Below are 72,089 nucleotides of genomic sequence, written 5' to 3' on the forward strand. Positions count from 1 at the left end.
ATATGGAACTCACTGGTCAATGATGTGAGGGCTCCTTTGCTGAACTGGATGTCCTATGCCATTCAACATGTCACAGCTATAGACACAACACACTTTTTAAAGTTGAATCTGCTTTAACCGTTTCTCTGTCACTTTCTTAAGTCTAGACAATCAACGAAGCCTAAGTCAAGCCCTGATCTGTGGCCCTTGCTGATTTCTATGGTGTAAATACTCCTTTCATAGCCAACTTCAAGCCACCAAAGTGAAGTCACTGAAGATAGCATTGGGAAGATAGTATAGAGAATTTTCACCAGACAGGCACAATATATGTAAGTAACCTCAAGAGCACAGATAATAATAAGATACATTAAAATAATTTGGAAGTGATGAGTTTTTAAATAGACATTAGCTTTGTTTAAATTTTATCTAATTGGAAGTTTTATATAATTTAATTTTTCATAACTGTTCTGTTTAACAAACAGCTGGCAAAATTCCTGAAAATTTAACAGTCGGCTCTTATGAGCTAGCGGAAGGCAGTTCCACACACCACTGTCGGCTCAAAGTCCGTGTGTTTTCCATGGAGTCTCTTTGCTGCTTTTATTAGTGACGTGTAAATGCTAACGACGATCAGTAGCAGACAGGAGAGAAACCTGGGTACTGATGATTACTTCTGGTGCCCCTGTGTTGTTGCTACCTGACACTCCATTTTCTCTTCTGTAAAGGGTGAGAACAGTCCTTACCCTGCCTACCCATAAGGGATGTTGTGAGGATTAAATGGCCTGCCCTAAGAGACAGTGCTTTGAAAAGTACACAGCCAGATAGAGAAAAAAGCCTTTATCATGGTGGTCATTTCATCACTGGTTCTCAACCAGGCCACCATCATTAAGGATGTAAAATGTGCTGCAGCTTTCAAAGATATGGTTTGAGATCTTCTCTAACGCCTATAGTAGAGAGTAAACACCCAGAAAAATTGTCCTTGAGAAGTCCAAATTTTTGTTAGTCTTCCCCTGCTCAGAGTAACTATTTTGGAAGAAAAATGATTCTTTTTACCCATTTCTAGCTGCTGTTGGGTTGTCTGAGGGGATTACTCCCTCGGGTTATAAAATGCTTCTTATTTTCAATAGCTGATAAAGGTCCTTTGATTTTTAATTTTGATTTTTCAAGCTGCTTTGCTTTTGGGGCCAGACCAATTCACTAAGTTATTTGTCATGGACCATACTTCTCTGCTCAAGGTGGTTTCCTAACAGCGAATTGGATTAAATATCCCAAGTTGAAATTCTAAATGTGACTGTCTTTATAAAATATATACCTTGCATTTTCTGAACTTCTCTTTGGTCTGTAGACAACTTTTCTGCCAAAGCCTATCCTACATCAGACCCTTTGCTCATGCTGATCCCTCTGCCAAGAAATCTTTTCCCTGATTCTTTGCAAAGTTGACTCCTTTGTACAAAGACTTGTCTGAACACCTGTTTCAAGTCATGTCCCCAATCTATTTCCTTCATAGCACTGATCATAATCTTTTTTTAAAAAGTTTATTTTATTTTAAAGATTTTACTTATTTGACAGAGAGAGAAACAGCAAGAGAGGAAACACAAGCAGGGGGAGTTGGGGAGGGAAAAGCAGGCTTCCAACTGAGCTGGGAGCTCAATGGGGCTCCCTCCCAGGACTCTGGGATCATGACCTGAGCTGCAGGCAGACGCTTAACCAACTGAGACACCCAGGCGGCCCGCACTGATCATAATCTTAATTTCCTTATTTGTTTGCTTCTTTGTCTATATCCCTGATTATAATATCGGCTCCTTGAGGGTGGGACTTTTTGCCTAGTCATGTCATAATCTACTACCAGCCTAGCATCCAATAACTATCCACTGAACAAGTGAATTTGCCTGAAAGGACCTGCACCAATGTCGTGGGGCTGTCCATATATGGTTCTCTTGAGGTGAGACCTACTCTGAAGACTCCCTTGGACTTGGCTTGTGGTGTTCATTTCTCTTAAAAGGTCCAGGAGGAGTCACAGGGACAATACAAGACTGCTAGTTCCCATCCGCTCCACCTGACAGAGCTGCCTCAGTGATGTCACACAGGACAGGATTTTCTAATCCTTTTCATTCTGTGACAGAACTATAAAGACCTAAGTTTCTCGTGACCCTACATGGTTGGGGGGGAGGGGAAGGATGGAGGAAAGAGGGCCAGGGTGGGGGGCATACCCCCCACCAACAAAATTAATTGGGGGCACTATCCACTGAAATGTACTACTTCAGGAGAAAGTGGGTAGCAGAGGCTGTAATTTGGACTAAGCTAGGAAAAAGTGAGAAGAGAAGAATGGGGAAAAGAAGGACAAAGGGGACTAAGAAAGAACAGAAGAAAGGGAGAAGAGTGATAAGGAGGAAAGAGAGAAGAGGAGGACATATGAAGAGGATATTTGGGAAAAAGACACGTGGAACAGGTAGTGAAGGTGGAGTAGGAAGGCAGAGTTGAAACTCTGTTCTGCTTGGCTTTGTGACTCTTGAGTAGTGACTGACTTGCGTGTGAAAGGGTGGATGGCTCAGGTGAGGGGAATCCTCCAGTACTCCCTGGAGGGGTCACTTAAATTGTTGACGTTTATTTTGAGAGGCCTAAGCCAGGCTGTCTCAAGGGTGACCCTCCTGGATTGATTCACAATAGCAATTTGGTAACAAGTAATGTAACCTTCACTTTTAACTGTGATTATTGAGAAAATGAGGAGAGAGTATGGCTAACCAGATTAAGCTTCAGACTCCTCACCTCAGCCCCCTCCTCACGCCAGGCCTCCCAATTACTAAGCTGATAGCACACAGTTAAATTCAGAACTTGAAAGCCAGTCTCTCAGAAAATCCTCCTCCTCTTTGGTAATTGAAATGTAAGCAGATTTCCAAAGCAGAGCATGATAGTTTTACAATATACCTGTAAGAATTACTAAAATACAATTATGAGAATATGTTCTCACTGAGGTTTCACAGAAACTCACGATGAACAACCCAAATACATGTCGGAGGCCCCCTGTAGTTCAAACAAAAAAAATTTTAACGCTCTTTTTTCAATGTCCTTTCCTCTTTTCTAAATAGTTGGGTTTTGTCTACAGCATAACGTTTCGGGAACATAATACTTAATATAATAATAAGGAAGGGAGGGGCGCCTGGGTGGCTTAGTGGGTTAGGCCTCTGCTTTCTGCTCAGGTCATGATCTCGGGGTCCTGGGATCGAGCCCCGCATCGGGCTCTCTGCTTGGTGGGAAGCCTGCTTCCCCCCCTCTCTCTCTGCCTGCCTTTCTGCCTACTTGTGATCTCTGTCAAATAAATAAAATAAAAAATCTTTAAAAAAAATAAGGAAGGGAATGTTATAATATCAAGCATATTTATTCAGACAATATTAAGATACCTTCGTCCCAAACTTGAAAATGTTACCTTATAACCCATGAATTTCCTAGTTCATACCAAAATGTCTCCACAAACTGTATCTAGAAATGAGAAATAGTAGGAAGGTTCAGCTTTATCAGTAGTCTGTGGCACACTGTGTAGCCTCCTTAAAAATCTCTTTATGCTCTTATTTTCTATCCTTCTGCCTTTTCTGCTATAATTGACCCAGATTCTCTTACAAGTATAGAACAGAGAGACAACGATATGGAAGCCTAAAGGAAGGAAGCAGAAACATAAGCTAGTCCTTCAAGTTCTCTATCGTCCTCTACTGTCATTGGCTACCCAGGCTCTGCCTTAGGAATAAGAAAGTTTGCTTTCCAGGGGCACTTCAAATAGTGGTTGCCACATGGGCTTTTTAATTTCACAATTGTGATGAGTCCACCAGCATGCTAATCATGCTGTTACTTGTCTTAAGTATTAAGGATTTCAATACGGCACAGTTTCAAAGATCTTTGATCTAATTTCCCACATTTTGGCAAGCGTAGGGAGAAGTAATTAGGAAATGTGTCCTCAGATGATACTGGGACCAAGTGCATAAGTGAATTTTATTTTCACATTTTATACCTGGAAAAGATCCATCTTCCTCTTACTCTAAGAAATTCTAACACCATAGATATTGGGTAGAGTGATTTTGGGTTTCTTGAAGAATTGGCCAGCCAGTGACTGTTTGGTGAAACTATTTTATCCTGTTGTCAGATTCCAGGCCTAAATGTGAAAGGAACAGAATCTTCCAAAAAAAGTCATGCAGAAAAAATTGGAGATGGCTTTCACAGCTTCAAAAACAGCTAAGTGTTCGCTGAATGACAGAAAGAATAAACAGATTGCTTTTGATCTAAGAGTTGGGGCAACAAAGTGCTTTTAGGATATACAAAGTAACAGGGTATAAATTGCTACAGTGAGTTCCTGAGATAAAATAGAGAGGCCTCATCCCAAGTTTACCTCTTTATTGGCCAGAACCCAACTTGACTAATATTTTCAGGTGTTCTTTTTAAATTACTTGCCTCCTACACTGAACTATTTGGGTTTTTCTTTATATACACGCGACCATTTTTTAAAACACGGATTTTTCTTTTAAACTTCTTTTCCAGCCAGTGTAGTATAGGTCAAATCCGTGAACAGGTTAAGTCTCTGACGAGAGAGGGAAAGACACCCCAGCCAATGGGAAATCGTGCTGGTGATGTACTGCTCCCAGTTCTGATTCATTGGACGCCTAGGGTTGTCATTCTATCCCGGCGTCTGCAAACAGCGTGGGTCGGTTTTCTGTAGTCCAGCTAGCTAAACTGGATTTTGGCCGCCTGCATGTGCAGTTTCAGTTAGGTTCACTTGATCTCTAACTCTTAAGAGAAGCAGCTGTTACGTTTCTGATTATTCTCAAGAAAAATCTTGCGTTCCTTAAACCTTGCAGGAGGTCGTTGGAGGGTCCCTGTGACAGAATCACGTGACTAACATGTGCAAATAAATACAATGTGGAATCCCATGAGCTACGAATGGAAAACGTGCCAGAAACTCAAAACATGTGCCCCGTGCGTGTATCAGTTGCACTCGCGTGTGGGTGGGTGGCGGTAGGGTGTTGCTGCCCTTTGGGATGAGAGGTGTGTGGTAGGGGCACCTGCGTGAAGCTCCCGGGGTCGCTGGGTAGGGTGGTTCCAGAGGCCTGGGGCCCCGGAAGAGAGGGGGTCTGGCGGCTGCCTGGTGCAACAGTGCGTTCTAGCCGCGGCAGCCGGGCGGCAACTAGGCCGCAAGTGCGTCCGAGAGAGGTCGAAAGCACGGGGTCGGTCTCCAGGTTCTGAGACCGGCGTCTTTGCGGGGAGTGGGGTGTGTATTTAAGACAAGTGGAAGCGCCGGGGCGGGCGGAGCCGACGCCCTAGGGGGAGCTCCCGAGTCCCGGCTCGAGAGACTGCCGGGTTTGGAGAAGCTCTCGATGTCCGGGACTCCTTACACTCACGCACTCTGTCCAGCCCCCGGGCCGGAGGCATAAAAGCTCCAGTCCCGGTTCCGATCCGGGATTCGGAAGCTCCCTTCGGCCTCGGCCTTGGGCCGAGGGGGCTGCGGCGAGAGAAGCTGGGTAGGGCAGTGATGTCATCTGCGGCTGCCCCTCCCCCGCCTGGTGGCCCTCGCCGCAGTTCCTGCCCAACGACATCCGGGTCTCTGCAGCTGCTCTGCCGCGCCGCAGCTGTAGCGGCCGCCGAGCCCGCTGGGCGGGGCGGACAGAGGAGTCGGGGAGGGGCCGCACGGCGCCTTCGTGAGCGCGCCTGCGCGGGGACGCGCTCGAGGCGGCGGCGGCGGCGGCGGCGGCGGCGCTAGGGGCGGGAGCGCGCGCGGGAGCGAGGGAGCAGTGGTCTCAGCGCCGGCCGGGCCCGCAGCTTCGGGTGCTCGGGCGGCTGCAGCGCCGGAACGGGTGGTTGGGGAGGGGGGGTGGGGGGGCGCCAGGCAGGTGGGGCGCGAAAGCGATGAGTCTTCGGCTCTTCCTCCTCCTTCTCCGGGACCCGCTCTCCGCCTCCCGCTCCAACGCCCGGATGATCTGAGCCGCGAGGGCGCCGAGAGCCGGGGGCCCGGACGCAGCCCGGCTCCTCCCCTCCTCCGCCCCCTCCCCCGGCCTGACCTGGCCGGCAGCCGCCGCGGTGACCCCCTTCCAGCCCCCTCCCCGGCCGCCGTCGCCGCCGCTGCCTTGGCCGACCAGGGACCTGCCCGCCCGCGGCTGCTCCGGGTAAGCGCGACGCTCGGGCCGAGGGCGGGCGGGCGGGCGGGCCTGCGCGGCGGCGGTGGCGGCCAGGCCTGGGCCTGGGGCCTGTAAACAAGCCGGGCGTCTGCCCGGGCGCTCCCGGGAGGAGACACGACAACTCCACCCCCTGGCCCGGCCTCCTCCCCGAAGCCGGGCGGCGGGCCGCAAGGGGTTAACGTTCAGCGAGGGCGGTGGCAGCGGAGAGGCGGGGGCGGGGTGTTGGTGGCGGCGGCGGCGCGGGGAGGGGGCGCGACCCTCCCGCCGCCGACGCCCGGCGAGTGTTTGTGGCTGCGGCGCGGGCGAGGGCCCTAGGGCAGCCTGGCCCGAGAACGGCGGGCGGAACTTTTCCCGAGCGAGGAGTGGGGCGTCGCGGCGCCCCCTCCCGCAGGGCCGCCCAGGGCTCCAACCCCTGGGAGGGAGGCCTGGAGGAAGAAGGGGGTAGGCTCCCTTGGGCCGGACTTGGCCTCGAGGCTCCAAATTCTGGAGGATTTGCTTCAGGGGTCTGAACTGAGAGTGAGGCTCCTTAAGAACTCAAGTCGGTGATACCTCCAGTTCATTCATTATTAAGGCATCGAACAAATCCATTGAAGTAAATCACACTGATTTCTTGTATTTTTAACTGTGTGAATTGTGTGATGAAGTTCTTAGAGTTTGGTGGTTGAGGTATGGTTTTGTTCTGCTTGTAGATTTAAATATTCTGTTGAAAGACAGCTGGCTGTGGAGAGCCTTCTACCAACCGCAGTTTAGATACGTTTTGAAAATTTCATCACCTGAGGTATTTTTCCTTCTCCCTTCTCAAGCACCGCATGGTACTTACAAATCCACAGAGGTCATCCTTAGGTTGCCCAAGCCAAGAAATACGTGCGCCGCCCCCATCCCCACCCCTGAATTTTCTGCAAGTTGCACTAATGAGCGTAATGAATTTTAAGAAGTGATTGGAAGAGTGATGGGAGGTGTAAAAATCAATGGGATATAGGTATTATTTTCCCGGAGTAGGTGATTTTGACATTATTGAAAGAAATTAAAAATTTCAAAAATTGTTCTGGAGGAAGAAGGCTAGACTTGCATGGTGGGATTTTAAACACAATCAGTTTTTAGATTCAAAGAGCTCTGAAGAGTAAGAGGGTATTTATTTATTTAAATGGTACTCTGCTGAGCCATAGGGGTTCCAGAGCTCATAGGAGTTCAGCAGGGCTTACTCTCCAATTCCTCTTCAACTGGAACAATTTCACTATTATAACTTTTATATTTTTACATATTGGGTCTTTTACAAATACTGTATTTCTGTAACACTTTACAGATTAGAAAATTGATTAGGAAGGTGGTGACCCACCCCACTGCCTATTTTTTAATCATAGATGTTACCCTGGATTTAATGTTTCTTTGTCAGTAAATAAGTTGAAGCACAAAGTAACATTCCTTGCCTGATGTTGTAGTTCTGTTCTTATGTGTGACTCTTGTATATCTGAGTAAACATTGACTCGTGTAGAGATGATTACTTTTAAGCTGCAAGTTGCTGCAGTGACACATTATTGAAACTGTAGTGAGAAGTGCACATGGAAGTTACTGAAGACATTTTTGATTTGATATCATCAAACATTTTTCACATTAGTGAAGTAATTTGTTATGGGAGAGGTATATAAGAGCAGGAAGTTTGGCTAGCTACCTCAGTATATATTTGCACAGTAACAGGATTGAATGCTAGTCATTAAAATGTCTTTTTTTAGGGGCACCTGAGTGGCTCAGTTGGTTAAGCTTCTGACTCTTGGTCTCAGCTCAGGTCTTTATCCCAGGGTTGTGAGTTCAAGCCCCTCCTTGGAGGCTATGCTGGGCATGGAGCCTGCTTTAAAATAGTGTTGTTTTTTTTTTCTTTTTTGGTGGGTATTTACATAAATTTCTTTAGACATTATTTTTTTTTTAAACACAGGTTGTATCTTTTTATATTTCAGTTTGAAGGGCTAGAGTGATGACCATAATCACAGTATAACCTGTTGAAGGGAACATTGTACTCTGAGATAAGAATTGTTTAGTCATGGCTGTGTTCCAAAATATCTGTGTCCATGGACAAGTCCTTTTTAACCATTTGAGTTTCAGTTTACAAATCAGTAAAGCATAGTGGTATATTGTATTATCAAATGCATGGCCAGTTATTAAATTTTCTTACTCAGTTAACACTGTCTATTCAGTATGCCTTGACCAAATGCCTAGTATATGTCAGGCACTTAGATATTTCAGTATTCTAAATCTGCATGTTATTTAAAAGTAAGTGTCTTCCTTAAAAGAATTTTAGGTTGATAATTGATCTTTAGGGATGATACTCCTGTAGGTAGGCTTTATTGATTTTTCTTTTGGGATTGGGAAGTCTAGAAAAACTCTTGGGAGGAAGAAGGATGGGGATTCCACAAGAAATGAAGGGTGGATGAAACTGCAGGTTTGAACATGCACAGGACCCTTCGTAGTTTGATGTGAAGGGCATTATAAGAACACATTATGAAGATGTTTCTGTAAGTTCAAGCTGGGTCTTGCTTATCTTGACTTGTTAATAAACCTTTGTCTGAAAATTTGTTTCCTAATGCCTAATTTTTTTCAAAGAACTCTATAGCAACATCATGTTGTCACATGGTAAACATTGCTAAGCAGTTACCAAAAACTTATTAACAGTCTTTGAATTTGTTCAGATTATACTTTACACTATTTATTATAGTAGCTAATAGAATGTGTAGCCAATTTTGGCTCAGCTGTGAATGCTGATTTATTTAATAATTTAAAAATGAAGACTGGCATATGTCCACAGGGAGCTTGTTGTCCCTGAAATGCTCACCCATGAGAGCTGAATTAATTTCTTAAAGTGCAAGTCTGTGATAATTAGAGGGTGATATTTTGATGACCTCCCCCCCATGATTATCTAACTCTTGCCTGGGCACCTGACTTTTGAGTGGTACTGTAAAGTAATCTAAGGATTACTTTCCATCCTTAGATCAAAGAAGGGAGGCAGCCAAGTAAGAAAGTCGGCTGAAGTGGAGTCCTATAAGGGTTAAAGAAGAAGTGCGGCTCCTGGGTGGCTTTGTCCATTAAGGGTCTGCCTTTAGCTCAGGTCATAATCCCAGGGTCCCAGGATAGAGTCCTACATGGGGCTCCCTGCTCAGTGGGGAGCCTGCTTCTCCCTCTCCCACTCCCCTGCTTGTGTTCCCTCTCTCAGTCAAATAAATAAATAAAATCTTAAAAAAAAAAAAAGTTAAGCAAGAAGATAAAACAAGGTGTGGCTTGTGAAATATGTGGACCTTGGGTGAGGGGAAGGTGTGAGGCAACTAGGTAAAATTTGCACCTCCTGTACCTTTGGTGGTAACTTTATGCCAGAATGTGTTCTTTCATTTCAAATAATGTTGGTGACAAATTTTTAAAATTCAGTTGCTTCATTTATTATTGCACTATTAGCCAAGAAATTCCCTGAATTTCTAGCTGAGATTATTAATTACCCTTATATAAAAGAAACTTGGGTTAAATTTATATAAAAATCAAAAGGTTGATTATATTTCTCTTTTGCTTTCTTTTTTTTAAGGTTTTATTTATTTATCTGACAGCGAGGGATCACAAGTGGGCAGAGAGGCAGGCAGAGAGAGAATGGGAAACGGGCTCCCTGCTGAGCAGAGAGCCCCCAGGGCTTGATCCCAGGACCCTGAGATCATGACCGGAGCCCAAAGGCAGAGGCCTAACCCACTGAGCTACCCAGGAGCCCCTCTTTTGCTCTCAAATGTACTTCATATTACACAAGTAACAATTTTATATTTTATTGAATCTACAGAATTTATTCCTTGATGATTTTGACCTTTGCATGTCCTAGCTATCTCTGTACTACTTAGATAATCTCTTTACCTAGCTTTTCTTTTGCTGAGGCAGGTAGGAGGAGCTAGAGAAAGGAAACGATTAAGAGAGGTGAGCTTCTGAATACCTTTATCTAAAACATAATAGACTTATGAATTTTTTAAAAAAACTGAGAGAAAAGTGCTAGATCTTAATGTGTATTAGCAAAGTAGACTACTGATACTGTGTTTATGAAATTAGAGGTGTCTTAAACATTCCTTGAATAATAACAGAGGGAGCTTGAGTTTTTATAATTTTGAATATGTTTATTTGGAATCCATTGACCAAGTTTATGTACTATTTGTATTTAGGATCTGGATTGAAAAAATTTTTGTGGGTGATATGATTTGAATTAAAATCCTATGAGAACAAACTACTTCTAGATACAGAATAAAGATATAGTGAAAGTCAGTGTATTTTTTTTTTTTTTAAGGTTTTATTTACTTTTTTGACAGAGCAAGAGAAGGAACCCAAGCAGGGGGAATGGGAGAGGGAAAAGCGGCTTTCTTTGGAGCAGGGAGCCGGTATGAGGCTCGATCTCAGGATGCTGGGATCATGACCAGAGCCGAAGGCAGACACTTAACGACGGAGCCACCTAGGCAACTGAGCCACCCAGGCGCCCCAAAGTCACAGTGTATTAACCATTTGTCAGGCTTTAATTTTCCCCACAACCCTCTAAAGTATATGGTGTTATTTCTGTTTTACAAGTGAAGAAATATAGACTCAGAGAATCTAAGTTAACATGCCAAGATCAGAACTGTGTAGATATGAAGTTATTTTCAAAATATTCCTGAGTGAATTTTTCCCAAATAGATGATCCTTCTTGTTCCTAGGAGTCAAAAATTGAGAATCTGAATGTTAACACTAAGATTCAGATTCCTAGAATTAACAGACACCTTATAAATTTATGTATAAATTAAGTCTTTATATATAATTTATGTATAAATTAAGTCTGCCAATGTTTCAGTCTCTTCTGAAACATTCCAAAAAGATTTAAGAAGTTTCGGGAGTTCATTTTCTCATTCCCTAAGTCTCCAAAGTCAGCAGAGCTAAACAGTTTTATGTATTCAACTATCACTGTTGAAATTGAGGAATGGAATCAATATTAAATTCTCAGATGGTTGATGTCCTTAATGAAGGACTAAAAGTAATATTTCTAAGAACATACATTAAAGGCTTTAGAGAGGAGGTGATAAAATTTCCTAGTGGGGTGATTTTGGACAAGCTCCTCGATTTCTCTAAGCCTCATATTTATCTGTCTTATGGGAAAGCCTTTCTCATAAGGTATTCTATTTTTTTTTTTTAAGATTTTATTTATTTATTGGAAACCACATGAGAGGGGGGAGGATGAGAGAGAGAAGCAGACTCCCTGCTGAGCAGGGAGACCTATGCAGGACTAGATCCTGAAACTCCAGGATCATGACCTGGGCCAAAGGCAGTTGCTTAATCAACTGAGCCACCCAGGCGCCCCTTATAAGGTATTTTTGAAGGTTAAGTGAAATGATGTGTAAAATACTTGACATTTTCTACCATGAAGAAAGTACTAAATAAATAGTAGCTGCTATTGAGTTTGTGAAATCTTGAGATACAGGAGTAGAAACAACAGTGTGTGAGTCTTTGAGTACAGTTTTAGCAGTGAGCCTGGAAATCATACTGTAAGAGATTGGTAGAGACTTTAGAAGTTACAAAGGTTGTAAGCATATAGAATTTATAAACAAAAGTTAAACATTAAGAGGTAGTGGAAGAGAAAGTTGAGTTTGAGCAGCTTTATTTGACTGTATGAAGCTAGAGAGATGATTGGTTTGTAGTTCATTGTTAGGTGGGAATAGATGGTTAAATAGAGGATAAAGAGTAATAAAAGCAAAGGTGAATGTTCAGACTAGAATGATGAGTAAGTGAAGAAAGACAAGGGTTGGTATTTTGAAGAGAAGTTACAGTTTGTGATTAGAAATGGGCAGGAAGATACTGTTATGGAAAAAAGGGAAGAGAAAGTAAGAAAACTAAATTGTAATTAATTCAGATCTTATAAAAAATAATTCTTTATATAGAAAGTATTAAGGCTTTACAGGTGGGTCCTGTGTTATTTAAGTTTGAAAAATTGTATTAGAATAGTACAGATCTTAATCACTTCATACCCAAGACATGGGTTTTAGCACTCCAGCTGGTCTTTCCACTTTTATTTTGTACTGCATCTCCCTTCCCCATTCAGTAAACCATCACAGACTCCTTCTAAAAAACTATTTGCATCATATTATTTCTCTGCTTGATATGCTTGTGATTCCCTTTTCATCTAGGATAAAGTTTAGAATTCTTTGCTGGGGTTTTGACACTTTCCATAATTGAACTTGAGGATTGATCTGTTTCTTACTCTCTCTCTCTCTTTTTTTAAAGAAGATTTTATTTATTTATTTATTTGTTTATTTATTTATTTATTTGACAGAGAGAGAGTTCACAAGTAGACAGAGAGGCAGGCAGAGAGAGAGAGGGAAGCAGGCTCCCTGCTGAGCAGAGAGCCCGACGCGGGACTCGATCCCAGGACCCTGAGATCATGACCTGAGCCGAAGGCAGCGGCTTAACCCACTGAGCCACCCAGGCGCCCCTTATTTATTTATTTATTTGACAGAGAGAGTTCACAAGCAGGCAGAGAGACAGGCAGAGGGAGGGGGAGAAGCAGGCTCCCCACCGAGCAGAGAGCCCAACTCGGGGCTCGATCCCAGGACCCTGAGATCATGACCTGAGCCAAAGGCAGAGGCTTAACCCACTGAGCCACCCAGGCGCCCCTCTCTCTTTTTTAACAGATTTGTTTATTTGCTTTGTAGAGAGTGAGGAGAGTGTATGGGGGGAGGGGCAGAGGGAGAGGATTTCAAGCAGACACCCGAGGGGGGAGCCAGAGGTGGGACTTAGTCTTGGGACCCATTAGATCATGACCTGAACCAAAATCACAAGTCAGATGCTTACCAGCCGAGCCACCCAGGCGTCCCAGGACAGATCAGTTTCAACCAAACCAGTACACTTTGCCATCTCTGTCTGGAACACACCTTGTCCTTTTATCTCAGTGGATTGTTGTTCATGCTAATTGGTAGGTTGGAAATCTTGCCCTTCTTTTTCTAGCTTTTGCTTTCCCCTCTATCAAAGCTCATTTATAATATTTTTTCTTTCACAATGCCTTCTCTAATCATAGTGTTTCATCTGTACTTCTGTGGCAGTATCTGTTGTATTACTTGTATGGCTTTAGTTGTATGCTTTATTGCTAGGTATTTGTGTTCTAATTATAACTGTGTGTTCAACTTATAAAATTCTGAAGTGGAAAATACAGTAACTTTTTATTATCCTCAAAACTTACCACAGTGCCTTGTGGATAGTAGATACTCAGGTATTTTGTAAATATTAGACAAAATCTACCTGCAAGTGGAAGTGATTGTTGTAGGAAGTGGTAGAAAAAGTTCAGAGCTTTCAGGTAGCAGACATTTCTGACTTTTCTTCCTGTATATTATTTTGGCTGAACCTGGATATTTAAGTGTGAAGATTAATACATATCAGAAATGTGGCAGAGTTCTTAATGCTGGTATAGAAAATTAGGTTGATTGATTCTAGACCTAAAGGTTTCATTTTAATTCCAGTGTTTCCACTTTGAGGGTTAATAGGACATTCCATAGACTTTCATCTCTTTCCAGAGTTATATTTGCAGATACTATGAACTAGACAACCTTTTAAATGGGAGTTGTGGAGTCACAGAAATGAGACGTTGTATTAGTTAAAGAAGGGAGATAATGCTCACCTGATTTCATTTGAACCAAAACAAATATCTAATATATGAGTAGTCCATGTTCATGTAAACCTTAAAGCTAAATTTTAAGCCATATCAAACTGTTAAAACTGATTCCAGTATTTGGAAAATGCATGGTAAAATTTCCTTTATTGAATTTTTAAATGGATAATTTTATATGAGCAGTCTGGTTGCTGAGATCCATTTATTGGAGCATGATACTAATGAGGCCAGAATCATAAATTTGATTCTTTGTGCACGTTTTAAGTTTTTCTAGCCTTAACATTAGCTACTAACAATGATAGCTAACATTGAGCAGTAAGCCAGGCATTATTGTAGAAAAATTTTAATTACTGTCTCCTTAAATCTTCCTATCTCTATATATGAGATAGATACTATTACTACTTGGATCTTAGCAGATGAGGAAATTGAGACAAAGGTTAAGTTACTTGTCTGAAGCTTCACAGCTGGTAATAGAAAGTGAACTCCAGTCCTTGGATTTTTCATTGTTATTATATATATGGATCACTACAGTTTTATTGCTCCTGCCGAGAGAAACTATTGGCAGTTATGATGGTTTAGAAAATCTTTGGTTATGAAGGTTATGACTGCATTTCCATTGTACCCTGTGAGTGAATCTTGTGATTGAGTTAAGGTCTGAGGTGGAAGGGTATACTAAATTTGAAAAGTATAGTGTCATGTGTTATGTCCGTTCACTTCAGAACTTTTTACCAAGAACTATTAAATTTTGTAATATCAGAAAAATAAAAGATATGGGCATAATGCAACTATTACCACAAGTCATATACAGTTTTGCCTTAAGGCTTATTCATTACTTTGCAACCCACTGACAACTGCTTTCATCGATCCTTTATTCAAATTATATTCTTAGTGAATTTAAGAAGATGGTCTTAAATACAGGCTACCTAATTGGGCTTTAAATAGAATTTATACTATAAATGGAATACTTCAATATTAAGATTTATTAAAAATAAAGTGCTTGAAAGCAGGGATAGGGTTTTATTTGTTTTTAGTAGCTTATTGTTTAATCTTATAATCTCCTTGCATATTTTCTGATGAACACATGACAAAGAAAATTGAATGTGAACCAGAAGCATAGCAAATTATGAGAGCATAGGTCATGGGTAATCTATTTTATATTTTACCTATTCTTTTTACTCATCTGTGATATGACCATTTGGACAGGAATATAGATAAATGGGGTTTTTTTGGTGTGTATTTTGTTTTGAGTCAGGCTGTATGTAGCTTAGTTATTTTGTTTAAAGAATATGTTATTCAAAAACTATTGTGCTATTTTTAAGACTATAATTCATTACTGATTTTGAATAAATACCTTGGCTTTTTTTTTTCCCCCTTTTATTAGCACTTCTCCTTTTCTTTAGCATGAGTGGTAGAAAATTGCATTTAATTTGGTAGTATGTCTACAGAAGTTACAGCTTCCTTTACCAAATTCCAGAAATGAAAATATTAATGATAAGGATAAGCAAGGAGTGGCTCTATGTTGTTTTTGTTGTTGTTGTTTTTGTTTTGCAAACAATTACAAAACTTACCAGGCTTTAGAAAACTATCTCTGCAGTATGTCATCATGCTTCAGAATATAAATAGATGGTAAATAAAATGTTCACTTTTTATAAAGCAGTAGATTATTATCCTTGCTGAGAGTCTGTAAGGCTGTTTTGGATGTTAGGGGCTGATCTTAGAAGTGGCAGGTTTTTTCTGCTGTCAGCCCACACCTTAACACCCTCTATTACTCCATATCTCATCTTCATTTTTCTCTGTGTAAATGCTTCCTGATGGTATAAGCAAGTACTATAACAACTAGTCAGCCATCTGGTGTGATCTTGTACTAGTTTGCTACAGTAAGTAGAATAAGGAGCTCCTTAAGTGCTTATGGGATCAATTCATTTTAAATATAGTAAAACTCCCAGACTAAGTTAAAGATATTTTTGTCTAAAATACATTTGAAAGTGGGTTTCCTAGCTCTCAGAAATTATTCCTAAATTACTTTATATCTTGCTTCCCATATAGAAAACACTTTAAGAAATTTACCCATTCGTGACTATTGATTGGATGATCAGATGAATAAATAAATAGCTCAGGGAAAGAAAATGTATAGGCTCTAACTTCTAGTCAAAACTACATCTTTCTCTTTTGTCATCTCTAATATATCTTATGTGGCATTTTCCAGTAATGAGAGTGTCAGCTAATGATGTCAAGAAACTTTTAAAAGTCATTAATGAACACAATCTGAAAGTCAGATTTTTAATTGGCAAGCTGCACATTTGCTTTAGAGTCCAATGTTTTCTTTTTTTTTTTTTTTAAAGATTTTATTTATTTGACAGATCACAAGCAGGCAGAGAGGCAGGCAGAGAGAGAGAGGGGGAGGCAGGCTCCCTGCTGAGCAGAGAGCCCGATGCGGGGCTCGATCCCAGAACCCTGAGATCATGACCTGAGCCGAAGGCAGAGGCTTTAACCCACTGAGCCACCCAGGTGCCCCAAGTCCAATGTTTTCTTATTAGAAATCAATTATATTTCTGTAGAGATCTTAAAAATTAGAACTATGCATTCTGTAGAATAACAAAATGGAAATGGTAGGATAGAGTTAGTGTGCAGATCCTCTTCTATGGGAATACTTTTTCCTGGGTAGAAAAGAATTCCTGAGTCTGTTGACAAGAGAGAAGTTATGATGATGGCTATCATTTCCTTTGTCTTACTGTCATTCCTTTGTCCTACTGTCTATACACAAAGTAGTATGAATAGAAAAGACATGATTCCTGCCCTCATGAATCTGAAAATCTAAAATTGGAAGAATTCACAGGGTCTTATATACTGTGATAAGGGTGAAATACAGGATTCTGCGAGCTTATGACTAATGGTCGATCTATTTCCTGAGACAGGGAGCTGGGTAGGAGAGGTCGCAGGGAATTGAGAAATTCATTTTAGGTCGTGTCATTTGAGGTGTGGCTAATCAAGTACAGGAGGTAGTTAGATATATATATGTGTGTGTATATAAATACATATATATGTATTAAGCTATCAGAAAGATGGAATTTTCACTTAAAAGAAAAAAACAACTTTTATCTCTTACTTTCCCAATACCCTTTTCCATATACACAAAGCATCTCATCAAAACTTGTGGACTCAGGGGCACCTGGATGGCTCAGTGGGTTAAGGCCTCTGCTTTCGGCTCAGGTCATGATCCCAGGGTCCTGGGATCAGGCCCCACATCGGGCTCTCTGCTCGGCCGGGAGCCTGTTTCCCCCTCTCTCTCTGCCTGCCTCTCTGCCTACTCGTGATCTCTGTCTGTCAAATAAATAAATAAGATCTTTAAAAAAAAAAAAAACAAAACAAACTTGTAGACTCAGTTAATGAATCTGTTTTGGAAAAATGTTAGATTGTATGGACAGAAGTCTTTCTCTTAGGGGCAAATACTTCTTGATTTTTTTTTCTAGCAGTGACATTTCATATGTGTAAAATACTTAAAACTGCTGCATTTTTTGTTTTTGAATAAACCTTTTGTCATCTTAAATATTTAATAAGTTTTATTTTCCCCCTCTTTCAGGTTACCAGCATACATTTTAAAATGTGCTGTCACACAGGGGATTTTGTTTGTTTTAAGCAAAAGAAAAAAGAATGGATTGGCTAAGGGAGTCAGTTATTATTTTCTAGGTCAGTCTGAGTTTGAATCCTCAAATATGCAAGGTTTAAAAAATAGCAAACTGGAAATTGAATCCACTTCTTTAGACAAGTTATTCAAAACAGAAATTTGAGGGGCCCCTGGATGGCTCAGTGGGTTAAAGCCTCTGCCCTCGGCTCAGGTCATGATCCCAGGGTTCTGGAATCAAGCCCCGAATCGGGCTTCTCTGCTTCCACCTTTTCTCTGCCTACTTGTGATCTCTGTCTTTCAAATAAATAAATAAAAACTTTAAAAACAAAACAAAACCAAGAAACCCCAGAAATTTGAAATAGTTAACAGATGAGGCAAATTGAGATTGTGAATACTATAGAACATTCTTAGAAAACTTTAAAAACTAAATAGCTCTGTGCTTTCCACATCTTTTCAATGTTTTGCTCACACTGTAGTGGTTAGTGATAATAGCTCAGTATCTAATTTTTATAGTCAGTAGAACCCACCAACTAAATTGAGCTTAGTAATTTTTTTTAAATGATTTTATTTATTTGACAGAGATCACAAGCAGGCAGAGAGGCAGGCAGAGAGAGAGGGGGAGACAGGCTCCCCGCCGAGCAGAGAGCCCGATGTGGGGCTCGAACCCAGGACCCTGGGATCATGACCTGAGCTGAAGGCAGAGGCCTTAACCCACTGAGCCGCCCAAACACCCCTGAGCTTAAATATTTTTCAGGCAATTACGTCCTTCTGACTTTTTTTTTTTAAGATTTTATTTATTTATTGACAGAGAGACGGTGAGAGAGAGCATGAGAGGGGAGAAGGTCAGAGGGAGAAACAGACTGGGGACTCGATCCCCAGACTCTGAAATCATGCATGACCTGAGCCGAAGGCAGTCACCCAACCAACGGAGCAACCCAGGCACCCTGAAGTTTACTTTTAAAAAATTGTGCAGTACATACCTTTGTAAAAACTTAAGAAGACTACCTTATAGAGCATGTAATTCATATCACAGTACATGTCTAGAAGATATTGTTACATTAAACATGAAGGAAACATCAAAAGTGGCAAGCTCTGTCTATGCTTAGTATGTGAAATTGAGGCTACTGTACAAGGTGACTATGGTTTGGGTAGTTATAAGTTTTTACCTAATTCAGCAAAGACTATTTTTGAATGATATTTTGTAGAAAAAAATGACTTTTGTCATGGACTTCATGGAAATAATATTTAGCATAGAAGAACTGTATCTGACTTATTTTGGTTGGTTTGCTTGGTTGCTTTTTGTTTGCTTTTTGAAATTTCATTTTTGAGGTTTGAATTTAGGGCATTTAAATTTAGGTATTTTTTAACTCAGTAACAGTCTTTTGCATTATAATTCATTTGATTATTTGGAAGAAATATTTAATTTGAAGAGTGAAGTCAGTATTTGGTTGAAGCTATAAGGTGAAGAAATATTGGGCAGCGGAGGAAGTTTTCCAGTAATCTTTGAAAAAATTTAATATAGTATTTTATGTGTTGGTCCATATATTCTGTAGTCATCTTTTAAAATCTTTTTATGGGGGTACTTTGGTGACTCGATCATTAAGTGTCTGCCTTTGGCTCAGGTCACGATCTCGGGGTCCTGGAATTGAGCCCCATTTTGGGCTCCCTGCTTGGTATTCCCTCTCTCAGTGTGTCTCTCTCTGTCAAATAAATAAATAAAATCCTTAAAAAATAAAATAAAATCTTTTTATGCAAAATAAAAATACAGAAAACCATAGCAGTCTTTTTAAATGACTTTATTGAGATATAACTCACATAGTGTAAAATTCATCCATTTTAAGTTTGCTGCTCAGTGATTTTTTTTTAAAGATTTATTTATTTATTTATTTGACAGAGACAGATCACAAGTAGTCGTCAGAGAGGCAGGAAGAGAGAGAGGAGGAAGCAGGCTCCCTGCTGAGCGGAGAGCCCGATGCGGGGCTCGATCCCAGGACCCTGGGATCATGTCCTGAGCCGAAGGCAGAGGCTCTAACCCACTGAGCCACCCAGGCGCCCCAACTGCTCAGTAATTTTTAGTGTGTTCATGGAATTGTGCAGCCATTAACCACAGTTTAATTTTAGAACATTTACATCACTTCCAGAGAAACCTTATACTCATTAGCAGAGTCATTCCCCATTCTCCTCTCCCTCAGCCCTTGTCAGCCACTCATCTATTTTCTGTCTCTATACATTTTTTGATATTTCATATAAATGCAATCTAAATAACTTTCTCGTCAGGTGATTTCTAGCCATTGTAAACTTCTTGTGTATCTTATGAGATAACCAATGATGAATAATGTGGCCTCCTATATAGCTTAAAAAATGGTTGTTTCCTCCTCCTCTGGCCAGGAAAAATCAATTCAGTAATTGGAAGACTGTATCCAAATTTAAACCAAGAATCAGTCTCTTCACTGGTATTATAGGTTCAAAGAATATGTACCATTAGTCCTGATCCAGAAGTGCTTTTTACTGTGGGTTGCTCATTAGTCCCTCAACTTCCCCTAAAGTGTTGCTCTAGTAGCTAACCTTTCAAACTCAGGCTTGCATGAATTAACTGAAATGTTTCCCCTAGCAGCTGACTTGCCTGAACTCTACCTTCTTACTCTCTTACACCCAAGAACGAGAAAGGCAAGAACAGGAAAATAGAAGAGATTGATCAGGTTGGGGAGGGACAAAGTTCTCTAGTTAAGAACAGGAATAGAAGTGGTATAAAATTTGCAAGGAGACCAAATTTGTGAACAGAAGATGAAACTTGGAGGTTGCTTGGGAGAGAGTAAGACCTAGAGGGAAGAAAGAAAAGGCAGAGATATGACCATGTAGTAGAAGATAAGAATTTTTTTTAAGATAAGAATTTTTTTTTTTTTTAATTCTCCATTCTGAACTTCAAATTTTAGTCATAATGTCAACGAAGGAGGTTTGGTACCCTTGACATAGATTCTTTCCAGAACTTTGTATAGGAATTTTGAAGCTGAACTATAGTCATGTAGTGTTTTTGTGGGGTGAGGGGGGGGTGTTTATTTGAAGATCTTCAGGTTTGAACCAGGGTAGCATGGGAAACCCTTATCACCTTGGCATACTTTGGACAAATCCCACAGAGATTTAAATAGCAATGAGATTTTCAAATTAGAGGGGTAGAATCCTACCTATTCTGGTGCCTCCATACTCAGTGGACTACTTCAGGGATATAGAATTAGCCAGGGTAATGGCGCTAATTGAGAGATGCCACTGCCAAAGAAAATCTAATTTAATTTGATAGATCGGGGCCTTCTGGTTGGACTAGAATTGTTAGTGGGATTTTAGGTATAATCAGTAAAAGTGCCAACTCAAAATTTGTGAGAAGGGGAATGTAAACTAATGGGAACTGTTCGTACTTGTATTTTATATCTTGGATGATAGGTTTAAAACGCCATGATCAGTCCCTTATCAGAAATATTGCCTATAATATTTTGTATATAACTTTCTAAAGGAGCAGGTGATGAAGATAATTTCTTTAGAACAATGAAATTCGTTATTTAACATTTAAAATATCATGTGACTTAAGTGAATGTTTTTAGTATTGGAACCCAAGTTTACAAAATGTGTTTTTTGTTTGGTTGGTTTTTTAATAAGTATTTCTATTCAAAAGAACTTTATGGGGCATTGGGGTGGCTCAGTCAGTTAAGTGTCTGCCTTCAGGTCAGGTCATGATCCCAGGGTTCTGGGATCCAGCCCCTTATTGGGCTCCTTGCTCAGTGGGGAGCCTGCTTCTCCCTCTGCCTGCCACTCCCCCTGCTGTGTGCGCTCTCCCTTTCTCTGTCTCTGTCAAATCAATAAAATCTTAAAAAAAAAAACCTCTGTATAAATCTTCATAACTTATAGGTTACTTATATTTGGAGGAGAAATTTAAGAGTAGTTATTGATTTAACTGACTCATCTATAAAATTGAGCTTTATTACAAGAATATTTAACTAGAGAAACCTGTGAAAATATTTTAGGCTGAGGGAGATTGGAACAATATTCCAGACGCCTTAGCCCTATGAGCTGCAAACTAATAGACCCCATAGGAAAGAAACATCTACCTCTACCAAAGATATACGAATTTAAAGATTGCTATGATTTAGGCATATTTAGAAAATGAGATACCAGGGGCGCCTGGGTGGCTCAGTGGGTTAAAGCCTCTGCCTTCGGCTCAGGTCATGATCCCAGGGTCCTGGGATCGAGCCCCGCATCGGGCTTTCTGCTCCGTGGAGAGCCTGCTTTCTCCTCTCTCTCTGCCTGCCTGTCTGCCTACTTGTGATCTCTGTCTGTCAAATAAATAAATAAAATCTTTAAAAAAAAAAAAAAAAGAAAGAAAATGAGATACCAGAGGAGCATTTGTTAAATGAGATGAAGCTGTACCTTATAGAGTAAGGTGCCATTGTTTCACCGGTGTTTTCTGATTCTCTCAGTGAAATAAATATGTAAAGAACTCTTGTATTACCAGAGCCATGTTCTAGGGAGTTGTCATCAGCAGAGAGATTAGTTAATAGTTCTTGGACTTTCAGAAGCACTACCAAGTCCAACTCTTAACATTTCTTAGAGCTACTTTTGTGTACTATTGATGCTACTTAACTTTTGTTGGTGAATTTGATTTTCTTTTTCTCCTAACCCCCCTCATCCTTTGGTTGTAAGTTTTTTGAAGTGAACATAATTTTATTTTTTTATTTCTTCAACTCAGTGAACTACATTTATTGCATTTGTTTCTAATCTCTTGTCATCCATTGAAATTTTAATATCAATGTTTTTGATTCTTAATTTCCAAAGGTGGCATTTAATTCTTTACCAGTTTTCTCCGAAATAAATTTTTAAATAATTTCTTCTCATTTTCCTGTGGTGTGTGTATGTGTGTGTGTGTTCGTGTGAAAAATCTTGTTAAACATGTCATAGTTATTTTATATCTTGTATTTGTTATGTTACTCCTATTCACTGCAGCCTGTATCCTTGTATATATGGTGATTTTTTTCCTATGTGCTGATATTTGATTAAACACAACATTCCTTCATCATCTGTATAACTCTGTACAGTTACTCATTTTGTAGCCTAAAGATTTCATTTTCTTTTTTATATTTAATACCTACTTTAATCAACCAAATATTTCACTGTCCTTACTGTTCCTTGTATCTCACTCCTGGAATTACCTTTCTTCTTGCTAAGGCATATCTTTTAGTAATCTTTTCAGGATGGCCTGTAATGTCTGTAATTTTTATCTGAAAGTATATTTTATACATTACTTTCTTTCTTTCTTAAGCAAATAAAGAATTCTTGGTTAATAGGCAACCCCCTGCTTCCTGTTAGTACCTTCTGTATATTTCATTGTATTATGAAATTTGGATCTCTAAGAAGTCTGGTTTCTACCTAGTTGTTAGGCCTTTGTATATAATTTTTCTCTCTACCAGTTTTTAAAAAGATTCCTTTTCTGTGTCCTGTCACCACTATTTACTTGTGACCTTGGACAAGTTCTAAACAGACATAGTGAGATAGTATCTGTATTGTATGGGTTTGTAGCAGTGATTCGTTAATATATGTAAAATAATATGCAGGACAGAGCCCTGCTTTTTTGTGTGTTTTTTTTTAAGGTTTTATTTATTTATTTATTTGACAGACACAGCCAGAGAGGGAACAGGAGCTGGGGGAGTTGGAGAGGGAGAAGCAAGGCTTCCTGCTGAGCAAGGAGCCTGATGCAGGCTCAATCCCAGGGACCCGAACCGAAGGCAGCCGCTTAAGGGCTGAGCCACCCAGGCGCCCCAGAGCCCTGTTTTTTAATCATGGAATAAATATTAGTATTTGTTCTACCATACTTGATATCTTGAGCACATTCCCCTATGCCTAGGAGGTATGCGTATGTTGTGCTATATGGAGGTACTCTTTGAAATATATTGTTGCTCTAAAGATGCATTATCTTCAATTCTAGAAATAATTTAACTTTTATATTTTTCTTTGTTTTTTTTTTTTTTTAAGATTTTATTTTTAAGTAATCTCTCCCCCCAATGTGGGATTCAAACATACAACCCCAAGATCAAGAGTCATACTCTCTACCCACTGAGCCAGCGAGGTACCTCTATATTTTGGAATATTGCTTTTCCAGTATTACTTTTTAATCTCTGTGTTATTTTCTAGGCAGTTCCTAAGTATCATTTTTCAATTTACTAATTAACCCCTTGACTTTATCCAGCTAGAGTTCATGTGTCTCAGTTTTTATTTCTCAATGAATATTTTTCTCATTTTCAGGTTCTCGCTGTCTCTAATAGCCACCTATTCTGGTTTGATTTCTAACTGTTTTAAATTTTTTTCCTCTTCAAGTCTATTGTCTTTTTTAATTTTGGAAGGATCCTAAACACACATTTTATTTTCAGATTGTTGTTTTTCCTTCTAGTTTGAATTCCTACAGTTGTTGATTTTGTTGGCTGTCCATCACAGTTTTTTTTTCCTCATGTGTTTTGGACTTTGGTTTTGTGTTCTCTTATTAAATGGAAGTTTTTTGTTTTGTTTTCTTTGTTTTCACCCTTCTTATCCATGTTTTTGCATGTGTCTACATCTTGACCCTGGGGTGCCCAGTCTGAAACCGTGTCTTACATTGGAGGTATGGTTCCTGATTCTTGATAAGATCAGGTTCAGGTTTATCGCTCCAAGAAAAGACACAAACTAAAAGAGCTATACTCTTCTGCTCACTGGGCACCTAATTTCATCTAAACTATAGCTCCAGGTTATGGTTAATAAGTAGCTTTTTCCTTTTATAGGCAGCAGACCCCCTTCACCCCAGGCATGAGTTTCAGTGAGTTTGAGTTCTGTCCCAGCTTTGCACAGGGCATTTTTAATTTCTGTTACTATCCCTGCAGGATATAGACTCTTACCCATCTCTGTTAGTTGAATCCAGGAGGCTCGTAGAGTTTTAGCTTCACAGAAAGCTTTGTATTTTAAGAGTTTATCTTTAGCAGGTGGTTTGGTCTTCTTAATTTTGTTTTATAGTCCATTTATTTTAAAAATACTTTTGGAATAGAAGGGCACTTCAGAATGTGAGTATAGAAAATTATTTAAATGGAAGTCAACATTTAAAATTAATGTGTGTCCTACATATCCTTTAGGAAGGTGGCAGTTTAGTCTCCTACCTATGAGAAGCATATTTTTTTTACTCCTTTGCCAATACTGGACACTGTACATTTTTAATCTTTTTTTTTTTAAGATTTTATTTATTTGAGAGAGAGAGAGAACACACCTGCAAGAGCCTGAGCAGGGGGAGCAGCAGGCGGGGAGGGAGAGGGAGAAGCAGACTCTCTGCTAAGCAGGGAGCCGGATGTGGGGCAAGGCAGCCACTTAACCAACTGAGCCACCCTGGCACCCCAGCACCCCAGCATTAATCTTCCTTTAAATAGGTTTTCCATGAATGGTACACGGATGATACCTTTTTTTTTTTTTTTAAAGATCTGTTTGAGAGAGAAAGAGAGCAAGAGAGCTTGAGCATGAGGAGGGTCAGAGGGAGAAGGAGAGAGAATCCACAAGCAGACTCCTCAGTTGAGCATGTAGCCTGACGTCGGCTCTAAGATCATGACCTGAGCCGAAATCAAGAGTTGGCCACTTAACTGACTGAGCCACCCAGGCACCCCTGGATGATACTTTTTTAGTGTTGGCATAGTTGATGCTGTCTTTTCTGTTACCTTCACCTATATATGCCAGCTTTGCTGGGTATGGAATTCTGGGAATATCCCTCTTTACTCTCAACATCTGTAGTCATTACTTCATTATTGCCTATCATGTGACAAAGAAGTTTGAGGCCGGGCTGATTTGTTTTTGTTTTTATTTTTTGGCATGCTTCATTTTTCTAAATTCTTGTATTCTTGAAATTCATTATCAGTACTTTGGTATTGATCATTTTCTACTAAAATTATTACTTGATGAACACTTTCAATCATCAGTTCCACTTTTCACTCAGTTTTGGATTAATTCCTTTTTTCTTTGATGTTCTATTTTTTCTCCATTATTTGATTTTTTTTAATGTTTTATTTCTTTTCAGCATAACAGTATTCATTGTTTTTTCACCGCACCCAGTGCTCCATGCAATCCGTGCCCTCCCTAGTACCCACCACCTGGTTCCCCCAACCTCCCACCCCCCCGCCCCTTCAAAACCCTCAGGTTGTTTTTCAGAGTCCATAGTCTCTCATGGTTCACCTCCCCTTCCAGTTTCCCTCAACTCCCTTCTCCTCTCCATCTCCCTATGTCCTCCATGTTATTTGTTATGCTCCACAAATAAGTGAAACCATATGATACTTGACTCTCTCTGCTTGACTTATTTCACTCAGCATAATCTCTTCCAGTCCCGTCCATGTTGCTACAAAAGTTGGGTATTCGTCCTTTCTGATGGAGGCATAATACTCCATAGTGTATATGGACCACATCTTCCTTATCCATTCATTTGTTGAAGGGCATCTTGGTTCTTTCCACAGTTTGGCGACCGTGGCCATTGCTGCTATAAACATTGGGGTACAGATGGCCCTTCTTTTCACTACATCTGTATCTTTGGAGTAAATACCCAGTAGTGCAATTGCAGGGTCATAGGGAAGCTCTATTTTTAATTTCTTGAGGAATCTCCACACTGTTCTCCAAAGTGGCTGCACCAACTTGCATTCCCACCAACAGTGTAAGAGGTTTCCCCTTTCTCCACATCCTCTCCAGCACATGTTGTTTCCTGTCTTGCTAATTTTGGCCATTCTAACTGGTGTAAGGTGGTATCTCAATGTGGTTTTAATTTGAATCTCCTTGATTTTCTTTTTACAGTATACGAATTAAATTGTTGCATCTGCATTGTTTTTATCTTTAATCCACTCACTTTTATCTCTTTATTCCTACCTACATATAGGATGATTTTTCTCTTATTTTAAATTTTACCCCTTCCAGATTGTTTTCTATACATTCTTTGCTCATTGTTTTTCATGCCATTTAAAACATTCCAATAATTTTTATTTTTTTTTATTTTATTTTTTTTTTATTTTAATAAACATATAATGTATTTTTATCCCCAGGGGTACAGGTCTGTGAATCGTCTGGTTTACACATTTCACAGCACTCATCATAGCACATACCCTCCCCAATGTCCATTTCCCCACCACCCTCTCCCATCCCCCTTCCCCCCCGCAACCCTCAGTCTGTTTCTTGAGATTGAGTCTTTTATGGTTTGTCTCCCTCCCAATCCCATCTTTTCATTTTTTCTTTTCCTACCTCCCCCCAAACCCCCCCACCTTGCATCTCCACTTCCTCATATCAAAGAGATCATATGATAGTTATATTTCTCCGATTGACTTATTTCGCTAAGCATGATACCCTCTAGTTCCATCCACGTCGTCGCAAATGGCAAGATTTCATGTCTTTTGATGGCTGCATAGTATTCCATTGTGTATATATACCACATCTTCTTTATCCATTCATCTGTTGATGGACATCTAGGCGCTTTCCACAGTTTGGCTATTGTGGACATTGCTGCTATAAACATTCGGGTGCACGTGCCCCTTCGGAGCACCACGTTTGTATCTTTAGGATATATACCCAGGAGTGCAATTGCTGGGTCGTAGGGTAGCTCTATTTTCAGTTTTTTGAGGAACCTCCACACTGTTTTCCAGAGTGGTTGCACCAGCTTGCATTCCCACCAACAGTGTAGGAGGGTTCCCCTCTCTCCGCATCCTCGCCAGCATCTGTCATTTCTTGACTTGTTAATTTTAGCCATTCTGACTGGTGTGAGGTGGTATCTCATTGTGGTTTTGATTTGTATTTCCCTGATGCCGAGTGATGTGGAGCATTTTTTCATGTGTCTGTTGGCCATCTGGATGTCTTCCTTGCAGAAATGTCTGTTCATGTCCTCTGCCCATTTCTTGACTGGATTATTTGTTCTTTGGGTATTGAGTTTGATAAGCTCTTTATAGATTTTGGATACGAGCCCTTTATCTGATATGTCGTTTGCAAATATCTTCTCCCATTCTGTCAGTTGTCTTTTGGTTTTGTTAACTGTTTCCTTTGCTGTGCAAAAGCTTTTGATCTTGATGAAATCCCAATAGTTCATTTTTGCCCTTGCTTCTGTTGCCTTTGGCGATGTTCCTAGGAAGAAGTTGCTGCGGTGGAGGTCAAAGAGGTTGCTGCCTGCATTGTCCTCAAGGATTTTGATAGATTCCTTTCGCACATTGAGGTCCTTCATCCCCTTTGAGTCTATTTTCGTGTGTGGTGTAAGGAAATAGTCCAATTTCATTTTTCTGCATGTGGCTGTCCAATTTTCCCAGCACCATTTGTTGAAGAGGCTGTCTTTTTTCCATTGGATATTCTTTCCTGCTTTGTCGAAGATTAGTTGACCATAGAGTTGAGGGTCTATTTCTGGGCTCTCTATTCTGTTCCATTGGTCTATATGTCTGTTTTTGTGCCAGTACCATACTGTCTTGATGATGACAGCTTTGTAATAGAGCTTGAAGTCTGGAATTGTGATACCACCGACTTTGGCTTTCTTTTTCAATATTCCTTTGGCTATTCGAGGTCTTTTCTGGTTCCATATAAATTTTAGGATTATTTGTTCTATTTCTTTAAAAAAAATGGATGGGATTTTGATAGGGATTGCATTAAATGTGTAGATTGCTTTAGGTAAAATAGACATTTTCACAATATTTGTTCTTCCAATCCATGAGCATGGAATATTTTTCCATTTCTTTGTGTCTTCCTCAATTTCTTTCATGAGTACTTTATAGTTTTCTGAGTATAGATTCTTTACCTCTTTGGTTAGATTTATTCCTAGGTATCTTATGGTTTTGGGTACGATTGTAAATGGGACTGACTCCTCAATTTCTCTTTCTTCTGTCTTGTTGTTAGTGTAAAGAAATGCGACTGATTTCTGTGCATTGACTTTATATCCTGACACTTTACTGAATTCCTGTATAAGTTCTAGCAGTTTTGGAGTGGAGCCTTTTGGGTTTTCCACATATAGTATCATATCATCTGCAAAGAGTGATAGTTTGACTTCTTCTTTGCCGATTTGGATGCCTTTAATTTCTTTTTGTTGTCTGATTGCTGAGGCTAGGACTTCTAGTACTATATTGAACAGCAGTGGTGATAACGGACATCCCTGCCGTGTTCCTGACCTTAGCGGAAAAGCTTTCAGTTTTTCTCCATTGAGAATGATATTTGCGGTGGGTTTTTCATAGATGGCTTTGATAATGTTGAGGTATGTGCCTTCTATCCCTACACTTTGAAGAGTTTTAATCAGGAAGGGATGCTGCACTTTGTCAAACGCTTTTTCAGCATCTATTGAGAGTATCATATGGTTCTTACTCTTTCTTTTATTAATGTATTGTATCACATTGATGGATTTGCGGATGTTGAACCAACCTTGCAGCCCTGGAATAAATCCCACTTGGTCGTGGTGAATAATCCTTTTAATGTACTGTTGGATCCTATTGGCCAGTATTTTGGTGAGAATTTTCGCATCTGTGTTCATCAAGGATATTGGTCTGTAATTCTCTTTTTTGGTGGGATCCTTGTCTGGTTTTGGGATCAAGGTGATGCTGGCCTCATAGAATGAGTTTGGAAGTTTTCCTTCCATTTCTATTTTTTGGAACAGTTTCAGGAGAATAGGAATTAATTCTTCTTTAAATGTTTGGTAGAATTCCCCTGGGAAGCCGTCTGGTCCTGGACTTTTGTTTGTTTGGAGATTTTTGATGACTGTTTCAATCTCCTTACTGGTTATGGGTCTGTTCAGGTTATCTATTTCTTCCTGGTTCAGTTGTGGTAGTTTATACATCTCTAGAAATGTATCCATTTCTTCCAGGTTGTCAAATTTGTTGCCATAGAGTTGCTCGTAGTATGTTCTTATAATTGTTTGTATTTCTTTGGTGTTGGTTGTGATCTCTCCTCTTTCATTCATGATTTTATTTATTTGCGTCCTTTCTCTTTTCTTTTTGATAAGTCTGGCCAGGGGCTTATCAATCTTATTAATTCTTTCAAAGAACCAGCTCCTAGTTTTGTTGATTTGTTCTATTGTTTTTTTAGTTTCTATTTCATTGATTTCTGCTCTGGTCTTTATGATTTCTCTTCTCCTGCTGGGTTTAGGCTTTCTTTGTTGTTCTCTCTCCAGCTCCTTTAGGTGTAGGGTTAGGTTGTGTATTTGAGACCTTTCTTGTTTCTTGAGAAAGGCTTGCACTGCTATATATTTTCCTCTCAGGACTGCCTTTGTTGTGTCCCACAGATTTTGAACTGTTGTGTTTTCATTATCATTTGTTTCCATGAATTTTTTCAATTCTTCTTTAATTTCCTGGTTGACCCATTCATTTTTTAGAAGGATGCTGTTTAGTCTCCATGTATTTGCGTTCTTTCCAAATTTCCTCTTGTGATTGAGTTCGAGCTTCAGAGCATTGTGGTCTGAAAATATGCAGGGAATGATCTCGATCTTTTGGTACCGATTGAGACCTGATTTATGACCCAGGATGTGGTCTATTCTGGAGAATGTTCCATGTGCACTAGAGAAGAATGTATATTCTGTTGCTTTGGGATGGAATGTTCTGAATATATCTGTGATGTCCATCTGGTCCAGTGTGTCATTTAAGGCCTTTATTTCCTTGTTGATCTTTTGCTTAGATGATCTGTCCATTTCAGTGAGGGGAGTGTTAAAGTCCCCTGCTATTATTGTATTACTGTCGATGTATTTCTTTGATTTTGTTATTAATTGGTTTATATAGTTGGCTGCTCCCATGTTAGGGGCATAGATATTTAAGATTGTTAGATCTTCTTGTTGGACAGACCCTTTGAGTATGATATAGTGTCCTTCCTCATCTCTTATTATAGTCTTTGGCTTAAAATCTAATTGATCTGATATAAGAATTGCCACCCCAGCTTTCTTCTGATGTCCATTAGCATGGTACATTGTTTTCCACCCCCTCACTTTAAATCTGGAGGTGTCTTCGGGTCTAAAATGAGTTTCTTGTAGGCAGCATATGGATGGGTTTTGTTTTTTTATCCATTCTGATACCCTGTGTCTTTTGATTGGGGCATTTAGCCCATTAACATTCAGGGTAACTATTGAGAGATATGAATTTAGTGCCATTGTATTGCCTGTAAGATGATTGTTACTGTATATTGTTTCTGTTTCTTTCTGATCTACTACTTTTAGGGTCTCTCTTTGCTTAGAGGACCCCTTTCAATATTTCCTGTAGAGCTGGTTTGGTGTTTGCAAATTCTTTCAGCTTTTGTTTGTCCTGGAAGCTCTTTATCTCTCCTTCTATTTTCAATGATAGCCTAGCCGGATATAGTATTCTTGGCTGCATGTTTTTCTCGTTTAGTGCTCTGAATATATCATGCCAGTTCTTTCTGGCCTGCCAGGTCTCTTTGGATAAGCCTGCTGCCAATCTAATGTTTTTACCCTTGTATGTTACAGACTTCTTTTCCCGGGCTGCTTTCAGGATTTTCTCTTTGTCGCTAAGACTTGTAAATTTTACTATCAGGTGACGAGGTGTGGACCTATTCTTATTGATTTTGAGGGGCGTTCTTAGCATCTCCTGGATTTTGATGTTTGTTCCCTTTGCCATATTAGGGAAATTCTCTCCAATAATTGTCTCCAATATACCTTCTGCTCCCCTCTCTCTTTCTTCTTCTTCTGGAATCCCAATTATTCTAATGTTGTGTCGTCTTATGGTGTCACTTATCTCTCGAATCCTCTCCTCGTGTTCCAGTAGTTGTTTGTCTCTCTTTTGCTCAGCTTCTTTATTCTCTGTCATTTGGTCTTCTATGTCACTAATTCTTTCTTCTGCCTCATTTATCCTGGCAGTGAGAGCTTCCATTTTTGATTGCACCTCATGAATAGCCTTTTTGATTTCAACTTGGTTAGATTTTAGTTCTTTTATTTCTCCAGAAAGGGCTTTTATCTCTCCGGAGAGGGTTTCTCTAATATCTTCTATGCCTTTTTCGAGCCCGGCTAGAACCTTGAGAATTGTCATTCTGAACTCTAGATCTGTCATGCTACCTATGTCTGTATTGATTAGGTCTCCAGCCTTCGGTACGGCCTCTTGTTCTTTTTTTTGAGGTGAGTTTTTCCGCCTTGTCATTTTGTCCAGGTAGGATTTGCTTTCTCCTGCTGTGGAATTCCGCTGTTCTTGGTGACTGAAGTTGGTTTTGGATGGTTTCTTGTTGATCTTCTGGGGGAGGGGCCTGTTGTAGTGATTCTCAAGTGTCTTTGCCGCAGGCGGAATTCCACCGCCCTTGCCAAGGGCCGGGCTAAGTAATCCGCTCGGGTTCGCTTTCGGGAGCTTTTGTTCCCTGAGCGCTTTCCGTAGAGTTCCGGAGGACGGGAATGAAGATGGCGGCCTCCCAATCTCTCGGCCCAGAGGAGCCTAGAGCTTGGGGTTCCGCTCCTCAGTGCGCTCTCAGAGCAAAGCGCCCAATAGCCCCGCCTCCCTGGCTTGCGGTCGCGCCTCGAGGAAAGCAGTCAATTGTTGGAGCTGGAGAAAAGCGCCGGGTCGCTTTTGTCTCCGTGGCCTCCGGCCGCGCTCCGAGCCCACCCAGCCTGTGACCGGCACAAGGTAACCCCGGGCTTAGAGCTCACTCCTCGGCTTTGTCGCTATAGCCGGCTTCCCCGCTCTAATACCTGCGAGCTCTGCGGCACTCAGACACCCCCAGTCCTTCTGTGACCCCGCGGGTCCTGGGGTTATGCTGACCCCGCCTGGGTTTCCCCCCAGTTTAGCCTCTGGAGCGATGTCTCCCAGTGGAGCCGACTTTTAAAAGTCCCGGTTTTGTGCTCCGTCGCTCCGCCGCTTGCCGGGTGCCGGCCCCTCCCCCCGGGGTCTATCTTCCCGTCGCTTTGGATTCACTTCTCCGCAGGTCCTACCTTTCAGAAAGTGATCGATTTTCTGTTTCTGGGATTGTTGCTCTTCTTCTCTTCGATTTCCCGTTGGATTTATAGGTGTTCACAATGGTTAGATAAGCTATCTAGCTGATCTCCTGCTACCCGATGTCGTCTCAGCCTGCTACTTCTCCGCCATCTTGACTCCTCCTGATCTCCAATAATTTTTAATCTCTTAAAATTTCTTTCCTTAGCTCTATTAATACTTTTTATATTCTAGTTTCTTATTTGTCATACGCATTTATTCTCTTACCATTCTAGAGGGCATAAGTCCAAAATTAGTTTCACTGGGCCAAAGTCAAGGTGTTGGCAGGAGTGTGTTCACTCTGGAGGCTTTAGGAAGAATGCAACATTCTTTGGATTGTAGCTATATGTCTCTGTAATCTTCAAGTGCCAGCATCTTCAAATCTCTCTTTGCTCTATCTTCACTTCTCTGTGAGAATTCTTCCTCTGCCTCTTTTTCAAGGGTGCTTGAGATTGCATTTAAGGGCCCCAATATGTAATCCAAAATAATCCCCTCATTCCAAGTTTCTTAACTAATTAACCATGCCTGCAAAGACTCTTTCCAGATAAGGTGATATTTATAGGATTCGGACCTGGTACTTTTGAAGCCATTATTCAGCCTTTTACAGGTATCATTTTGTTTTGCTACTTTGAGTTGAGGTGGCCACTTCATGAAAAATCAGATTAGAGTAAATCCTCATGGATTGTATGTATTGTCCTCTTTCTCAAATGATGCAAACTCAGATGCCATGTGGTCCGGAAGGAGTAGTAGGGGCACTGGAGAATGCCCCTGTTCAGGGTCAGGGGCTAAAAATGTATGTGAAGATCAAATTCAGGCTACCAGCTTATAGTCCTGATTGGTAGCTGGTTTTTTCTTTTTTCATTCTCTACAACTTGACTCTTCTGTTGTAAAATAATTTTATCTCATAATTTTTATCTTGGTATTAAGAATAAATATTTTTAAGTGGAATTCATCAGCATGATTTTAGACTGAAGTATTATTTACTGATGCCATTTACCTAGGTACTCTTAGAACTTTAGGCTTCTTGCTTATGCATTTCTCAGAACAAGGTAATTGTTCTGAAAGTGGCTAATCATTCTTGTTTGTTTATCAAGGAATCTCAAGAGTTAGAAGTTAAGCTAAAGGATTTGTCCAAAGTCATATATTGGATACATCTCTAACTTTTTAAGTTTAATCTTATGAACGGTATTTGTATTTATACACATAAAGGGGGTGTCTCTGTAGTATTAAATTTGATAAGTGGGCAATTTCCCAACCTACTTTTACTTTATATATGGGATTTTGTTTTTTAGATTATTTTTAAGAAGCAGGTTATTTAAGAGTTAAATGACAAGTCATAGAGATAAACTTAGTTTTAAAACACAGTGAGTAAATGCTTGGCTGGATTTCTTATTAAAAAATTATGAGTGTATACTTCGAGTCCTTGTGTATTTTAAAATATCATCCGGTTCCCTTTCCCCCATACACATGAATAGTAGTTTGGAAGCCAACATAAAGTGAGAAAAGGGCTTAGGTCTAAGCCTTGAATGTCAGTATTTAATGGCTTGGAAGATGAAGATGGGCCTGCAGAGGGAACAAGGACGGAAAAGCCAGGGGCAGGAGAAAAGCTGAGAGTGTGTAGCATCTTGAAAAGCCAGTGGGAAGTTGGAAGAGGGAATGTTGAATGCTGTTGTAAGCAATGAAACGAGGACTAAGCAATGAAACGAGGACTAAACCTGTCCACTGGATTAAGCAACTTGGAGGAGCTTATTTTGGTGGGATGGCCATGCAGCAGTGTGGAGCATAAACACGTGTGTTTAAGAAGTTAAACTCCAAAGGGAAGGGAAAAACAGAAGGGTAGCTACAGGAGGAGGAGTTACATAAAGACTTAATTAGTAATGGTTGATATCTGAGTGTCTTTAAAAATTGTACTCCAATTGAAAAGGAGAGGTTAAATATAAAGAAGAGGAGGATAATAGTGTAAGGTTCCAGAGAAGACATGTAAGTAGTATAAGATTCCTTTGAAGCATGGGCCTCAAAGCTCTAGTAGAGGGATTTATGTTAAGTGAGAGCACAGAGAGTCCTCTTTTATAACAGAAAGGTATGGCGATAGGATGGGTACAGATGTGGGTGGGTTTGTATGTTGGAATTAGCAAGATGAAGAAAGACCTGAGTTCTAAAAGAATTCCTTGAGGTGATCTCATTTATTGGTTTGATTTTCCCCCCCTATGGTATCCAGTTGGCTATTCATTCTGTCTGTTATAATTTTTAGTTCAATAATTGTTTTTCATTTCCATGTACCTACTTTTAGAGTGCCTTTATTTATTTATTTACTTATTTAAAGTTGACAGCCTGTAGTTTCATTCATTGAGTGTCATCTCATATCTTAACGGGTTGTTTCTAGTTTGGAGATAATGAATATTGAGGTGTGTTGTGTGTCCCCTTCTCCCCCATAACTTCTGAACCTTTAAATATATATCCTCTTATTTTTCCTTGCTCATTATTACATTTTATTTAGCCCCTGAGTATTTGAGATTAGCTTTGCCAGAAATTGTTCACTCTGGTTTTCCCTCAGTCCCAGACAAAAAAACAAAGTTTAGATTTATTGCTTTTTTTCCCTTTTCTCTTTACCTTTCCTTCTTTTTCATCCTTTATCTTTGGCAGTGTAGAAATTTAGAAAAGAAGGTAGAGTAGGCAGAGGAAAAAATGGCACTTAAGGGAGTTTCAGCATTGTTCTGTGACAATCTTCCCTACTTATGTGTGGCCTTTAAAAAGCCTGTTTTTAGATTCCCATTACCTTCATTTGCAAGTAAGTACACAGGACAGGATTTATAGAATTGCAGTAAAGTTCCAGAAACATAGGTTCCTATTTTCAGCTTTTACTGTTGAACCAGCTTTGTGACCTTCAGCAGATGTGTGCTTTCTCATTTGTAAAATAGATTTACACAGACCATTTCTACATTTTGGCTCTTATGTGTTTTACAAGTTAATCACAATTAAATTTGTAAATATAAATACGTGTAATCTTTTTTTTTTTTTTTTTTTAAAGAGAGAGAGGAGGGCAAGGGGAGAGGGAGAGAGAGCATCTTAAGCGCAGGGCTCAATGTCAGGATCCTGAGATCATGACCTGAGCTGAAATCGAGTCAGATGCTTCACCAATTGCGCCACCCAGGTACCCCTGTATAATCATTTTTTTAAAAATAAAGGTCAATTAGAAATTTCAGACTCAAATGAGAGAAAAATTACCCAAAGATTAGCCTTTTTCCTTTCTCAAATTGGTATAAAGTTTTGTCGATGCAGTTATTTGTCATTACCATAAATAACTTTGACGTGGCTGCCTTGGATTACAAAATATAATTTATGAATTACCATGTCTTAAAGCTTGGGAAGTCAAAAGTAGTTTGTGTATTCTAAATTATCCTTTGCAGAGATACAGCCACAAGGGGTCTGTGTTTCTTCACTGAACCCCAGCTCTGCAGTATATTGGTTAAATTCTATCATTCAGGGGGCATCTTGGTGGCTCAGTCAGTCTGCCTTCAGCTCAGGACGTGATCACAGGACTCCAACCCACATGGGGTTCCTTGCTCGGCAGGGAGCCTGCTTCTCCCTCTGCTTGTGCTCTCTTGCTAGCTCTCTCTCTGTATCAAATAAACAAATCTTAAAAAAACAAAACAAAACTTATAAATCCTATCGTTCAGTAAATGTGCATTTTAGAGGTCAGGTGAACATTTGTCTTCATGTTTGACAAAGTCTATTCACATATAAGCATTAGTGGGCAGTGTAGAATACGCTAAATATTTGGTATCAGTGGAGAGTTTACATCTCACATCCCACTGCAAATGACTTGAATTTTGCCATATTGTGTACACTGTTGTGTATTGTTCCATATTCCCCCTCTTTCCTAAGGAGCTCCTAGTCTCTCTTGTATATATAGTCCTCCCCAATTCCCCCTAATCTTTAAAATATAATTTCTCCACATTGTTTACATGTCTTATTTTGTCCTCTGTTTGTGGACCCTGGAGGAGTTCTATATTAGCTTGTGTCCCCATAGATAAACAGAAAAAAGCCTTATATGGTTTTATTCCTCTCTTTTTTTTTTTCACTAGGAGACTGCTCAAACTGTCACTTGAGTAATTCTTATTTCTGGGCTAATTTGTTGAATATATAGATCTTTTATTGGGATTTAAAAGCAGATTAAACCAAATAACAAGTTTAAGACTTTCTGCTATGATGATGAGATCAATTTTGCTTAATAAAAGCCAATGGCTGAATCTTAATGAATGACTTCCTGGCCCAGCCTTAGAATTTTTCAATTTAGGAGTTAGTTTGGTTTTCAGAGACAAAAAGTGTTCACCCAAATTTCTGGTTATATCAAAGAGGAGTTCAGTCTTGCGATTGTCATAGTATTTTGTTTTGAAAAGTTCAGATCAACTGATAAGCTAGTGTTGTGGTGAGATCCATTCAGCATGTGCTCAGAGGAGATTTTAGGCAATGCAAGAACTGGAATTTCTCTCAGAAACTAGATTAAGCTTTCTTGGGCAAATTAAACCCCTTGGGATTTACTGTTTATAGATAGATGCCAATTTAATAATTTGACTACATAATTAGTAGTCCACTTCTGGAAGATGACTATGTAAACATAGTATTTATAAGTAAGTAATTTCTGGTATTATGTTTACATAACCATCTGCTGCATTTATGTAGCTATTGTTGGCTGCTTCACTAGGATTCTACAAATTACTCAGAATCCCAGGAGGTAAGATTTCTGAATTGTCTATTTTCACTATGTGAAAGTACAACCACTAAATTAATAATTTGTCCTTAATGTATATTTTTATATTTGCTATGGGCTGGACCTAAAATTTTATCAGATGGCTGGCTTGGTTTGTTAAATTTTCACATCTCTAATACATATTTTCAAAAGTTTGGGTTTTGTTTTTAGAAATTTTACCCTGTCTTCAAATAATTATTTATTTGGTAGTTTTACATGTACATCTGGAAAGTAGCTACTGGGCTTTTCTGCCAAAGAAAGTAAATTCCTTGTTAGGTAATACCAGAATCTAATGTGACTATATATGTAGGAATGTAGTAATAATTAAATAGTTCACTGAATACCTTATTTTTGCCTACCTCATTTAAATCTTGAAGCAACATTCAGAGGTAAGTATAAATATGTTCATTGTACAGACGAGGAATGCTAGATTATCAAACATCTTAACTATCTCTCTCTCCTTCCCTTTAGCCTAGCTAAAGGAATTGAGGTACAGAGATAAGGCAAATTGCTGTTGACCTTCAGCAGATGACTTAACTTCACAATGGCTCAGTCATCATCTAGCCATCTAGATGTACTTATCTAGGCATCTCATCTAATCTTTTTTACAGATATGCAGGTGCCTTGGTTCCAACCCTACCCTGGAAGTTCTGATTTGTTAATTGTAATTTTTCAAAAAGTCCATAAATAATCCTTTTGTATATCTATGATCAAGACCATTGCCTTAGTAGTAAATGGTGCTTTAGATTCAGAGAGGCTTGAATTAGAGTCTTGATTCCTCTAAATTTATCAGTTGAGTTACCTTGGCCATTCTTTAGTCTCACTGAGATTCATCTACAAATGGAAGATATTACTCACTTTAGAGGGTTGTTCAGAATGAATGATTTAGACTTATTCTTAAACATTATCTGCTATTAAGTTATTATCATTATGTTATTCTTTGTCCAGTCAAAGCACTCTTGTCATAATAATGTATATCAACTTGGTATCTGGTAATCTGATGAATACTGCCATAAGGAGTAAATGATGACTCGTTTTCCTTATTTACCTTCATTAGTGGAATTATAATAGGGGACAGAGGAGTAGACAGGAGATTGTTTTATCACACTAATCAGCCAGACTTCTCTCCTGTATATAGGTTTGGCCCTGGTAGGAGAAGAAGAGGGGGAAAGGCTACTGGGACACTGTAACCTTCCTAAGGAGTTTTTCTTAACCTTTTCTCTCCCAACTTCTTCTCAAAGCTTAGCCTCACTAGTATCATCAATCCCTTAGTCTCATAACTGCATCCAGATTTACCTAGGTACTTTTACCTAAGCCCTATTTTGCCTCCCCACTTTACCAGCATTAAATTTAATTCTAGCCTTCTTTCAGTTTGGTTTGAGTTCCACTGTGACTTATTTGATGATTTGTACCCCACATCTCTACATTCCTAGGCTATTGCTCAAGTAAAGGTCAACCTAAGTTCTAACCAACTGTCCCCCTGCGTTGTGTGGGCCCCTTTCAGACCAGAGTTTTTAGCTTTTGATTATTGGGAAAGGATTACATTAGCTAATCCTTGTCCATATGGCTGTTTCTAGGCCCTCTAGTCTCCTTCACTATTAATACCTAATGGTCATAGCATATACTAATAATAAATATACATTTTATTACTGCTAAAGTAATAGGGCATCAGTAGATCACAATAGGCTGGTTTTGCTTTGCAACTTGATAATTGAGGTTGTACTCCCTGTGATAATTTAATAACTTAATGGCTTTGTCAGAGACTGAAAAACCTGTGGAGAAGGTAGAATTTGAAGTAGACTTTAAAAGATGGATATACATTTTTCTGTAAGTAGGGAGGAGGGGCAGGGGATTCCAGTTAAGGGGACTGACATGAGCAAAGACTTAAAGGAATGAGTGCAAATTTGGATCATTGTGAGTAGGTCATTTTTTACTTTTTCAGAGGGTTCATGTAGTAGCAATAAAACTCTAGGTAGTTCAGAATAAAACTGGAAAATCCTAAATGTTCAACCAAGATGTTTGAATTAGTAGGCTTTTGGTATGTTATGAATTCCTTGGGCTTTTTCTGGATTAACATACACATACAATTTAGGTCTGAGATTCCCTAAGAGATTCACATACTCATTGCATCTTGAAACACTTGGCCTGGTTCACATAAGCTGATGACCACTGCCAGTCTCCTTTCTGCCTCAAGTGGTTGTGCCTGGTGGGGGAGTGTCAGGTCAGCTACTTTTATTCTGATGCTTTAGTTCTCTCTGCCTGTTGCTCATTCTAACCTGTGCCTGATCAGCCTCTTCTTCTCTTCAGCCTCTTTCTTGTTAATCTCTAGGTTCCAAGTCAGCAACACAAGGAGTGTCTGCTTATAAGAGTTGTGACTTCTTATTTAAAGCTTTCTTTGTATCTTCTTCACTCTTAAAAATATTGTTGGATCTGTGTTTTGTATATAAGATAGTTATTAACTTTCCTGTTTCTCTTCTTTTGCAGACCTAGAATATCAAGACATAATGGGAGCATTTTTAGACAAGCCAAAGATGGAAAAACATAACGCCCAGGGGCAGGGTAATGGGTTGCGGTATGGGCTAAGCAGCATGCAAGGTTGGCGAGTTGAAATGGAGGATGCACATACGGCTGTGATCGGTTTGCCAAGTGGACTTGAAACATGGTCATTCTTTGCTGTGTATGATGGGCATGCTGGTTCTCAGGTTGCCAAATACTGCTGTGAGCATTTGTTAGATCACATCACCAATAACCAGGATTTTAAAGGGTCTGCAGGAGCACCTTCTGTGGAAAATGTAAAGAATGGAATCAGAACAGGTTTTCTGGAGATTGATGAACACATGAGAGTTATGTCAGAGAAGAAACATGGTGCAGATAGAAGTGGGTCAACAGCTGTGGGTGTCTTAATTTCTCCTCAACATACTTATTTCATTAACTGTGGAGACTCGAGAGGTTTACTTTGTAGAAACAGGAAAGTTCACTTCTTCACACAAGATCACAAACCAAGTAATCCGCTGGAAAAAGAACGAATTCAGAATGCAGGTGGTTCTGTCATGATTCAGCGTGTGAATGGCTCTCTGGCTGTATCGAGGGCCCTTGGGGACTTTGATTACAAATGTGTCCATGGAAAAGGTCCTACAGAGCAGCTTGTCTCACCAGAGCCTGAAGTCCATGATATTGAAAGATCTGAAGAAGATGATCAGTTCATTATCCTTGCATGTGATGGTATTTGGGATGTTATGGGAAATGAAGAGCTCTGTGATTTTGTAAGATCCAGACTTGAAGTCACTGATGACCTTGAGAAAGTTTGCAATGAAGTAGTCGACACCTGTTTGTATAAGGTAGTTAGACTTTCTTTTAAGAGATAAAAATGGTTTTATGTCATCTTAACTATTACTCTAGTATTTAATCATTATAGAAACTGTAGTTCTCAGAAATAAATTCTTGGCACAAAACTGTAGGATACTCTTTACCAATTATGAAAATTTAGGGACTTTTTTTTAGAAAGAAATTACCCAATGCAAGAATTATAATCTAAATGGTCTTTTAGTAACCATGACTACCTCAGCTTTTTAATATTGTGGGAGATTATCAAAGGCAGAAAGACTGTATCAGAGTGCATGTCTTAAAAGGAAAGGCATGGGGGAGGGTTAGGCCTTTGTGTCTAATAAATGAAAAGCATTGTAGAATTTTAATATTTTATTTTAATCATATGAAATCACCATACATTCATGGAAGTACTTTGAGACTATAGTCTAATCAATCTGTAGCAGAAACAGAGAATTTAGTGATCACTTGGTTTGATGTAATAAAAATAGCCTTGAACGTGGAGTCAGAAGAACTTGGTATGAGACTGAGTATGACTTCAGGTAAGCTATTTAAGCTGTCTGGAAAATCAGTTTCTTTAACTGTAAAAAAGGTAAGAGATGTTATCCCCCTGTCTCATGGGGCTGTTGTGATGATCAAAGGGGTCATGTACGTAGATGAGCCAGCTCAGCCCCTTTATCTTACAGATGTGGAAGCTGAAGCAAGAGGAAGCAGACTGAAGAGGCAGGCCTTCAGTCAGGCTTACCTCTGTCTCTTTTGTACTCCACAATCTCAGACAAATTGTTTGACCTCTCTCAGCTATTGAATGGAGCTCATAGTAGCTAACTCATAGGACTACTGAGAAATTAAATTTTTTGCCCATACTGTTCATTAACTTGTTCTTTGATTTTCTTTCTTTTCCTCTAACAAATGTTGATTTTGTAAAGCTCTTCTGGGACTGCATATTTGATTTTCTCTCAACGTGCAGAAATAGAAAGTCATCTTACTGTTCTTTGTAGTGTTATAAGCATACTGCCAGCTCTACTTAAAATCTTAATTAAAAATCTGATCATACTTAGAAATCAGGTTTATGTAACAAATCAAGTTTATGTAACATCCAGCACATAGTTTTAAAAAAAACCAATAGAGCAATGACTTAATAGTGCAAACTATTGATTGCTGAATTTGAGGAGAGCTGAACAGTGGTGCCTGTGTTCTTTGTCCCTTTTAGTGCGCATAAAAGTAGTATCTATTTATTGGCCTTATTCTGTAGCTCTTGAGAATTAAATAGTTGTTGGCTAGATTAAAAGCTGTTTTCCTGGAGAGAATTGTCACGTTCAGACACTAGTCAGTTTTGACTCAGCTAATACTTTATCTTATCTGCATTCTCCATTTTAAAAAATTATTCAGTACCCTGTCACTTGCCACATTTTATACTGTTTTTCACCAAGATTCTTTTTGATATTAAATTCTTTGTATGGTTTGCTTAAACTTATGGTATAAGGTCAGTTTTCCCATATTGACGAATCAAATACATAATTTGTAAAAGTTAACTCTAATTCCTAATAGGGAGGGGAATATGAGGAGGCTAACATTGATTCAAGTATTTTAATTACAGCATTTTGAATAGGTGTCTTTGAAAATGAATGTACTTCCTAAAAGTTAAGCCATTTTTTAAAATTATGAAAGTTAAAAAACTGGTTTTTAAATTATATATATTTAGTTTTACTACTAATTCCATATTTATATTTATTATGAAGCAAATTAATTGGCTTCCAAATATTTTAAATATAAATTTGTTGAGTATACATGTAACTATAGGTCAAATCCTCTGGAATTTTCTGTTTTGTTGATTGAGTGAGTGAGAGTGTGTGTGTGTGTGTGTGTGTGTGTGTGTGTGTATTTGTGTTCGGTATCTTCAAATTAAGTAGGCCACCAGTAAATGTTTGGTAGTATTTTTGTTTTATAGCATTTAAAAATAAAATGATTGTTACAATGGAGGTTAGCCTGTAGTACTTCTCCTATCTTTTGGAGTGTTGGTTATACTGTATACCATATACACTGTATGTGTTTGGGGGAGGGGGGTGCCTCTCCACATATGCATATTTTTTCCTCCTTAAAAACAACATATATATATATATATATATATGGCATTACTAGGACAAGTATAATTAAAATTGTCATGGCTGTAAAAGTTTTCAAGGCTTTAAAGAGCAAGAAGAAAGCGTAATATTTCTCCAACTTTTTTCTTCCCAGGGAAGTCGAGACAATATGAGTGTGATATTGATCTGTTTTCCAAATGCACCCAAAGTATCACCAGAAGCAGTGAAGAAGGAGGCAGAATTGGACAAGTACCTGGAAAGCAGAGTAGAAGGTGGATCATTTAACAAAAAATAAGTAGCTTTATTAAAGAAAAACCTCAACAAAATCAAACTTTAATATTTTAGCTTTTAGATCTTTACATGCCTTTGACATCTAGTGTTTAGTGTACAAAAGTGGGAAAGGGCATTTCTGTAGTAACTGTTCAGATGTTTTTGATTGTCCTATTACAGTTATATTAGAAATAAGAACTAGTGTGACCCTGTACATTCTGTTCAGGATACTTTTGTTTAAAAAGGCTAAAAAGTGTTTGTATGCTTTAAAATTCTTGATGAATTCACTGGCATGTGTAGTTTTATGCCAGGAAAGTCTGCTTTGTGGTTTATTTAATTATAAACAGTTTATTTATGATGGTGATAATCGGAATACCATCTTTCTGTGTAAAGCTATGTGTATGAATTTAAGGTCTTTAGGATTTTTTTTTAATAACTTGAAGATTACAGCCTGGTTATTAGGAACTTCCATGTGCCACAGCTTTTAAAAATTTATTTAAACTGTTTTCAAGGCTTCTTGATTAAGCCATAAACTTCCTCACCAAGACAACATAGACCTGAATAGAAGATACACTAGGTTTCTACTTGGCAGAAATACAAATGCTGAATAAAAGCAAGAAATAAGTTGGGAATTTCAGGAATATATTTGTCATAATTCTGCAAATTACTTTGAGACAACTAGAAAGATGTTTGTAACTCTCAAGTGTAATGCCTTTAAATATTTGAAAAAATATAAACGACCTTTTACGAAGCTACTGCTTTAAATGCTAAGTCTCCCCAGATAATTCCATTTGGCTGCATATATGCAATAAGCTTGTGATTATGCAGTTTCTTTTAAGCAGAAAAACTTGACATGCCTATGATAGCGTTAAAATGCATTTTGGGCTCCTAATGTCAATGAATTTGCACGTTAAAGATCTAATAGCATGTAAACATTGACCTACACACTATTATATCCTGCTGTGCCTGCATTATTAAAATTAATATGCACTTTAATTTTGTTTTCTCCCTTTTTACTGTTTGATATCAATTATAATCAGTCTGCTATTAGAATCATGATTGGTTTTGACTTTCAGTACTATCTAGAGCTGCTATTTTGTTTTTATTGCTCTCCCCCACTTGATAGTGATATATCTAGTATCTGTATGTACTGTTTAGTATTTCACTCATTGGACATACTATTCACTGAGTTTGTTTTCTCACTATTACCCAAGGCTCTTGGAATTTTTATATTTTAAATAAATCATTTTGATATGTTATTTATTTATAATACAGTAAAGTATTTAGAATGCTACCAAGTCATATCACATTGGTTCAGACTGCTGGCTAGTGGAAAAATGAAACAGTAAGAATATGTATTGGGATAAATTGGTATGTGGTTTATTGGCACTTTAAAGTAACTTGGGTTAAAAAAAAAGTAACTTGGGTATATGTTTTCTTATTGATTTAATGAATAAATACTTTAGTTTTATTTACTATGAAACAGGACCACATTTTAGAAATGAATTACAACTTTTCTCTTTAGTGTACACTCTTTAAGTTTTTGGTGCAGTTCTAAATAATTGTTTTAGATACATAATTTTATGTTACAATATTAAGTTTTATATTGCTTTTTATCAAGGAAGAATTGCTACCTGAACAGAGTTTACATCAATCTCAATATTTTTGATATGTTGAAATATTATACTTGTATCATTCAATTTGAGATTATTATGTCACAAATCAAATTTCATATTCTTTATTGAGGTAGGTTCGATAAGACTGCAACTAGAAAATAAATACTACGTTAATTAAAATTGCTACTATATTTTAAAACGTAGAATGTAACTATTCACATTGCAAAAGTTGTTCTAAGTAAAAAATACTACATTCAGCTTCCAGAACAGGCACTGAACATTTTTTTCTTTCTTTTTTTCTTTATTTGTTTAAATACCTGGCTTCAAAACTGCTGTGACCTACTAAACCTCCTTTTATTTGCTTTGAATACTTCTGGCTTCTCTGTCCACGCCATAGAAAAGAGGAAAGCCTTTTTAGCTCTCCTATTACCTGTGTCCTTCAAAATACTTGACTTTCTAGGGTTGTGATAAAAAGACTCAGCTCATAATTTAAACTATATCACTTAAGGTTGTGGTCCATCTAAGCCAATTTAAGATTGTGCTTGTACATATATACTTTTAAAATCTTTTCTGTTAACTACCCAAGCTTTAAAGTTGCTAATTTGGAGATAACTGATAGGATCCCCCAGACGCGGTGTGGAGGGGAGTAGGGAAGAGCAGAATGTGTTTATATCTGAGTATGGGAAACAGATCTTCTATACATATATTCTTTAGTAAAAGCATTCAGTCTTTTTACAGTTCTAATTAATGTATAGTCCAAGAGCAATTAAAGAAATATTTCATAAAATTCATCTTGTTTTCCTTTTTAAAAGCAGAAGAAGCAATGCTAGTGTAGTGTTAATGGTAAGACAGTTTAAATGTGTTGTCCTGTGTGGAATAGGAGATATTAACTGTTTTTAAAGCCTTACATTAATTTTTTTTAAAGAGTTTGTCTTCCTGTAATTTTCTTCACAATTAAAATACCCTAATATATATTTTAATAAAGGAGATGTAAGATACATCAAATATAGATGAATCAAGGTAATGTTTTTTAGACCTGATACTCTCATTGATTAAATTTCTCATCAGTGTTCATTTCTGTTGTATTTAGTTATCTATCCAATAATTGTATTGGCTTAGCAGAGACTGTATGTTAAGTGTATTACAGCTTTAGATTGTGAAATTGTGCAGCTTAGGTAAACATCAAAACCCTTTATTTTTGTACAGCAGATTTCCAGCATTAGAACCATGTAGAATACTAGATGTTAAAGATTATACAATAAAGGAACTTGGCAAACCAAATCTGAGATCCTTGCTTTTTGTTCGGATTTAAGACTGGTTTTTAAAAAAAAAAAAAAACCAAAAAAAAATAAATCATGGTAAAATTTGGCCTTAATTCCAAAAGGACAATTTGAGCCATTTAAAGAAATATGGGTAGCAATGTCTGTCTTTTAATATGTGGCTTTAATGAGGAATTGATATTTTGAGACTTAATCGAAGGATGGAAGATATGCATTGTAATTTTCAAAGGTATTTACAATTTGAGAACTAGAATGATAATTTTCTTGCCCTAATGATGACAAAGAGAATTTCTTAGTATAAACACTTAAAAACAGATAATTGAGCAAAACTTGAACTTTTAAATTACAAATACCTTTGTTATGATCTTGCATTTAGAAGAAATATGCTAAAACTCCAAGTAAAGACTTCTTATACTTGACAGTTTGAGAATTCTTTAAGTTGGTTGTACGTAATTATTGGTGTTCTGTGGTATGAGTGACAGTATGCATCTCTGTGGCAACACTGCAGATCATATCACTGTACCCATTTAATAACTGGATGTTTTGAAATTAATTTTAAGTGTTATGTATCTATTTACTGTTTAAAGATATTTCAGACAAAAATTAAGCTGTGAGTGGTATTCAGTTATATAACCTAACCTGCACATGCTACTTAAGTATCACTTTGCGAATATAAACTACGTAAAAATGATTTGGTTAGTATATAATCAGAAAATTCCCTTATACTTAAAGGAGTTTTTTTTTCCATTCAAATTTTGAAATTGGTTATTTTTTTTTTAAATCTGTGCAAAATTCAGGAAAGATGTTTCTTTCTAGTCTAAAGAGAGGAGTTGACCTCCTCAGAAGTAACTAGTTTGGCATTTTAAGAATATTCTCATTTGTATACCCATATCCTTGATCACGTAATACGTTGATTCTAACATGAAATTTTTTTCACCTTTTTATCCTGTTTATTTTCATTTTTTGAAGTTAATCTGGAAAGTATCTCGTTTTGTTGTATCATTTTGTGCATCCCTTTGTCATAAATTTTCAAAGGTCAACTTGATTTTTTTTTTCTAATACCAGCTTAGAAAATCTCAGATGTGGTAAATGCCATCTTTAAAAACCTAAGTTATCTTTGTTTCAGTTTTTTTTTTTTAATTAAATTTGGACAACACTTACAAAAAAAGTACTTCTGATCCCCAGAAATCATAAAGAAGCAGGGGGAAGGCGTCCCTGACTTAGTCCATGTGATGCGCACATTAGCAAGTGAGAACATCCCCAGCCTCCCACCAGGGGGTGAATTGGCAAGCAAGTAAGTTACATTCTGAGTACTCTTAATAATTTATCTCAGTACATAAAAATGTACGGTGTTCATTGATCAGATGTGTACTTATGTAATTTCTAAAGTGATTCGGTTACCTGTATGTTCAAAATGTTTAGCCTGTGGTTCAGTGTTTTTCACTATTAATGATACGCGATGCACGTTTAGAATAGGTGTCAGAATGTCATTATGTGTAACTCATTATACTGAAGGCTGTCTTTAGTGAAGGCTTGGGTTATAGGATAAGTAAATTAATACAGTGAAACAATTTTTGAAGTTAAATTACGCACCACTACAAAATTCTGATTGTTGTTTTTATTGCTACTATTTTAATTTGATTTTGTCAGTCAAATTTGAGTACCCCAGGGATGAGCATCTTTCTCTTCCTCCATCTAGGCCATTTTTCTACATCTCTGATTTTCCCAGTGTTTTTGGTTGTTGATTCCTGGTTGGTTGGATTTTGTTATGAGGGAAGATAGGAGGATGCATTTTTTGCCTTTATATGTGTGCATTTCAGTTAATAGAACTGGACTAATTTTTGTCAGATATTAAGCTTTACATCTTTATAAACTAAAGTGGAGACTTTAAGAAATTTTATAATTCAAAAAAAAATTATGTAATTCAAACATTTTTACGTCTGATATCCATATAATGGACCTACAAAGATAATATTGACAATTTACTTGATTCCCTACTTTGTTCTTTAAATGTAGCCATGTTCTTTATAATCATTTCTCTAGTAGTTGTTAAAATTCCTATTTGAAGGTTTTATTTCTTGGAAATCTTTTCATCAGTATGACCTTCTGTGAAATGACTGTCTATGAAATTGCTTCAAATCTATTTTAGAAGTAGGGGAGGCTATAACTTACAAATACCACTACAGATTGTTTTAATAAAATGTTATTCAGAATGTCTTAGACTTGGCAGGGAAATGTCATATTTGACATTTTAGCTTTAATAGAGTTTTTTTAAAGGGGGCATTACAAAAAAACGAATTTAAATGTAAAATTTACCTAAATTATTTTACCACAACAGATGTTGAAATAAACTTCTACTTCAAAACTAATGTTCAGTTCTTAAGAAGAATATAGATTAGTATTAGATCTTAAAACTGCATCATCATTGCTGACTCATAACCACATAAGCCAGTTCAAATGAAGTAGACCATATATAGACTGATTTTTTTTTTTAAACCATGACTTTTAGTCTTCTGTTAATTGGGCTGGTGGAATGGTATATTTTAGAGTAAATTCATCTCTAGTTTAACACTAGGTCTCAAATACCTTACAATAATTTATTATATATAGTAAAGTGAGGATACCTATTGACAGTAAGAAACAGAATTAAAATAATTCTGAGTATAAGATTATCTTTGACATTGAGCACCTAACTTTGAATTAGTAAAGTTCTGTGTTCTAAAGAATTAACTTTCTGCATTTTTTTTTTAAATTTAGGCGGAATGTAATTGAAGCCGTTTACAATAGACTGAATCCTTACAAAAATGATGACACTGTAAGTAACATTTTGGCTCCGTCTCCTTTCCCTTTCCCTCCACTCTAAATGCATATCCTTCCTACCTGTTTCTGCAGAGCTGTTCACTGCACCCATTCTCTTACACACACCCCTGATCGATTGCTCTGAGCTCTGGCTGTACCACAGTTCTAGTGACTGGGGACATAATCATGGTGAGTGGCCACCTCTCTCAGAAAAGAAGAAAGTCCTTTTGAATTCTTCTTGTTTCTTAAAGCCTCTATAAGCAATCAGCTTCAGAAGGTTTGCCTCCACTAAGTGATTTTTTTGAAGGTGGAAATGATACCTCTGTTCAGAATCTTGAATTATTCTGAGTTTTATAACCAGCTGCAATGGAACTTCAGAATGCTCAGCTCCACTAAGTAGTTTTTATGTTTGGAAATACTTCAGAACCCTGAAACGCATACTTCGTTTAAATGCTGAAGTAGAGAATTCTACTATAAAAAGACATTAGAATGTCCTATTCTCCAGTTAAATTTCCGGGTTAGAATTCAGTTGTAGTGTGGTGTTTACAGAACAGTGCTAACTACAGCTCTGAGATAGAAATTGCATTATGACACCTCCTCAAATCACATATTACTTAAAGCCTTAATCTCTTGTGTAGAAATATAAAGTAGTGTTCTGGAGGTAAATTGGGTTTTAATTGAAGAAAATAAATTTTTTTTTAGTAATTATACTGGTTTAGAAATACATTTGGTCAACCTCATGGTAAAATTGTATTTAAAATATTTTATTCCAAAACAAAACAAAGGGCTGATAGTTTTTGGAGCAGATTGAATACTTATATTTCTCACACACACACACACACACACACACACACTTTAAAAAGCACTTGCAGTCTAAATGTGAACTTTACAAAAGTTTACCTTTCTGCATTATCCGGAAAGTAATGTATTTTGGCACCTCTCAGCTTTAATGTAGTTCCTTGTTCTGCTCTGTTTCCTTTTATAAAGGACTCTACATCAACTGATGACATGTGGTAAAACTGCTCATTTAGCCCTGGAGTTTACCTTCACCTCCAAAGGAGAGTACAGCTCAACTTCCTTGAACCTTTTAGACATCCATCCTCAACTTTAAAGAAGGACGTATGACGTGGGTGAGAATGGATCACACGGAGAACTCAGCAGTACAACAGCTAGCCCAGGACTGATTTTTTTTTTTTTTTTTGTAAATTTGAGACTTATGTAAACGTGATTTCAAACCATAATTCATGTTGTAAATCAGACTCCAGCAATTTTTGTTGTATGATTTTGTTTTTTGTAAAGTGTAATTGTCCTTGTACAAAATGCTCATATTTAATTATGAACTGCTTTAAATCACTATCAAAGTTGCAAAAAATGTTTGGCTTGTTGTGTGATGCAACAGATACATAGTCCTTTCAAGTCATGTTGTGTTTGGACTTGGGGTCGGGACAGGGAGAGCAGCAGCCGTGTAGCTAGACGCTCAAATGTGCACACGATTATGGAGAAGAATTCCAAAATCCTACAAAGCCGAACATCCAGGGAGTTAACCGAAAACTGTCTTGGCAGTGGGGTTGGCACTGTTGATAAGCTGGTCCCTTCATTTAACTGTCTTTTAGGTTGTTCTCGCCTTGTTGCCAGGAGTATTGCAGGTAATACAGTATATTCATAACAATATCAATCTTGGGGCTAAAATGCCTTGATTCTTTGCACCTCTTTTAAAAGTCCTTACTTTGAATTACTAATTGATAAGCAGCAGCTTCCTACACCTAGGAGGAGACTGCCACGTTTTTGCTATCATGATTGGCTGGGCCTGCTGCTGTTCCTAGTAAGGTATTCTGAATTCCATTTTATCAATAAAGCTTGATTTAACAAACAAGAAATTTAATCATGTATGTGTAATTCCTCCTTTACCCCGCCCTTTTAAAACACCATGCCATTGTAAATGAGAAGTTTCTCATGGGGAAAGATGTTAGTCTCTTTTAATTGGGAAATACTGTTACTCAAGGCACCGATGGAACTGTTTCCCTTCCGTTAAAAAGACTACAAGATTTAAGTCTGTGGTTGTTTCTTAATGTGTTTTTTAATGGATTTCTTTCTGGCTGCTTATTTTTCATTAAGATGTGGATCAGCTTGAATTTGCCTACTGTTTAATTAAAATAATTGTCAGAGCTTGACAATCTAACACTCTGTAGTGGGGGTGTGTGTAGGGGTGTGTGTGTGTGTGTGTATGTGTGTGTGTGTGTGTGTGAGAGTGTTTGCCTGTGATTCTTAACTGGCCCATGTCTTTAGAATCCAAGTAGTTAAGATGTATTTGTGATTTGAAATATAGCATGTTGCTAATATTTAGCTGTTGGCCTTTAAAAATAACTTTCAAAGCTTAAGGATTGTAGATATAAAAATAACCTAATTTAATTTAGGCTTAAATTCCTCTGATTAAGCATGTGAAACTAAGTTTTTAAATCTGTCACGCAGAAAAGACTACTGTTTTGTGCCCTTCTGTATTTTTGTCTGTCTAGGTTGGATATTGTATTTATTGCCGTGTAATTTAATCATTCAGTAGGCAGATTCCCCACTAGAAAACTATTAACATGTAAGATTACAGTACAACATTGAACACATAACCGAAACTGTGTATAAAAGGTAGTATAATCAGTTTTGTTATATTTGTTTTTTTTTTTCCCTAACTTGGAAATATACATATTTGTATATATAGCCTTAAAACTAATGTAAAGTTAGGGGAGTAGTGGGCAAGATAATGTGAAATGTCTCAGATTTAAGTAGTTACATACCAGCAAAACCTTTCCATTATCCCTCTTATTTGTGAGGCGATTCAATGTAATTTAATTGTGTTTAATTTATAACTCAATCCAGCATGAATGAAGAAAAACACATACTATACATCTTTAGAAATTCGTAACAGTTGGAATTATAGAACCAGTTCCAAACTTACAAATAAATGCTCAGTGTCTAAATCTGTGGTAGAGTGCGAAGTATGAGATGTTCTGTTATGGCTTGGGAGGCCACCTCTGTGTGCCTCAGCGGATCGCAGTACTGCTGCTGGTGGAGAGTGATTCCTAGACCTACTAGCGCTGACAACTAAATTCCTAGTGTAAGAAGCCAGCTCCTTAGTATTTAAAGTAGACTGAGTTTTTAAGTTCTAGAAATTTCAAAACCGTGAATTAGCTTTTGAGATGCAAAATTGTAAGTCATGACTATAAAAATATGTGATGGAAAGCTATATTTCAAACCATAACAGCCTATTTAGAGTTGTTTTTTTATTTGGGAGTTTTTAAATAGAGAGGAGGTTAAGATATTCCTTGTTAAAATTAATAGTACTGAACTGAAGCTTGGAAGTGAGAGAAAACTGAAGTGTTCTCTGAGAAGACTAAATCTTTTCCACATGAGTCAGCATTGCCATACTATATATAATTTTTCATTGTAAAAAAGGAAGTGTACATTATAATTGCAGACTGTGTGTTCTTGATTCCTGGGGGTAAGGGTGGAGGTGGGAACCAACCACACTTTTAAAAGGCACTTTTGCACCTCTGTTGTGCACTTCATTTTTGTACCACTTAAGTTCTTGCCCTCCCAACCCCCTTTTGTGTGCTAATTAGCATCTCAGGGCAATGCCTCAAAAGTTTTTGATACGTTGTATGTTATTTCCTTTGGAGGGTGAAAGTTCTTGTATGATAATATACCATTCAAAATGTACTTTTGTTTAAGTGTTTTCATAGGATGAAGTCAATTTGCTGCTTTTAATAGGAAATTCATTTTGTGTAGCAGACTCTTGTTACCCTAACATTAAAAAATTTCACTGATCTCTTATTGTTTCAGCAAAGTAAACTCTCTTAATTTCCACTTTCTTCAGGAATATACTTTTACAGATAACAGAAGCGGTTCTCAATATTAGCATTAACTTTCAAAAAATCCAAGTGGTATTTTTCTTATTTAGCTTTAGAACTATTTCAAACATTTTTTATTATAATGCTTGCTTCTAGAGTACTATGCAATTAGTCTACTGCTCCAGCCACCTTTTTTTAACCACATTAAGAAATTTGGATTAAAGACTAAATCAAGTATGTAATTCAAATAATCTGAATTATACCAACACTTTTAGTGACCATCCATTTGGCCACATATTGGTTCCGCTAATCCAGCTTTTCCACAAGATGTATTGAGTGTTATCTGTAAAACATTGTTCTAGGCCAAGTATCTTGGAACTATAAAGACATGAAGAGGTCCTTGCCCTCAAGGAGTTTACATTTGAGTACAATTTATAACCTAATGTATGTTAATATTGTAACTGAATCACACATCCGAAAAAATAGCTACAGCCCTCCTACTCTCTGCCAGATAATTTTCCTAAATAAGGCGGGCCTCTGCCCTAACCAGCTCATTTGTACTTCCATTATTCACTTAAAAACTCTTCCGTTTACTTTCTTCAAACAGAGTTAGAAATCTCATTCAGAAGAAAATTTTGGTTAGCATAGTCATAAAATTGGACGAAGGAGGCTCAATTCTATTCATTATGCTTGACTACCTTCAACAAATGGCCTTTACTCCTCCTGCTGACAGCAGTCAGAGAAATAGGTCATGGAGTTCTTAGGATTCTCCAACCCGGGAAATACTGGTGGAGTTTGAGTTTAAGGCATTTAAAAGAAAAAAAGGAAAAAATACATATATAGCTAAATTTATCTTATTCAAGAAAAAATTCTGTTTTTTGAAAACACTGCCAGTGTTAATAACTAGTTTTAGCCAAATGATTACTGTGTGTTTTAGTTTTTATAAATAATTTCACTGCCCATCTTTATTGGACAGATTCATATGGGAATTCAGTGTGTGATTTCTGAAAGAACTGACAAAATTGGTTACAGGTTTTCTTTTTTTTTTTTTCATATTGAATTTCATGGTGTATACTTTTAATTCATAAAGTTTGAATTAGAGGTGTAAGCCTATGATGTTTTGTTATTTGTACAGTATTATGTTAGGATTTGGAAGTAGAAAATATGTAAATATTTCAGTACATTAATGTTCCTCTTTTGAGGCTTTTCTTTGAAGGAACCTTAAAGAGTTTCATACTTTTGCTTGCAGATATTGCTGGTGAGATGACCATTTTGTAATTGAGTGTAATTGAGTCTTCCGATTAGTTTTTCTTTTAGTCATAGGACGACTTCTTTAGAAGTCATAGGACGACTTCTTTAGACTTTAGAAGCCTAATTTTACTTTATTTCTTTCGACAATGTGCCATGAGTTTTGGATTGTATTTTAAGTTATACATTACTTTAGAATATGCTTGAAATATTTAAGAATACATTTTCTAAATGTTGGGACTAAAATACTGCATTATTTTGTTGGTCAGAATAATAAGTCTCAAATGTTATTACTGATAATCAGAATGCCATACAGAAGTGAAGAGAGCCATTTGGTTCCACTTTGTTGTCAAATGAACATTTCTACTTCTGTTCGCCTTTACATAGACTTTTTCCCTTTTACCTGCTTTTTATGTTAACCTAGGGGCCTCTGCTCTTAAATTTTCCTGATTATATTACCGGAATGTAGGAGTGCACCAACTAGAAAAACTCAGATAGATTTAAACAGAAGTTGACAACCTATTAGATGGGGGAAAATACTGCTTGAATTGATACAACAAAAAGTGACTTTTTTCCCCCCTCACCTAGCACGAAATGTTGCTTGATTTCCTCTGCTACCCTCTTGGTGATGGTTCTGTCTCTCTCTTTCTCTCACTCTCTTTAAGTAGGCCAATTCCATTTTCTTGGGTGCATTACCTCACCAAGGCCAATAGACACTATATAAAAGTGAGCCAAAAATAAGAAAACTTGGGAGATGGAGGGGTGGGGAGATGCCTGTGAGGAAGACACAGATTACTCTTAATTATTTTAAAAGCCATTGGAAGGTCTTCTTGAGCCTAGCTGTATATTATTAAGAACTGTTGCATCACATAAACCAGCAAGGACCAACCTTTGCTTCTTCAGATCATTTGATTTTTCCAGCAAGGGAGATAATGGTAAAAATTACTGCTGCTTCAACTTAACCGAGAAAAATAAATGCAATGTTTATTCACCACAAAACCCAATTTTTTTTGTTCTTTAATTGCTCCAAAACTCTGTTTTCTGTTAGCTTTCTTATTGAATTAAATGTTTAGAAAAGTTTAATGTTTTTCCTTTCTTTGCCTCCCCCGTCCCCTTTTCCTTCTGATCCAGTAAAGGACATTTAGTAATATTTGTGTTAGTATGGTACTATCTGAAGTAAGATTTGTATAGGGGATAGGGTAGCTGCAGAACAAAATTACTAATAATTAGGTACAGTGGTGGGTACAAACTCATTTTAGCAGTGTTTCTTAACTTTTTTTTTTTTTTTTTTTTGGTTCTTAACTTTTTAGGTTTCCAGGCCCTTTGAAATTGATGAATCCTAGGAACTTCCTTACCCAGGAAAATTAACATAATGTACATTACCTCCCCAAAGTTGACAATATTCAGTGGTTCATCAGCCTTTTTCCTGCAAAGCCCATAAAAATTTCAAGGGTATCAAAATAATTTGAATCTATTTTAAGAAAGCTTTTCACTTTTTAAAAGATGGAAGAGGTAGATGGGAGCCTAGTCTAGAGCTGGATATGAAAATACCCTTTTTAAAGATGATATTTTGGGGGAAAGCAAGTGATTAAAGGTGAATAAAATAGAGTTTTTAGACTAGTTTTAGAGGATAACATCACTCTAAGTTTTTAGCCACTTGAATCTCAACAGAAAAGAGATAAAAAATGGAAATTTGTTTGTAATGTTTCTGATCTGTGTCATGCAAATACAGTATATTCACAACACATTTAACTGTCAGATCTCAGGTTTTGAGCTCCCTTGTCTTAGAGTTCATTAAATGTTGAATTCACTTCAATGGTAAGATAGGATGTAACATACAGCCATTAATGTACAGAATTAATGGGATTTCTACTAAAATATAACCACCATGAAAAAATTCATTAGGTTGTTGTATTTGTTGCCAAAACTGGATGTTCAGTTACAGCTTACTTAATTCCCATTTGTGGGAATTTTGAAACACAAACCATTGTCTTACTTGGTTAGCCATTGATTAAGGCAACAGCATATATCTGCAGGAAAGTATCTTGTTTGTAGTAATACGCCCCAACAGTAGTTGGTTTCACTGTTGAACTGGTTTATTTCACTTAATTTGTATAAATGTTATGAGTGGAGAGATCATGTACATGTTAAAGCATGTTGCATTATATATATATACACATATATATATCCATTTTTTAAATCTATAAATGTAAAACTAATAAAACTGCAGAAATATTTTTCCTAAACAGTGTATAACAAAATTCTCCACAGTTAACTCACCCACTGTTTGCCGTTTATGTGATCCAAACTTCTAAAGAAATTCCATAAATGTATATTTTGTATTATGTATCATTTTCCTGGTCCAAAGAAAACATGTGGATTCAGTTCTAACTCTAAGAATGTACTTTGTTTTTAAGTCTGTTGAAGAAATTGCATTCAGCCTGTGAATGATTGCAGATTGTATGTGAGATGAAAAGTAGAAATAATTTCTAGTTTGCAAAACTGGTGCCACTAAATAAACAGGCAATTGCATAACGTGTGTGTGTGTGTTGATGATTGATTGATACTGCAGGCAGCATTTGTGTACTGCCTAGAAACGGAATTTTGAAGTTAGGAGGATACCTTAGGAGAATTTTTGTTCAGTTTGGTTTATTGGCTAAAGAAGATAGAACTGATAGTCATAATTTGAACTGGACTTGTCACTTCATGATTCTAGGAAGAATTACTGAAACCAAGTCAGTTGCAGTTGATGGTTATTTTCATTAAAACATTCCAGAAACAAGCCAGAAGTCGTTCCTCTTCGGCAAGAACATTACCATTTGTCGTCTTATGATAAAGATTTCTTACTCTTGGAGAATTGGGAATTGGGAGCAGTCTCAAGCTTAACCGTTTAGTGTCCCTGGTGTAGTGCTCACTTCATAGTGGGGTATGTGGGTGTGTCTGAGTGTGTGTGTGATACTGCTTCTGCTAATTCTATTATTTTGTTGTATTACCTGTGTTCATGTCTGAAAGTGTGACTTATTTTGTAGGCTTGCATAATTGAATTAAAGGGATTTTAAAGTACATTGAAATGGTGATTTAAGTGAAGTTCTATGAACTGCAGAAGCCAATTTTTGTTATAAAATGTGTAATGAAAACATTGATTAAAGAAAACAAGTCTTGGAAATAAGGTTGAGGCAAATAAGAATTTATTTGGCTTACATGTAACTAGTGCCTGTTCACCTGTCAAAGTATAGTTTTGTATCTTGGAGAACTGTTTTTGTTTTTTGTAATTATTCTTTTAAACATTGAAAGTAGGGTTTTTTATTTTTAATTAAAAATGATTTATTTCAATTATTTTTTCCCTTTAAGTGATTACTTACCAAGAAACTAATATTGGGGTACTTTTCCCTTGTTATCACTTAATTGCTTAGACTGAAATTCCCATAAATTTTGATTCTAGTTGAAAATCTATTCTTAAATGAACTACCCCAGATAAACAGTTTGCATGCCGTCCATAGGATTTCATTTACTTGCCACAAAACCACCCATTTACGAGAAATAGGGAAGGGATTTGTGCTCCGCTGCTGCCTGTTGTCTAAATGAGATTCATAGTAATTTCTCAGATACCTTATAGAAGGTGATACAGAGTATCTAAAAAGCTTCTTAAAAGACTGTGTTTCATGTTAATAGTTATACCATTACCTAGATAGTAGATTAGCTAAACATACTGCATATGTGTCCTCCTTTGCTTATAGTTTAGGTACTGGCTTGGGTCTCCCAGACCAAAGTACTTTCTCTGTGGCTTTCCTTATAGGTACAAAGAGTTTTTCCAGATGTTAATTTGAATCAGTGAAATTTCTAATTGAAATTTTTTTTTTTATTTTTTTAAAGATTTTACTTATTTTTTTAGAGAGAGAGAGAGAGTGAGTCAGAGTGAAGGGAGCACAGGGAGAGAGACAAGCAGACTCCATGCTGAGCACAGATCCCTGACACAAGGGGCTCAATCCCCCAACCCTGAGATCATGACCTGAGCCGAAATCAAGAGCTGGACGATTAACCAACTGAGACACCCGGGCGTCCCTCTAATTGAAATTTCTGATTTCAAGTTTCTCATTTGACCGTTTTTGATCTACAAAAATGGCAGTTTTATTTGATTCAATTTCATAGTTTCTAAGGCTAGTTCTTGAATGACCAGATTGCAAGTCAGTACCTCTCTCATTATTTCAGTTTAATCGTGTCTTCTTAGAATTGACCCCTAGAACTGGATGACAGGTTTAAAGAAAAATCATACGTAAAGGAAATTTGCATATATGAAGCTTGATAAATACAGACAATACCAACTTTTTAATTCCTACTTTGAAATTAAAGGTACATTTTTATTTTAAATTAGTTATTCTTTGTCATTTCAGCTTTTCATAAAGCCCCCTCTAGATGCTCTAGCATTAGATCAACTTGCTTGGACATGGGTATGGAAAATGTTATTCCAGCAGCTGACCCAGAAAGGAAATAATATTGCTTAAATGCTAATGCTGGATTATAATGTAGCATAAAAAAAGACGGGAAAATGATTTTTAAGATTTGAATGACACCAAAGTGAGGTGAGTGGAGAGTTCTTTCAAACACTAAGGGTTTTGAGATTTATGGATCCAACTCAGTCTGACTGAGCCATCACTGAGGTCTCTGAAAATTATTCTTTTAAGTATAGTCTCTTATAGATGGAGGAGGGCTCTAACAGGTAACAGTCAAATTCTGACTTTGTAGCCATGCTGTGTCCTTCCTCAAGATCCTTTTTGTATTGTATTTTGCTATTTGTGTTTGTTTTGCTGTCAACTCAAATTGTTTAGTGTTTAAAAAATCAAAGGTTTGCCAGAAGAGTTTGTGATTGTTGTAGGTCCAATGGGTTCTATGTGTACCTCATATTAGTATGCTGAAACCATTCTAAGGATTGTCTTTTAAATTTTCAGTATAATGATCTTCAGTGTATATTTGATTCTATTTAATGAAGAAAACAAAGATTCACTATATATCATTATAAAAGCAGAGCTTTTTTTCAATATTTTAGCCATTGATCTTTTAACTGCTTACTAACGAAACTGATTTTAACTAAGTCTCCAAAACATTCCTAACAAAACAACTATAATGTTCAAGTGATTTGATGAAGTAGAAGCACATAGAAAGTGACTTTTTAACCTGCTATTAAGTCTTCATGTAGCTGATGTAAATTGAACTTTTATAACTGTCTACTTTTCTTGATGTATTTTAACAGACTTTGCTGCAAATCATCCTTAACAAAATAAAAAGACAGAGGTATTAGCATTTAATAAGGGCAACAAAATGGCTAGTGTGCCTAGATCCCAGAAAGGAAGCTTGCTTGGTGTCCTTCTTCCTTAGTATTTACTTTTATGTCTGAAATCAGAATGCTTGCCTTGGTTTTTCCCTTGGGTTTGGTTTAAATATGTAAGTTGCTAGACTACATTCACTTTAGGACTTAAGTAAATGTGTTTTTTTTTTGTTTTGTTTTGTTTTTTAAAGTCTGAGGGTGTTGAATTCTCCGTGTTCTGCTATCCTAAGGGTTTGCATTGTGCTCTGTCCTGATTTCCTCAATATTTCTAGGTTGGACTTTTTAATGACAATATGGTTATAAGGGTGTTACATAGGCATATATAAATAACCTTGTTCAAGGTCAACTCCAAGTGCCTGTGTTACTGGTTCAACTTTACCTTCAGAGAGGTTTGCTGCTTCATGGCCAGATGAATTTGGCATATGACAGAACTACAGTGTCAGTAAAACTTCATCTCAGGAGGAGCAGGGCTCCAAGAAGGAAACTTCCTGGAGGGCGAGTCTCCATGATTTGAGATGAGAAGGCAATAGCGGTTTTTGAAGATCATGTAGTTGGTTCTCTAAATCTGTTGGAACTGTTTTGATATTTTAGTTTCTTGGGCTGAAAGTCAAACACTTTAGTTCAAAAATCATTTGTTCAGGTATAAAAATTTGCTTTATGTGAAAATCATTGTACTTTTAAATCTTAAAATCTATGATTTTCTTAGACTTCAACTTGAAGTCATTTAATGAAATTGGCAGAATTCTTTTTGGCAAGAGAGGAAGAGGAAAAGGGAATGCAGAAGAGGGGAAGGAAAGGTGATAAATACTAAGGGCAAGAAAAAGAGGTTCTAAAGTGAAAAACAAGGTATCAGGTTTTTTTTAAGTTAAGAGAATTCTACTTTTCTGAAATTAAAAACAATTAATCAATTTAGGATCCATAAATCCTTATGATGTATAGCAGTCAATATGCATCCCTGGTTGGCAGATTAGGCATCTCTGGTCTCCCTCCAGTATGTCCCTCCAAAGGCCCTGTGTAATGGGAAGCAGGGGATGACCCAATGTCAGTTGTCAACTGTCACTTGTAGGTTTGATTAGGAAAGCAATAAAAATGAAGTTTAAGATAAGGTTTGTAGGTTTCCCTTCTATTAATTGGTCCCCTGGCTTCTCTGAAGCACCGATTCTCAACTTGTCTGCCAGACAGAATGATCTGGAAAATTAAAAAATCTTTCATGAGGGAGGGCTCAGTTGGAGGGTTAACTCCACCGCCATCCCCAGGGAATGCCTGCGCTCTCCCTTGCCCCTCAGATCCTTGGTTCAAATTCCTGAGATGGCTCCAGTTTCACTCAGTAATAGCCAAAGTCCTTCACAGCGGCCTACAAAGCCCCTATGTGATGCAGTCCCTGAGACCTCTGGGACACACCTCCCTTGCTTTGCGTCTCCCATACCGGTCTCCTGGCTGTCCCCAGGACATGCCTGACTCACTCAAATCCTGGGGTCTTAGGGGAACTTGCTTTACTGTTCCCTCCACTCGGATGGTTCCATTGGCCAAAGCAAGTCACATCTAACGTTATGAGACCTGAAAGGAACAAACCAGAATATTCGTGAATAACCCTAAAAAGTGTGTTGGGTGCACAATATGCACTTGGATAAATAAGCCTGTGGGTGTGTCTGTGCATGCAGAAAATGAGATTGGTCTTTACGCTCAGGGAGAGGTGGTCTTATTTTGAGCTGTGCACTCTGAGACCCGTGCCGGCCGCAGAGAGGCTGGGACCACGTGGGATGATTCCATGTTGTAAGTGCTCATAATTAGGAGAGGTCAACGTTCCTGCATCTTTGGGGATGAAGTGGAACACCTGGCCTTAAGGGGGAGGTCAGATTTGCATAGACCAGAGCTGAACAGGAAGATTTCCAAGCAGAGGAAACCGATGAGCAACGGAGCGCAAAGGTAAGCCGAGGCCGGTGAGGATACCCGGTTTGCAGGGACTTCCCGCGCCCGGACCCCCGACGGGGAATGAGAGAGCGTCAAAGGGACGTCATTTAAGAAACCCTGCTTTCCATGTCCTTTGCTTCGTGAGAAGAGCTTTTCACTAAGTCTGCATCATGAATAGGGCATTGCTTATGTTAAATCAGCTTCACCCCAGGCACACGTGTGGGGGCTCCCCCACCCCCTCATAGGCCACCAGCGCGGTGCCGCCCCGGACCCAACAGTCTGTCCGTCATTTCTGCTGATTGCCCAGTCGGAAGGTTTATCTGCTGCGTCCTCCCCCTCGAGGATGTTCTGGAGCCTCCGGATTAGACACGGGCTGTAGAGGAGACTCGGAGCGGCTCTGGCAGGACTGCGGCCGCGTGACGACGGCGGCGACCTGAGCCGAGCAGCCACCCCCCAACCTCGCCCCCGACTGGCCTCGCTATTCCGCCGCCAGCGCGGGCCGCGAGCCGGGGGCGAACTGGAACTGTGGGCTCTGAGGCAAGTGCGTGGGAGCAGAGAGGCGGGGACCCCGTGAAGAGCCGCTGGAGGTTTCCTGTTTGCTGCAGCTGCGCGACCGCTGCCCTCCGCCACCGCCACCCCCGAGCCCGGAGTCACGGAGGCGGCGAAGGGCCGGGAAGCATCTGATGGCTTGTCATTTTTCACGTTTTAACAATGGATAGCACACTTCCTAATTTAAAAAAACACTTGCTAAAACAGCTTCCAGGGGGCCTGGGTGGCTCAGTGGGTTAAGCCTCTGCCTTCGGCTCAGGGCATGATCTCAGGGTCCTGGGATCGAGCCCCGCATCCGGGCTCTCTGCTCAGCAGGGAGCCTGCTTCCCCCCTCTCTCTCTGCCTCTCTGCCTGCTTGTGATCTCTCGATCTCTCTCTCTCTCTCTGTCAAAAAAAAAAAAAAAAAAAATCTTAAGAAAAAATAAAGACAGACTCCAATTTATCGGCAACTCACTTCTGAGGCGACTCCCTGAAGATGTGCAATTACTCTGTGTTTTGGAGCCGCTTCGGAAGCTGTTGCCCAGGTCCGCTCTTCGTGACTTTGACAGTTTGGGGGCACACCTTGCGAGAGGCCTAGTTGTGTCAGAAGGCTTCCCTCCCCACGCCCCTCCCTTCCACTCGAAGACAGTAACCCGTACCGGCGGTGGCCAGGACATGGGGTCACCAGTCCTATGTTTTTCGTCTTCGTGAAGGTGATTCTTCGGAGGAGACAGTCTCTGAATCCCAGTGGGGAGCGAAAAACAACACAAAAGCCAAACCCACAGACGTGGGCTCTGCCTGCTCCCCGGAGGGTTCACCTTCCCGCGGCGCCAGCCGCCTCGCCCTCCGTCGCCGGCTGGAATGAAATAAAGACGCCCCTGCTGTCGCTAACCCCGACACAGGCTCCAGCCGCCCGGGCCAAAGGCCTCCCCTCTGCCATCAGCTGCCCTTGGAGTCTCCGCCCTGAGACTCGTAGGCGGTCCCCGGGGAAGCGGCCCGCGCCCACCGCGCGCTGCAGGCCGGCACCTCCCTTCCCCCGCGGCGGTCTCCTCCGCAGGTAATGACCGCGCCTCTCCCGGGCGCTTCCGGGAGCGTCGGAGTGAATTGGAGGCTGCCCACAGAGCCTCTAGTTTAACTTAGACTAACTTAAATCTCTGACTTTGGTGACGATCTTTCCAATCATTTTCTTGTGATTCAGGGAAAAGACAAATCAAGTAGAAATTCTAGTGTGTGTGGATTATTGTATAAACTGAGGAATATTAATAATTAAGATATACTAGACTAGTATATTAAGATATACTAGACTTACCTCCAACCAGGATTTATAGCAACCTGTAAAAAAACAAAAACAAAAACAAACCTCAAGCTGGAAAAAAAACCCAGAATTTTTAAAAAATTAACATATAATTTATTATTTGTCCAGGGGTACAGATATGCGATTCATCAGTCTCACACAATTCACTGCACTCCCCATAGCACATACCCTCCCCTATGTCTATCACCCAGTCACCCCATCCTTCCCCCACTCCCCTCCAGTTTGTTTCCCAAGATTAAGAGTCTCTTATAAAAACCGAGAACTTTTTTCACACATCTTTGGTCATTAGTCACCTGAATTAACTTCTCAGGGAAGATCTAACCTGCTTTATTATCCTGACATAATTTCTTTCTTGCAACATGTACATAACAAAATTACCATTTTGAGCGTACAATTCAGTGCATTAAGTACATTCACAGTGTTGTTGAACTATGGCCACCCCCATCTCCAGAGCGCTTTCATCACTCCAAACAGAAACCTGGTATCCTGAGCAAGAACTTCCCATTGTCTCCTCCCCTCAGACCTTAGCAACTTCTATTCTACTTTATTATCTCTAGAAACTTTCCTAAGCTAGATATTTTATATACATGAAATCATACACTACTTGTCTATTTGTGTGACTTATTTCACTTAGCATCATGTTTTCATGTTTCATCCATGTTCTGACATGTATCAGAATTCCATTCCTTTTTATGGATTTTTTAAAAAAGATTTTATTTATTTATTTGACAGAGAGACAGCAGGAGAGGGAACACAAGCAGGTGAGTGGGAAAGGGAGAAGCAGGCTCCCCACTGAGCACGGAGCCTGATGTGGGGCTCAATCCTAGAACCCTGGGATCATGACCTGAGCCGAAAGCAGACACTGAACAACTGAGCCACCCAGGCACCCCCATCTTTTATGGCTATTATTCCTACAATGTGTATACACAGTTTAACCGTTTATACATTGGTGGACAGGTTGTTTTTTTTTTTTCCTCCTTTTAGCTATTGTGAATAATGCTGCTATGAGCATAGGTGTACAAATTTGAATCCATGTTCAATTCTTTCAGGTGTATATCTAGAAGTAGAATTGCTCGGTCATACTGTAACTCTGTGTCCAACTTATTGAGGAGTGAAAGATGGTTTCCCACAGCAGCTGCACAATGTTACATCCCCACCAGCAATGTATGAGGGTTCCAGCTCTCCACACCCTCATCAACACTTGTCCCTTTGTTTGCATAACAGCTGTCCTGATGGGCTTGCCGGTGTCTCACTGCTTTGGATGTGCGTTTCCCTGATGGCAAGTGATGGTGAGCATCTTCCTCTGTGCTTACTAGCTACCTGTGTATCTTTTTTGGAGAAATGTCTAATTTAACCTTTGCCCATTGTTTAACTGGGTTGTTTGGCTTTGTTGGTGTGTTGAGTTGTAGGAATTCTTTATGTATTCTGGGTATTAATTTCTTATGAGATAGACGATTTGCAAATATTTCTTCCCATTCTGTGAGTTGTCTTTCTACTCTGTTGATGGTGTCTTTTGATGCACAGTTTTTAATTTTGAGAAGCCTGATTTATTTTTTCTTTTATTGCCTGTGCTTTTGGTGTCATACCTAAGAAATCATTTCCTAACCCAAGGCCATGAAGATTTTCAACTATGTTTTATTCTAAGGGCTGTATAGTTATTAAATTTAGGTCTTTGATCCATTTTTAGTTAATTTTTATATATGGCATAAGATAAGGGTCCAAATTCATCTTTTTTGCATATGGACCTCCAGTTTTCCCAAAACCATTTGTTTAAAAGATTACTCAGCTATCAAAAAGGATGAAATCTTGCTATTTACAACAACATGGATGGAAATAGAGGGTATTGTGCTAAGCAAAATAAGTCAGAGAAAGACAAATACCATATGATTTTACTCATATGTGGAATTTAAGAAACAAAACACATGAACATATGGGAAGGGAAGGAAAAAGAAAATAAGATAAAAACAGAGAGGGGGCAAACCATAAGCGACTCTTAACTATAGGAAACAAACTGAGGGTTGCTGGAAGGGAGGAGGATGGGGGGCTAGGGTAACTGGGTGATGGGCATTAAAGAGGGCAGGGAATGTGATGAACACTGGGTGTTATACACAACTAATGAATCATTGAACACTACATCAAAAACTAATGATGTATTATATGTTGGCTAATTGAATGTAACAAAAAGAAAAAAGGAAAAGAAAAAAATGCATTAGCTTTTCCCTAGAGGGAGACAACACAAAGTGTCATCAGTTACTGTACCAAGTGCAGGAAATCTCTGTGATATCTACTCTTGAGTCCTCGCCTTCAGTAGCTACCATACTAACTGGTGAATTTAACCAAAAACTGGCAAGAGTGTGTGGGCCAACAGTGGCATCACTCTTTGTTGTAGCGACAATACCGTTCTCTGAACCAACCAAGACGTTGTTGCAAACACTGCACTTCTCCACCTCTGAATACTTCAGTGTGTGTTTCCTGAGAACGAGAACATTTTCTTACAGAATCACAAGCCAGGTCTCTCCACCAGGTAATATCATATTCATAAAATACAGTTCCCTAACCCACAGTCCACATTTGAATTTCATCACTTAACCCAAAATGTCTTTCTAGCTCTTCCCACCCCAGGGCTCAACCCGGGATCCCCCATGGCCATCCGCGGTCTTGCTGCTTTCACATTCTTGCTGCAGAATGGTTCCTCAGCCTGCCTTTGTCTTGAGTGACTTTGCCACTTTTGAGGAATAGAAGACAGTTGTTCTGAGAATATTGCTCAACTTGGGTTTTTCTGGTGTTTTTTGATTACTAGGTTTAGAAGTTATCTCTGATCACTCAGTTAAGGTGGTATCTATCGGTTGGTTTTCTCCATTGTGAAGGCCCCGTCTTTCCCTTTGTAATGAATGTGTAATCGGTGGGGAGATTATCTGAGACCGTGTAAATAGTCTATTCCTCATCTAACTCCCCCCAACAGTTTTAGCATCAACTGATTTTATAACTCCATACTTTCTATATTTTACCATGAGGAAAGGATTTCCTTTTTCTTTCCAACTATTAGCTTTTTAAAAATTCATACACGGGGCGCCTGGGTGGTTCAGTGGGTTAAAGCCTCTGACTTCGGCTCAGGTCATGATTCCAGGGTCCTGGGATCGAGCCCCGTATCAGGCTCTCTGCTCAGCAGGGAGCCTGCTTCCTCCTCTCTCTCTCTCTCTCTCTGCCTACTTGTGATCTCTGTCAAATGAATAAATAAAATCTTTTAAAAAAATAAAAATTCATACACGTCCCCAGCATATTCTCACCAGATCCTCGAGTTCCTTATCCTGAGTGTCAGGCCAGCATGGGCTCCTGCTCCAGTCCTGAGCTTGGCCTTCCCACCCTGATGCCTGCTCCATCTCTGAGAGTCACCCTTCCCCAAGCTTTGCCCCTCACCCCACCCTGTGTTTAGTCTTGAGTCTAGATAATGTACCCTGGAGAGCAGACTGGACATTGATAATGTGCTGCTAAAAGCACTTACCTCAGAGAGCACATTACGTCATTCTTTACCTCCTTTTAAGTATTTTATTCCCTCTCTTACATCTTGTAGATTTCTACTACTTTCCATCAGCCCTAACCATTTTAAACAGAGTTTCATTGCTAATCTTTGTCTCACTGGCTTTTCTAAAAGTCAAAACTAGATTTTTTTTCTCAAAACATGAGCCCTGATTTGACTATTTGTTTGTACCTTATTCTCAAAGGTAGTTTCCAGAAATATACCAATGACTCTAAGAGGAAGATTGGGGATTAGGGAAAATACAATGGGCTAAATGTTCAAATGTCTCATATGTTCATATATAAAAATACATAGGCTGAAACCCTAATCTCCAATGTCATGGTATTTGGAGGTGGGACCTTTAAGAGGTGATTAGGTCACGAGGGTGGCGACCTCAGGAGTAGGATTCATGCCCTCATGAGAAGAGGCCAGAGAGCGGGCTGGCTTTCTTTCCACCATGTGAAGCTACAGGAAGTTGGCAGTTTGCCTTCGGCAGAACCCAACCACTCTGGCACCTTGGCTTTGGCCTTCCAAGCTCCACGACAGTGAGCAATACAGTTCTGTTCCGTATCAGCCCCTCAATGTGTGGTATGTTTGTATGGCAGCCCCAACTAAGACAGGAAGCAAGAACAGCAAAAGGAAGACGAAGCCTGTAGTAAGGCTAGTATATAGAATGCGTGGCATGGGGCCTTTGCTTGGATTGGGACTTTCTAGAAGCCAGTGTGAAAGGGAGTTTTATCATGACCTAGTCATCTCCATTCATCAAATAGAGGGTGCTACTTTTTTTTTTTTTTAAGATTTTATTTATTTATTTGACAGACAGAGATCACAAGTAGGCAGAGAGGCAGACAGAGAGAGAGGAGGAAGCAGGCTCCCCGCTGAGCAGAGAGCCCGATGCAGGGCTCGATCCCAGAACCCTGAGATCATGACCTGAGCCGAAGGCAGAGGCTTTAAGCCACTGAGCCAGCCACCCAGGCACCCCAGAGGGTGATACTTTTTAAATTCTCTACACCAAAGTCAAATTCAGTTGCTCAGAAGACAGTGGTTCCTGAAATGTGGGATATGCGGAATACTTAACACAGTGTGGGGTGCTGGGTGCTGTGTGTGCTTTCCTTACATGCCTGTGAGACTCACAGGACTGGAGGCTGGAGACTTGCAGGAGCCTCTGCAGCTCTCTAGAGCCCTTTCTTGTCAGCTTTCTCAGAGACTCTCCTGAGGACTCTGGAGCCTGAGCTCCCTGACCCCACACTCTGTCTGCCCAATGCGAAGGGATCACCAGGCTCCACCCCATTCCCCCTCTGTGTGAGGAAGCCTCTTCCCAGGCAACGAGCTGGAGTTCACGGGCTCATGTTTTATGTTTCTCTTCTCTCAGGGATCCCCGTGACTTACTACCCGATTGTCCAATATCCTGAAAACCTCTGTTGTGTATATTTTGTCAATGTCCTTAATTGTTTCATGTGGAACGATAAATCTGGTCCCCAATACTCCATCTTGACTAGAACCTGAAGTCCTTTTCTTCTTGGCAACCCGACACTTCAGAGTCCTAGTCTGTATGCACCAACCTGTGATCAGAACTTTCAGGAACCACTGTCTTCTGAGCAATATTTATATAAAAAATCCTAGTAGAACTTCCAGGACATTTTATTTCCTCTAACTGCATTCAGGCGGGATGTCCTTAGATCCACAGGAGTTGGGAAAGGAGATTTTATAGATAACAACCAAATCCCTACGTTGTATGCCTGAAACTAACGTAATTTTGCATGTCACTTATACATGAATTTTAAATAAAAGACAATGAGAAAGCAGTAGATGCATTGTCTATGGATAGGAAATTCACAGGAGAAATATGAACTTCCAGTGATGATGGAAATATGCTGATCTTTTTTTTTTTTTGACAGACAGAGACTACAAGTAGGCAGAGAAGCAGGCAGAGACAGAGGAGGAAGCAGGCTCCCTGCTGAGCAGAGATCCCGATTTCGGGCTCGATCCCCAGGACCCTGGGATCATGACCTGATGGCTTTAACCCACTGAGCCACCCAGGCACCCCAGAAAAACGCTGATCTTGAAGCTAAAGTCAAGTCTTGGCTCCAGATCTGTTCTTTCCAACTCCACCTTGTGATGCTAGGCCTCCAATCCCTTCAACTACGTTTCTCCTTTGTCAGCAGATTTTGTTTCCTTTTTATGTTACTTCATACCGATTATAGGAGATGGACTGGAAAGCTGGAGTAAATTTTGTTTTCCTGACTAGACAATGACTGATAAAACTACTACCCATTAAGAAAAGAACAACTTAATGGCTGCTACACAGGTGCTCTTTGTCACCTCTCAGATGGGCACAAACAAGAAAGAATAAGATCCTGTGTTGGTCAGTGTATGAGAACATATGAACTTATACACTCTCAAATGTAGATTAATACAGCCATGATTTCTGTGGACAATTGGCAATACATGTTTGCGATGTGTATGTGTTTGGACCAATATATTTCACTTCATGGCAAAAAAAAAATCATGTTATGTTATTAGTTGGTCATGTTATTAGCTGAACCCAATGCTTATATTCTAGAATGTGGTTATTATTGTTGGTTATCATGTTATATTTGTTGGTAATGCCCATAATGTAAACATGTTTCATCCTATGTGGATGTATATGGATATATGCATAATTTACTGAGAATACCCAATTCCCCTGTTAATCCAGAGAGAAGTAAACTATAATGAGGATAGAAAAAAGCAATGCACACTGGGAAAAAATATCACCTAGAAATTGATAAAACACACCTACCAGTTGGAAGGCATCTATTGTTTGACACTACATGGGAACAGTAGACCCCAAGCTAGACCTATCCCACCCTGGGACTGCTGCTCCCTGGTGAACCAGAAATACAACAGTCAGGTAGTTGGATTTTTCAGCCCACAGCCCTTCTGGAGAACAAGGCGGTTGACCCATAATCTGGGTACAGCGGCCAGTGTGCTCAGAGATACCATTCCAGTAAGCCACATGAGACCACGGAACTGGGTGAGGAAGGGCAGGAAGAGAGCAGGTGCTGGCACTGGACAGTGCATGGGCTCATCCTGAATTTCTAGAAACTCTCTGGTTATTTTTCATTTCAACTTATAGTCCCAAACTCTTTTTTTTTTAAGATTTTATTTATTTATTTATTTGACAGACAGAGATCACAAGTAGGCAGAGAGGCAGGCAGAGAGAGATGGGAAGAAGCAGGCTCCCCGGCTGAGAGACCGACGTGGGGCTAGATCCCAGGACCCTGGGATCATGACCCAAACTGAAGACAGAGGCTTTAACCCACTGAGCCACCCAGGTGCCCCGTCCCAAACTCTTTTATAGTATTTATATGTTGGGATGGTGGTTGTGGAAGAGTTAACATGTTCTCAGGCGTAGGATTTAATTTTAGCTAGACCAAGCCTCAGGGTTACACCATCCGACGACATCCCAGCTCCAGCCCCTGACACGTGGGCAGCCGTCGTCATTCACTTCCAGGATTCTGCCACACATTGGGACTCAACTTATTTCTACTGCTCTTGCTACCACCAACTGATGAACTCCATAGGCCTTTCCTCAAGATTCCCCAGGAGAGGCTCTGATGGGCCGGCTAGTCAGCATCCGTTCTCAAGGGGCCGGGCAGGCTGGGCCCCCTCTCTGGGCCAGCCCCTCCAAGACCATGGCCAGCTTGCGAGTTAGAGGCCTTCCACTCGGTGCCAACCCCTAGAGCACCTAGGGCAGCAGAGTCACAGGGGGTAAGGCAATATCTTCTGTGAGTACGGCAGGCACCCGGGAGATGACATCCAGTATACAAGGGGAGGATTTTACATAAACTTTCCAATGGTACATGCCAGTTCCTGAGCTGATCTCTGTGGGAGAGAAAGATAGGAGAAAGACTTGCTTCTTGTCATTGAGAAACAGCGATGGAGGCTGCTCACATTTATGAATGAACGGGGGGAGGGGAAGGATGCAGCATTCCGTGGGTGCGTGATGTTGGCTACCTCTGAGCACACAGGTCAATGACAATTCAGTCAGTGACAGCTGTTACTAGGGAACCAGCAGATGCAGACGTATCCTGGAGCCTCCCAGGCATGTGCTTGTGTCCCACCCCGTTCTGCTGGACCAGGAACGGCTGGGGAGCAGGCACAGCCAGTCTGTGAGGGTGCAGCTGCTTTTGCATGTGGGAGAGAACTGGATGGGGGCAGAAAGCACAGGGGCTGCCACTCTTGTTCCAGAAAGCTCCTAACTCTTGCCTCAGGGCTGCCCTGAGGTGGGGGGACACTGGACAGGGCTAATGGGAGATGCTCACCTGGGACTTGAGGAAGCTTCGAGTACATACGATTCTGTAGTCCCCACACCCTACCCCTGGCTTGTCAGCACAATAGCAGGCACCCTCCTTTTGTGGGCACGGCTCCGAGGTCTGTCTTGGAGTTCGTGTATTGGGATAAATTTCTGCCAGGTTTGTTGGGCCACATTCGACTTCCTCAAAGCCATAAACCACAGCAGCTGACTGGAGGTTCCTTCTGAACAGCAAGCGCCTGTGTCTCCCTGGGTGTCCCCTGCCCTTACAGAGCCAGCCCTGTGGTTCCCCACTGGCAGGTCGAAGGCTCACATGGGGGTTCCCATCTACTGCTTCGCAGGCAGGGCGAGCTCTGGGTTTCAGCTGCATGCTTCCCAGGTCGGTGTGAGTTGAGTTGAATTAATAAGAAGGAGCATTTTATTTATTTTTTTAAAAGATTTTATTTATTTATTTGACAGAGATCACAAGCAGGCAGAGAGGCAGGCAGAGACAGAGAGGGGAAGCAGGCTCCCTGCCAAGCAGAGAGCCCAATGTGGGGCTCGATCCCAGGACACTGAGATCATGACCTGAGCCAAAGGCAGAGGCTTTAACCCACTGAGACACCCAGGCGCCCCAAGAAGGAACATTTTATGGAGCACGGCAGACACTGCTTGTAAAGTCCATTTGGGTCTTACATTTAAATTGGCCAAGTATTAATGCTTTCACCACAAAAACTCAAGATCACCACATAAGCACGGCTTTTGAAAAATCGCCTTTGAAATATATTTCAGCAGGTTCTCAACCTTTGGGAAGCACAGAAGCCAGCCAGCACTGTGGTCTCCGGCTGTGATGGAACTGGGAGGTTGGGGTGAGGGGATGGGGAGTAGGGGAGGTGGGCTAGCAGCCATCCAAAGTGACTGCCCCTGTAGGCAGTTCTTCAAGGACTGTGAATATGAATTGTATCCCTATGACTAAATTTGGCCTAATTTCTAACTTGTGAGCCATGATTATTTGTTTTTTTAAATGGAGGGCAGGCAGTCTTTCCGGCTGTTGCCAGGGGTTCAGCTGAAGTCTTACAGGCTAGTTCAGGAACGGGGGTGGGACTGGTGACCACCATGCTTCTCCTCTGGGAGCGGGCGTCTGCTCCTTCCTCACGGCTGCTCCTTCCCACATGTCCCACCTCACTACTCCACCTTATTCCTAAATCCTTGCCTTGCCAAATTCTTCCTAAGTCTCTCTCAGAGGAATGAAGATGCCTGGAGAACGGGTATTCCCATAGAGCCCTCAAAGACAACCTAGTCCACAGAAAAGCTGATGGGGAGGGGTGGTAAGGAAACCTGGTTACCAAAGTAAGATCTTAAAATCCCACAGCATGGGCTCCTTAGAAAATGCATCAGTCTGGAAAAGGCTGGAGATGCTACCCGAAACCCTTGGGGTTTGTACCTCCTTCTCCCGCCCCTGGGAAACCCCAAAGCAGGGATACACACTGAACACACAGCTTAGAGTCCCTTGTATTTGAGTCACAATCTGTAATTCCTCCCTCCCTCTGTCATCCAAGATGGAAGTTATTTACTAATGGCTCTTTTCTTATCTCTTTTAGTTCACTGGAGCGCATTCCCCAATCTCTCAGTTTGGAGCAGTCGGGTCTCCTGAGCCAGGTAAAGGGCTGAGAGGAGGAAGGGGTCT

General features: G+C 39.3%; 1 protein-coding gene across 2 annotated transcripts; it reads left to right on the forward strand.

Annotated features, from left to right (window-relative positions):
• Positions 1 to 5,708: 5,708 nt before the first annotated feature.
• Positions 5,709 to 50,327, forward strand: PPM1A (protein phosphatase, Mg2+/Mn2+ dependent 1A). Of its 2 annotated transcripts, XM_080809321.1 has the most exons (7): positions 5,840 to 6,119; positions 6,821 to 6,909; positions 39,560 to 40,413; positions 42,635 to 42,752; positions 46,832 to 46,940; positions 48,404 to 48,461; positions 49,433 to 50,327. In XM_080809321.1, exons 3-7 carry the CDS (start codon positions 39,580 to 39,582, stop codon positions 49,460 to 49,462), a joined length of 1,149 nt encoding a protein of 382 aa, XP_080665447.1. In that variant the 5' UTR covers positions 5,840 to 6,119; positions 6,821 to 6,909; positions 39,560 to 39,579; the 3' UTR covers positions 49,463 to 50,327. The 2 variants fall into 2 exon arrangements, with proteins under 2 accessions (XP_080665446.1, XP_080665447.1); XM_080809320.1 differs by lacking the exon at positions 6,821 to 6,909 and having other exon boundaries at positions 5,709 to 6,119.
• Positions 50,328 to 72,089: the final 21,762 nt, after the last annotated feature.

This window comes from Martes martes (assembly GCF_963455335.1).
Source record: "Martes martes genome assembly, chromosome: 7".
NCBI lineage: Eukaryota > Metazoa > Chordata > Mammalia > Carnivora > Mustelidae > Martes > Martes martes.

Coding starts and splice junctions, on each gene's coding strand:
- PPM1A (XM_080809320.1), top strand. CDS start 39,580: ATGGGAGCATTTTTAGACAAGCCAAAGATGGAAAAACATAACGCCCAG. Junction 40,414..42,634: donor TCGACACCTGTTTGTATAAG/GTAGTTAGACTT, acceptor TTTTCTTCCCAG/GGAAGTCGAGACAATATGAG. Junction 48,462..49,432: donor CTTACAAAAATGATGACACT/GTAAGTAACATT, acceptor CCTTTTATAAAG/GACTCTACATCAACTGATGA.